General features: G+C 38.7%; 1 protein-coding gene across 4 annotated transcripts; it reads right to left on the reverse strand.

Annotated features, from left to right (window-relative positions):
- Nucleotides 1-38,052: 38,052 nt before the first annotated feature.
- MGST1 (microsomal glutathione S-transferase 1) lies at nucleotides 38,053-45,405 on the reverse strand. Of its 4 annotated transcripts, none has more exons than XM_050907170.1 (4): nucleotides 45,357-45,405; nucleotides 43,071-43,218; nucleotides 41,153-41,247; nucleotides 38,053-38,657 (listed from the first exon to the last, which is right to left on the reverse strand). In XM_050907170.1, the coding sequence occupies exons 2-4, from the start codon at nucleotides 43,194-43,196 to the stop codon at nucleotides 38,411-38,413; spliced, it is 468 nt and encodes a 155-aa protein (XP_050763127.1). In that variant the 5' UTR covers nucleotides 43,197-43,218; nucleotides 45,357-45,405; the 3' UTR covers nucleotides 38,053-38,410. The 4 variants fall into 4 exon arrangements, with proteins under 4 accessions (XP_050763127.1, XP_050763117.1, XP_050763145.1 ...); XM_050907160.1 differs by having other exon boundaries at nucleotides 45,344-45,388; XM_050907188.1 differs by lacking the exon at nucleotides 45,357-45,405 and adding an exon at nucleotides 45,238-45,245.
- Nucleotides 45,406-60,948: the final 15,543 nt, after the last annotated feature.

The following is a 60,948-nucleotide window of genomic DNA, read 5'->3' on the forward strand; positions in this document are numbered from 1 at the left end:
CAATTATTTTTGTATTTGAAAACATGAAACACTGTAGCCTCACTGCTAGCTGAACTGCAGCCACTTCTGCAGTAGGAATATTTTTTGTTTCAAAAGACGGAAAAATGCAAAAAGGAGTGCAGAACTATGATCACTTATTATTTTGTTGCGCCCAAAATGAAAATGCTGTGTGCAGGCAGAAGTAAGTGACAGACCCCATTCTCGAACCCAAAATTTCTGTCTTAATGGTACACAACAGGTTAAAAGAGTGTGGAGAAAATACTATATTATTCAATCTTGTAATAAATTTCTGCAGGCAATATTCAGTAGCTCAGTTCAACCACTGGCCCCACTGGAGAGTTTTAGTGCTCTGAAGATTAAGATTAAATTCAGAAAGAGCAAAGCCAAATTTTCTAGTTTTTCCAAGGGGCAGGAGAAGGATTATATATCCCTCTTATACGTACAAAATAAGTTTCCATTATTCAAGAGTTGTTCCATAGATCAGTCACAAAGACAAGTGTGCTTTTTCTGCAGTAAGCACGAACACCACCTTCATGACACAATGAGGTTTTGATAAACAGAAGCCTTTTAAGTAACATTATAGAAGTAACCATTTTTCCTTCATACCCTTTCAAGGGGGCACTGGCACTTTCAAAATGGCACACATGAATTACATACCAATCTAATGATCATACAGCACATTGGAAATTTACTCCTAAATGGCTTCTATTGTAAAAAGGTAGTCAATTTACATGTCAGAGTAAGGAGGTCTGAATAGAAGGAAAGCCTGAATATCCTCACTTACACCAGTTTAATTCCACAGACTTCATTGACATTATTCCTGATTTGTGCCACTGGAAATGAAAAGAGAATCAGATATGAAGCATTGTAATGAATGATGATGTATTGGTGATCAAAGTAGAGTAGCTTTCCATCAAAGAATAGTGTGCATTACTAAGCTCATTTTGTTGTACTAAATGACTTAATTGTCAGAAGAGGAATAGTCCCAACCCGAAGAGCTAAAATCAGTTCAAAAGTACACCAAATATGAACATATACAGAAGAAAAATGAAAAAACAGAGAATAAAGAGTTGGTATTTTTCTCTCTCCATCTAAGATCTCAACACAATTTACCATCTTGAATTATGTCAGCCTCATCACAGTCCTTTAAGGAAAGCATTATATCAATTTGGAGATAATGAGGAGGCAAGATGTAAAGATTAAGGACATCATTTTCAGAATCACATAAATTATTTGGGAGCCTCAGTTCCTAAAACATATTGAAAGAACCAGAACTTCAGAAGAGCATTACATTTAAAAAATTTCCAGCAAATTAATGGGAAGAATGAACATCCACAGTTTCTGAAAAATCTGGCTAACAATTCCCCTAACTGGGCACCATGAACTTCAGTGGATACTTCTGGAAACATTAATCAGATCCAAACAAGCTGCATCAGAACCAGGATGAGGGCCTGGATCTTTTGATTCAGTCTCGCATCTTAATCACAAGATCTTTTATCATTCTTGTTCTAGTTCAGGGACTTAAATAGGGCCATTTCATAATTTGATGGACAGTTATCACATGGGTACAAACCTTCTCAGCAAGGATAGTTTGATCAGTAAATGATAAACCAGCTACACATTTTTCCAGTTAGCTATTGTCTCTTTTACTTTTCGTATTACGGATAAGTTCATGATAAGCTCATGATATCAGCATGTACTAGTCACTCACCGTAACAAGCAAAACTTCCTATTGTGCAGAAATAGATGACTGGACAAAGCCTCTATTCAGGCAGTGCCAGTAACAACTGTAAAACTTGTTTGCCTCACACTTTGCTCATTTACCTGTAAACTCTGCTGCCTCTAACATCACACAGCTCTCAAGTAGACTCCAGAAGTACATGACGCTACGGGGTTAAGGGACTCAGTTGCCAAGATTCAACAGCCAAATAGAGATGGGTGTCAGATCTCTATATATAATCTCCTGTACATCCGGAGCTGGGAAATGGAATCTGTGCAAACGAGAGGGAGATAAAACTTAACCAAGTATGCCCTTAATGTTAAGAGCCTCAATCAAGACAATAATACCTCCATTTCGTAACTACAGGTTTCGCTTTACTTTAGCACCTGTTTATTAAACTCCTTGCTTCTCATATTCTGAAATGGAAATAAGCCATTTTTTGAAAGCTGTGGCAAAGGGTTTTTCATTACTGAGGGGCTCTAGGCGTGGATGAAGAGAAGTATGCTGATTACATCATAGCTCACATTTTCACTTTGTATTTTTATGTGCTAATTGTACTGCTCTTTCCTGGTTTTGAATGGTGTAGGTGCTTTGGAGATGTTTGATCCCAGTACCTCTGAATATTAGGCTCTGAAACACTGCCACCTCTCTCAGTTTAAATTATCAAGATGTAAAAAAATAAAATCTATATCTGATAGGGAAATAGAAAAATCCTAATCTTTGAGTCTTTCAAAATTACACTGGACAACACACTAGAAAAGATTACAATGAACAGGAATAATTCTTCGCTGGCAGGGAGACGGACTAGGCAAATGAATCAGTCTTTTCTGTATCTAATTTCTATGATGGCAAGGCATGAACATTCTGACCATGCAATTTACATTGATTTACAAGTATAATTTATAAATCTGTGGGTTCATACATCAGGATTTCAGATCAGCTTATATAATGTGTATAAATACATTTTCACTTTATTTGTTAATGTATTGCAAATGAGGATATAAATCTGACATGAACACAAGTTTACCTAATTTTATTCATTTAAAATGACAATCACTCCTGTACAAACGGGTAGCAGAGGACTACAGTGCAGGCTTTGCTCTGTTCTTTAGCCCAGGGTTAAACTTGCAAACTAAATTTGAATCATTTACTTGTCTTCTGAGATATTTCCTCTTGACTGCTTTCTTACCCTAAGAAATACATGCATTCTGAGGGCCAGATCCTCAGCTATAATGCAACTAGAGCATCCTTCAGCTTAGTTCATCATCTTCAATAAAGTTATGCTAGTTTTCAACATTTGAGGATTTGAGGTGAAATCTTTGTTCCAATTAAATCAATAAGAGTTCTATTGAATTCAAGGATTCAAGGATTTCATCCTTGGCCTTTCTATGTATACGCATTTTTTTAAGACTAAAGTGATATACAACAGCTCTGTATAACATGCATGTAGCAGATCCTTTTATGGAAAGAGCAGAAAGCTCCTCAGACAGTGCACATCCTGTTTCCTTGCGAATAGTTTCTGAATGTTTATAAAACAAAATATAGGATGAGTTATGTCAAAGATTCATATAAATTTTCACCATTTATAAATATTTTGGACACATTTTGGACATAACATTTAAAGTTTCTTTAAGCGTATCAAGCCAGCCATAGTCTAGTTTTATATCAGCTAACACATAGAAAACTTTTTTTATTTTAAGAGTCCTTCTTGTCTGTGATCATATTTTTGAACGAAGGGTTTCACATAAAACCAAAATGACAGTGGACATTTAACAGGAAAGGACTGAAGCAATAAATGTCCAAAGAGCAGCTGGATCCTGTTTCAGCCTGCATGAGCTGTACCAAATAACTGACAGTCTTACTGTCTTTCCATTTTACACAAAACTACAGTAAAAAAGTGGTATCTTCTGGAAGCTATTCCATGTTGAATATAACTCATATTCTGGGCAAAGCAATACTTTATTTGAGCAGCAGATAGTGGATCCACAGGTGTATATTTCGAGAGAAATGTAGTTGTGGAAATTAAAGACAGAAAAATTACATGTAGGACCCAGCTCCACTTAAATCCATAACAGTTTTTCTATCTGCTTCCATGGGAGTTGGAACAGGCCCCCTGGAGAGAAATCCTGGTTCCTTTTAGCTTCTTTTAGCAAACAATCTCCAGGACTGTACTCACAGAGTATAAGCATGACACAGTCATGGAGACTGTTAAAAAGAAAAGAGTGATGTATACTTAATTGTTTATCAGCTAGTATTAGCTTGAAGTTGTTTTTTAATGTACAAAATTTCTTGTTTAATACCTTGTATATTTTATCAATTTTATATCAATTTTCTAATTGCAATGTCTTTTTCTCCCCTCCTCTTCTCCTGCTCATATTTCTAACGGTGTAATGTAGTAAGAGTAAGGACGTGATCCTGTATGACCAAACATATGGAAGTCTTGCCTGAGATCAGTGGGTGTTTAAGACCTATAAACATTTACACATGCTGGCACCTCCATAGATTTAAACAACCTCCCTCTCTCCTGCTGGCACCTCCATAGATTTAAACAACCTCCCTCTCTCCCTAAATTCAACACCTGGCAGAATCAAAGCAAGCTGGAGAGAAACGGGCCCCACAAATTTTCACCTTTGTGCTTCTGCTTATATCTTATTACTTCTGCTAATTTTGCTGCAAAGCATAAAGTAAACTCTGCATTCCAATGTAATATAAATGACATAATTTAATGTGACTAAGAGATATACAGATGGCATTGCATTTCCTCTGCAGTGTGGAGAGGTCAGACAGCAATTGGCTATAACACAAACTAAGCTAATACAGAGCTACAAGCTGCCAGATCTTGGTCCCGCTTACTAACAGCCTATACTATGTGAAGTAATTGAGCATGCAGCAACTTTCTCAACTGTACTTAAGCAAGGGACAACGTTGGAAAATGTCAGTGCTCCAACGTAACAAATCTTCACATAAATAGGACATCTTTTTAAAGATTTTCATGATAAAAGGTTCAGAAGGAACAATCTTTTTGTTAAGTGTGCCTAGATCTACAGCTCATATATTACAGCAGTTTAGCCTTACCTCCTTTAGGAAAACTGCAAAAATAAATCTTGAAATTAAAAATAAGCCACTTCTATTGTTCACTTTGATACACCAAAAAAGTTGAAAATAATTTATGATCATGGTCTTTCTAGTTTTTGTCTACTTTTAAGTGTCCAAAATATAATGAGTAACACTTTTATCTAGTAACAAATATGAGTAACAAAATTATCTAGTTTCTAGTATGCAATTCCCTCTTTAAACCTGATTCTAAGAAAAGTGGATTTAATAATTTTTCAATGCAAAAAGTCTATACAAATTGGACTATGACTGCACCTGCAAAGGATCCTGACTAGTATGTTTCACTTCAGAAATGTAAAAAGAGGCTTTAAAGCTGCCCCATCCATGTAGCTAAGGGAAATTCTACCTCATGACAAGCTGTCGAGCAAGGCAGGTACAAGTAGAGGGAAGGAAGAGGGTCTGACACTACAGATGACCAAACTGTACTGCTCTTCCAAAATCCTTAGGACTATAATGCACTAGGATGTCCTTAGGAGACGCTACAAAATACAATAATAAACAAATACTTCCCTTAACAATATAATCAGCAGAGTGAGCCCCCTCATTCCCAGGGAAGGTACAAAGACATTTTTGTCCGTACACATATGGGCAGCTAGATTATTTGATATTTGTAAACCAGCTGTTCAAATCTAAAACAACTTGGTTACCTATCTTCTACTGATTAATCATTAGTAGTCACTTTCTAATCAGTAAAATCCACAAATATAAAAGCATGTAAAGAGTGAAACCATCCTCTACAGACACTGAGCTCCAAGTATCCCTCTGAAGATGTAGTAGAAAAGACATCTGGGTTTGTGGCTGTGAATGAGTCTCAATCCACATGAGATTAATTTCTGGATCCAATTTGGAAATAAATTGTCTCTCTAACGTGCCTATACTTCAGCAGAATACTTCCAAAGAGTACATGCCCAATTATAGCAGCTCAGCTGAGATATAGTAACTTACAATGCCACTGTGATGTCATCACATACAGTTGTGTTCTCCATTACTTTTCAGCCACCTGAACCTTTGTCATGGAGTGACAATCTGAACACTGTTGCCAATACTTGAATTTTTTGCACGAATCTTGGAACACTTAATGTGTTTCTTAAATCTCCAGATCCCCAAATCAAAATATTATTAGAGAACATAAACTTTTATTAAAAAAACAATGGTATTTCTAGACCTGGTTGCCTCAGAGAAAAGCTTAAAAGTTTGCATAAAACAGAAGACAGTAAAGAGCATCCAAATTAATAATTTTAAAGGTGCTCTAATGATTTCCTGAGGCCTGATTCACGCTTTTCGAATGTCTGAGCTCTCAAAATTAAAACTGACTGTAGGAAGATCTCACAATACTAAATGACTGTGCAATAAAAAGGTAGATGAAAGTAAAAGTTGATAAACACAAAACAATGCACGAAGTAAAAATAGTGGTAACTATGTATACTACAATGACAATTTCTAAACTAGCTATTACCATTACAGAAGGAGATCTTGAAGTTACTGTGTTTGTTCAGCAATGTCAGTTTAGTGATCAATGCTAGTCAAAAACGCAAATTGAACATCAGGAATGACTGAGGAATACAGATTAAAATGGAAAACATCATAATCTAGACCCAGTGCAACCACATCTTGATTACTGCTTGCAATTCTATTTCCTTCCATGTCACCCAGTAGGATCAGATAAGACACAAGGAAGGACACCCATCATTCCTGGAGTTATGAAACAGCTAATTCACAAGATTAAGTGAGGTTGAATAAATATCAGGTGAAATTAAAATGTTTTCTGAATAAGTTAGATGGATTCACAGTCACTTTTGCAACTTCTTACATGTAATTTTGTAAATGCTGACACACACATACGGTAACTACAAAGTTTTTTAGATAAACACTGTCAAATACTTCCCTAATAAGCAAAACACATTCTAGAGTTATGTACAGTTAACTCATGCCAGGAGTACTTTTCATGCTCCTTTTAAAAAAGAGAAGCCCTTCTGCATGATTTTCCTGACCCATCATAGCTCAGATAGTTCCAACTTTGAGTAACAGTTGGAAATAAAAATATATTTTCCAAGTCATTCAGGCAAGACGTGTGGGCAGTGTTACTCTCCTGAAGAGCGGGTGGCAGATGAAATCCACAAGCGGAACATATGCTGCTTTCTCTAAAAGCAATGCATACTGCCTGCTTTAGTGTGCCAGACCAAAGTCCTTTTGGCACCTGGGCTACTAAACTTCACGAAGGCATTCCTAAATGCCCTTCAAAAATACAGCTGTAACAAAGCAGCACCTCAGTCAGTCCGGTGGACACCAACAGTTATACATCTATTATGAATCTAAGAGGGTCAGATTTTATCCTTGCCTTTCCCTAATCCTATTCACTGCCCAAACTCTCAGTCAGTACATACCAAGTAGCAAATTCTGCTTTTAGTTTTCTTTTTTCCCCTCGATCTTGTTGGTCATTTAATACAAGACATCAAGCCTCTGCCCCTTCCAAGGTTTGATTTTGCTACTGTGATCCTCTCGTGCAGCAGTTTCATCTTAAACCAGAAGCTACCCAAGCTAAATGCCAGTCTTCAATGTTTCAAATTCAGAATCTTTTTGAGGTGCTTGCTCTCAGAGTGCATTAGCTGGCTGCACTGCTTGATTAGTAATGCTCTTTCTGAGTGGTATATTTACTCCCAGGAGCACTTTATCATTTATCATACTTATGTTCATTTCACTCTTATCCCAATCGTGGCAACTTTCATGTAAAATGTTAAAAAAAAAAGAAAAAGAAAACAAGATTAATACCTATTTAGTACACCTTTAATACCACCTTTAATGCACACACACGCACACACACTCTTCAGAGACAAACATGTGTTCTGTAGCTTCTTTATGTTTGGCTTTTTAATTTTCTTCATCAGAGTTATCTGAATGTAAATACTAGGCAGAGCTGTGAGAAAATATAAAGCAATATAGAAATCTGCATATCACTAGAGAGCCAAGAGGAACAATGGAAATTCAGGCCAACCATCTGGTCGAACACAATGCTCCATTTCAAAAGATATCTCTTCGAGAATCCTGCTACTGAAGTATAACATGATTTTGGGTCACAGTCATTCTGACATCCCTGTTGCAGAGATTGTATATGTACAGTTGGGTCAGATCTCCGGAATGTAATCTAACTCAGACAGACATTTTCTTTTAATCTTTTGTCTTACAGGAACAATTGACACCATCTGTTTTCCTAAGAAAGTGCTTTAGCAGGCCTTCCATAGGTGGTATGGTCCTCAAGGGTGCAGCTGGAAGTGAGAGGAACTAAATTTGTTCTATGTTCCAAGACACAGGAATCACAAAGCTACTTAAGTGTCACAGAATACAACTGAGGAGAGACACCTCTTCATACAAATGAGTATTTTAGAGGGTAGGTTGGAAAAAAGTAATAATATTAATTTCTCAGAAATTCCCCTAACAAAAAGAAAACAACACTTTTATTATCTAGAGGAAGATTCTGTTTCACTCTCCTGAGTCTCTCAGAGAAACTTTTAATTTTAATTTAGAAACTTCCCATCGAGTAAGTTCTCGAGCTTACTTATTATTTCAAATCTGAGCTTTCCAGGGTCTTCTTCTCTTGTGCTCCAGGCTGGCAGGTTGTTGGAGTACTATAATAATGAACTATGCTTCATTTACAGCTATCTAATTATGTAAGTCACCAAGTTATATTTCAGATTCCTGACTTACTACAACTAGTTTCAACACAAACTGTGTATCTTACTATCTAAAATAATGTTGTGAAAAAGTATTTTTTATATATAAGAAAAATAGAAGGAGCACTCAGCAAATGGCAGGGATATGGCTACAAAATAGCTATTTTAGGGCTGTGGTTTTTTAAGTTCTGTGAAACGTAAAGGGCTAAACTAATCAAAGTAGACTGAGAAAAAATTGTCATAGAAGAGCACCCCTGTGCTTAGGAGAGTTAACAGAGCCCATAAACCAATAATCACTACAACGTTCCAGCAACCACTGCCAAAGCGGTGCTTCGGAGTGAACTTGGCTGAAGCATTTACCCTTTTCTGGTTAATTCCAGCTGTTTCAAAAGTTGTTGAGGAACTTCACCAGAAAAGAGATTTTAAAAAGCAGTTAAGACAAGAGTCACAAAGTTTCCTCTTCAAAGGACTGCTGTTATATGAAAGGACAGCAAATAGGATATTAGGCCCATTTCACGGGCCCCCAAAATTATGTTCCATATCGTCAAAGGGCAGAAATCATCACAATTCCATGCAAAATCCATCACAGTGTGTACATCAGTTATACCCCTTCAAGTCAGTGGAAAATCATAACTAATATCTCTACTAAGACATGATCCACACTATGGAAGAAATTGTATTTTCATTCTACTTCATCATCCTCTTCCTCTTTCTTTTAGACGTTGTCATATCCTCTCCAATCAACTGCTCTCCGAAGTTTGCTTGGCTCGTTTGTTTTCCATCCTCCTAACCTTTCTTCCAGCCCTGAGGTCTACCTTATGGTACATTACAGTGACTAAAAGATAGGAGGATCTGACATAAAGATCCCCACTAATGCTAGCAATTTCACCTTCAGAAGATGTAGCCCCTGTGGTTTCTTAAACTCGGAGGTTAAGGTTGAGGCACATACATGGGGAAGCCTGAGTGGCTTCTGAGTGAACTAGATGGTGTAGCACTGGAGGATAAATACACAGGTGGGCAGTCATCCTCATGGCACCTTCCAAATGCTTTTGCTGGGTTCCCCAGCCTGCTACCGAACAGAAAGCACCAGAATGTGGATATTGAGCCATACAGAGAAGTTACTCAAAAGTAAAACCACCCATGACAATTTACACCAGCTGAAAGATTTTGTTTTTTTAAAAATAGACTCAGACTTTCAAGTTCTGAATTTGGTGTATCTATTAATGACCTAATATCTCAGAAACGATTAATAATATCTAATAAATGATTAGGTGCTTGTATGTAAGGTTATTCACAGTTATTTTTATACTTGCACAAGATTGTTATGCCACATAAAACACACTATTTTAGCAATTATGTATCTTAATATTTCCATGTATAAACCAGACACTACGTGGCAGTATAATAGAAGACAATGCAACAAGGCCACAAAAATATTTAGAAACTTTTAACTGATAGGAAAGAAACAAGAAAAAGCATGGATATTCCTGCTCCCAGAAACATTTATCCTAATAAAATCTAAGTCACCGCAGCAAAAAATGATCGTCTTAAATTTAAAAAAGAAATATTTTGATATTTTTCTAATAGCAAGAAAAAAACCACTCTGATGTCTGATTATTTAAATCTGTTAAATTCTGAGACAACAAATACAGTTCAAGAATTTACATGACAATGGTTTGCTCAAGGAAATGAGACAAGGACTGTGGGTCATACTAAAATGAATATTAAAACTGAATCTGCTATGCAAAGTTCAGCGTACCTGGGCTTGATCACTCTGTATTTACAATCACAGTGCTCTGGCTTATTTAGATCCATAATTTTGTTCTGTCTATTATGAAAAAAGCAAATAATCCCCATCTGGCTTCAGATTTACAACATCCTCACAACAAACGCAAGTAAGGGACCGAGGCATAAAGGTTAACTGAGATCAATAGGAACCAAACACTGAAATACGTCTGAAAATATGGGCCAGAGGGATGTGGCCCATAAGTGCTTATGGGAATTTTCAAAATCAGCCCAGTAGCTTAACTGCCATTGCAGTGGCTAAATTTGAACATTTAAAAATGTAGCCTTAACTCCTTAGTCTCCGTAGTAAAAGTAGTAGCAGAGCAGAGAACTAAACCTGAATTTCCAAAAACCTATACACAAAACCCTGGACCTTACTTTTCTCCAAAATCATAATGAAACTTGGCTTTTGCTTGGTCTGCCTGCAATATTTATTAATGACTCAAACAAATAATTGATTAACTTAGTTAAATTTGACAATGGTTCAATTTAAAATGATTGTTAGTTGTGGGAAATTTCAGTTCTGACTCTGAAGGGAAAATAAAGAGGAGATGAAGCTTGGCAAGCTGACAGTTGCTGGCCAAAATGAATCTATGTTCACACACTGATGGTCCATGAATGCAGTCCTTGGACAACAGATATTGTTGAAACCTCTCAGGAAGATGCTGGGGAATTGATTTGAATGCCATAATGAGTGTATCTGCCCAGTTCCCTCAGCAGTTAAAAATAAAGTTACAAGAAAGAGCAATCAAGAAACTTTAATAATAATATAAGACAATGGCTTACATTCAGTTTTGTTTTCGTCAGTTAAAGATTTGGAAAAAAAAGAATAATATAGGACATACTATGGTAGCTGAATATAAAATGAATCCTCCATTTAAACATAATTTCTCTGTTCCTCAGATACATTTCTTACTCAAAATCATTTTCTCAATAATTCTGACAAATCTTGATCTCTAGATTAGTCACAATAAGTACGTTACGCACACTGAAAATGATAAGTCAGAGGACACAGAGGCCAGATTTTTGCTGAAAATTTTCACGTCACCAACTTTACAATTTGCCATTCAAGAATATTGTCTATTATTTACCCATGTTTTGCTGTTTCCATGAAATTTCTGGTCAGCAAATGAATAGAGTCACGGGGATATTTATTGAATGCTAGCACAGACAAAATGAAGTTTAAAAAACCTAATTAAAAAGTTGGGGAAAGATGATTAAGGTATCCAAAATTCACAGGATTACAATGCATAAGTTAGCCTCTTCACTCTCCCTCCTCCCCTCAATACTCAGAAGAACTTTTAGGACCATTCAGAATGTAAGAGCAATCAAAATGAATCACATATAAAATACTGTTTTGCAGACATACTCAGCTGTTGAAAATTACTGGCACAAGAATGAAGTGTTATTGCTGCATTTAAAGCAATGTATGATGATTTTATAGTTGCTAATAGTGCACTCAGAGCTTTTTGTAAATTTTCTTGACTCTAACTATTTGTATTGTCTTAGTTCTGCATTAAGCTCATATGGACCTAATAGACTCAGCAAGAATTTCGCAGGTTGAACTGTTCGGATGAGGTCATTTGCTCAAGATGTTTCAAATTTTGGAAGAACAGATGATCTTACAAGATGATTCCATTACAGAGGTCAAAAGTCTCATGAGAAGGACAATAGGAAATACCTTTCTTTCTTTGTCCGCAAAAAGCCATGCAAAAAGTACACAATAATGTGAAGGAAGCCAACGCAGGGAAAAGACAAGCAGAAGAACTTGTCTTCCCTTTAATTTCTCCCCCCCCATCTCTTATGCTTGCGATCTAACACTGCTGCAATTTCTCAATGGAAAGGCTTCATATTTCTTTATAAATTGCTTTGGAATTCCGGTGGCATTAAAAAAAATACACAAGAAGTCTGTAGAGGAGGAAGCGTATGGAACAGGACAGGTTGCAACTCATGGGAAGGAGATTCCATGTGCACACTTGTGCTTTTCAGAGAACAAGAGGAAACTCGTTTTGATTTTATGGATGACTTCAAAACTGAACACAGTCAGCTCCCAGATCTGAGGTTTCCAGCACTATCTACAGAGGGAAAAAGAAAATTTTTTTTGTCCAGGTTAATAAATCAGTCAATTTATGCATTACGCATATGTGCAGAAAAGAGGCGGAAGGCATTTTATTTTCTTCTGAATGATCAAAGTGTTGGCCGACGTTATGGCCGGAGGCCAAACTAGACTGAAGATGGTTTGCTCCATTATGCCTACTGCTGTATTCTGATCTTGGAATGACAGCAATTACTCTATGTATTTTTAACTGCATTCTTCCATGACGGCAATAAATGTTTATTTAAATGTGTCGTGGTTTAACCCCAGCCAGCAACTAAGTACCATGCAGCCGCTTGCTCACTCCTCCCCCCCTCCCAGTGGGATGGGGAGAATCGGGAAAAAAAGTAAAACTCGTGGGTTGAGATAAGAAAGGTTTAATTACTAAAATAAAAAATATAATAATAACAATGGCAATAATATAATAATAATAATAATAGTAATGAAAAGGAATATAACAAAAAGAGAGAGAAATGAAACCCAAGAAAAGACAAGTCATGCACAATGCAATTGCTCACCACCCGCTGACCGATACCTGAGCCGTGATCCGCCCCTCCTGGCCAACTCCCCCCAGTTTACATACTGAGCGTGACGTTCTATGGTATGGAATATCCCTTTGGCTAGTTTGGGTCAGCTGTCCTGGCTGTGCTCCCTCCCAGCTTCTTGCACACCTGCTTGCTGGCAGAGCATGGGAAACTGAACAATCCTTACCTTAGGATAAGCGCTACTTAGCAACGACTAAAACATCAGTGTGTTATCAACATTATTCTCACACTAAATCCAAAACACAGCACTGTACCAGCTACTAGGAAGAAAAATTAACTCTATCCCAGCCAAAACCAGGACAAAATGCCATCAGTTTCAAATTACTCCACTGGAAAATACAGCAGGGAAAAGTATCAAAGACAAAGAACTTTTAAATAAATCTCATCTCCCCACCTGCCATATGAAGCAATTTCTATGCCAGGTGGCAGATGTTTATGATGGTGCTTAAAACAAGTAAAAATTAAATGGATCTCAAAACTTAATTGTTTTTTAGTGTAAAGGGCTATCAATTAAAGGGAATTTTATTTTTTTGGTTAGAGATCCTATCAGAAATGACCTGAAAACCCAAAGCTCTTTAACATAAAAGAGATGATAGAGAGATCAGAATCTCAAGCATTAAAGGAGAATTTTCTTTCCTCAATGTAATTTGATACATAATATCTCATAATCGGGCTATCATGACAGAGAACTCTTCATCCCTTCAATATAACACTTAGATAGTACATGTGGAATTTTCTTGATGCATGACATTTTATATAGGATATAGATCAATCAGACATGTTTTTCTCAGATTTTCTGCAAGAAATATATTAGCAGTAGAACACCATATTCAAAAATCCCTTTTGAAAACTGCATATGTATCTGATTATCAATTTTGCAAGTGATCTTACAGTTTATAAAATACTTAAGTCCTCTTCTAATTAGTATAATTTCTTATCTGAAGAACTGTAATTTCAACAAGACAGTTTTCACTGAACATTATTCTTGCTGATGTTTCACATATAAAGATCAGCTACGTCTTTTTTTAGAATGTGTTATCAATTGTAAACATGTTGCTATACTTGAAAGTGACCATTCACATTAAGCCCTTTATGAATCAATGCCATATCTTACATTGGTCTGTGTCTGCTCTACGTCAGAAGCTGGTATAGAAATTATCTGTAAGTAGCATGTATTTTTGTTCCACACGACTTCCCCAGGATAACAACACTGCCTCAGCTGAAGGAATGACAAAGGATTTATGTGTTCTTCTTTTATTCATCCTCTGCATGAGTTTCTATAAAGTAGATGCGGGCCTGAGTAGGAACCTCACATAAACCATACCAAATGAATTGTTGAATGAGAGAGGAATTCCAAGAGCTGGATCACGGTACATATGCATTAATTTGAATCCTGGAGAAACCAAGTTCTAGGGAAAAATAGTTTACCATCTCAGTGAGGATGTGGCATGTAGTGGCAGAAACCTGGAGAAAATAAATTCCTGAGAAGGTACCAAAAATATCATGAAGTACTTTTACACCTGTAGGACAAGACAAAATATTTGTTTGTGTTGTTACAGCTGCAAAGTACTGGTCGAACTGTCTTACACTAAAAACCAGCTCATATCAAAATTCAGGAGTATATTTCTAGAAAAGGGCTGTGTGTGCTCTTCACTGTAGGATGCCTGCACCCTTTAGGATGCCTGGTCTCACTGATCTGAAGTATATGTCCTAGACTACAGAAGCTGATCTACTGCTAAATTTTAAGGAATAAGCCTTTATTGCAAACATAGTTGTGATAGTTCTGCATAGATATATGTTAGGCATTTGGCTGTGGAGTGTTTATAAGACCACAGATTCTGTAGTACTGAGGTGCTGAAATTATAGTTTGTGTTCTGCAAGGGATATTCAAGTCAAGGAGTATGTAAGGGTGGTTGGTAATCCAGTGCTGCTGCTCTTAATGCTGCTGTGTAACATCATGGTCAGAGTTGAAGGCATTACCCCTCTTCAAAAACATCTGAATCCTTTTGCTAGGAGAGAGATCTTTTGCTCCTGGAAAGTAATTATATCTAACGGCAATGGTTTTCACCAGTGTCTAAACTAGGCCCAGTATACTGCTAGGGGGTTTCATTTCTTCATGAATGACTTGCCAGTAGGATTGTTTGGGACAGTATGAAATCAACAGCTCCTTAGGTAGTAAAAAGGTATAAATGTAAATAATTTATGAACATAAAATGCTATCATTATGGCTCTTCTACTATCATTTTGATGAATACAATGATGGCACTTTCCCAAATCCAAGTTTACTCAATTAAAACTACTCAATCAGCACAATACCGCTGCCAATCAAGTCAACCAATATTGGTTCATTGTTCATTTAAAACCTAGTATGGAGGAAAGGAAGACAGGCTGTACTGTAGCTAGGGCTTCGAGGTACTACAGTAAAGAAGATTGCAATGAGTTAAAGTCATGACAAACTAAGTAAGATAGCAGATACAGTGAAAGCAGAGATAAAGGACAAAGGGATACATGAGAGATTTAGTCAAAGATATTTCTGTGTTTCCAGCCATGCCATACTCCAGACGGTCCAGTTTGTGCATCTTCTTTCCAAAATGTGGAGTCACTTATGAGTCACAGGAAAAAACTGTTTCACACAATCCAGACAGGTCTATTATCCATCTTACTAACCCCTTCTGTGGTGCTTCTACTGTCTATTTTATGTAAGAACAACCAGCCTTTCTCTGGTCACTGTTCTAATCTCTTCAGCAATGCCACAGAGGTGCAGGAAACTTGGAGGGGGGAGGGCGTTTAGGAGGCTGACCACTAAACTCCACTTGGAAGTTCCAAATACACATAAATTACAAACTCACTATGTGTCTGTGTTCTTGTTTGAGACATGACCTTTTGTCTGAAACCCACTAATAGTGAACATATGTCACAGTAGAAAACTCTTTGGCGCCCAAGTTATTTCAGTGCATCACAGTTAACAAATTGTAATTCCAGTTACATAGTTCCTCTGCTCATAATAAAGTAAATCTGTCACAGAAAAAGAATAATCTTTCTTTCCCATAAAAAGACTCACAGTTAAAGCATATAAGATTATCATTATGCAAGCTCATTAGGCGTACACAAGCTATACTTTTCCCTGTACAACTGAAATTCATTGATAAAACAATGAAGTGAACTAACACCCCTCCTAAATAAAGTTTCACCAGTAGCACTGTATGTTAATGGAGCTATTTCATTGTTAATGTGACTGACTGCTTATTGATTCTTGCAGTAATCCAGCAAGGGCTTCAGAGTACAATTTAGTTTGGAGAGCTACGGGTCCAACATCTATGCTCAATTACAACTTTCAGAAGGGTAGATCAATAAAATTTAAATTGCTTATGGTAATCACAACTTCAAATCATTGCGATCAGCATAAGCAATCTGCTGACCCCAGCCAAGCTCCTAAATTGAAACTTGTAATGAGTGGTCATTTAGTTTGGGTCCATTCATATTATTTTGGAGGCAGGTGATGAACAATTAAAGATCAGTCAGCACCTTCCCTACCCAGCATTCCCATCTGAATTCCCAAAGTACTAATATGTAGTAACCCTAGGGTATAGGCCTTTGCACTTCTTTAATGGGTATTCTGTATGAATAAGCAATTATATTTTCTATTAAACAATTTCAGTGTAATTGAATTAGCAGTTATAATATTGCTCGGGCAAGCAGAAGCTTTCCTAGGGAAAAATTAAGTGATATTGGGTAATTCAAATTAATTTATAAGCCTGAAAAATGTAACCATTAAATGGAATTGTTCACCCTCCCAAAAAAATTACAATTAATGAGCATATTGTTTCAATGCATATGTTTCCTAACAATTTGTTTTTTGGTCATAATAGCTTTTTCCCAGTTCATTATAAAAACCTGTCTATTATAATGAAAATTTCATAGGCTGTTTTCTTTGACAAAGCGGGTTGCAAGTTTAAACAAAGATAGCCTGCAGATTACTTTCACGATAAGGAGTCACCTTAGAATTACATTTTAATAAATCATTGACAATAAATCTTCTGCATTACAGCACCAGGGTTTAGAGAAGGAGGAAAAAAGCCAAATACAGAGAAAACGATCAATGAAAATCCTCTTCTGCCAATATGAGAATAGATTGACCAACGGTAATGTAAAGTTTGCTACACAAAAATAAAAGCTCAAAAAGCTTTACTTAAAAAAGATGCAAAGCAAACAGCAATAAAGTCTGTACACAGATGCAGATTTAATTAACAAATTAATTTATTAATACTCACCTAACAGCTTTTTGCAAATGGTCTGTATTCAGGGTAGAAGTCGCTGAATATTTAAACAAGCTAACAGACACTGATTTAGGAATATTTTCATTAATAAAATGCCAAACACACATGATTCTAGTTCATGAGATTACATATTATTCACAAGTATTTGAAAAACTGATGAGCATTTCTATTTGAGATTCACAAAACGTTACATGGGTTTTATACAGTGCTTTGCCTGAAGACTGTTTAAACTGCTTTAGTCATCCAACCAGAGAGGAATAACAATTCCCGTATTTTCACTTAGAACAAGAAGTCTTAAGGCCAGGACCATCGAAGCTACATAAAGTATCTCTTGCCATATTAACCAACAGCGCAAAATACACCTTAGTTATGCCAGGTTTTGCACAGCTATGCAGACAAAAAATTCAGTGGCTTATATTTTGGCAGGGGCGGGGAGAAGAAATCTAAGATAAACTACCCAGACAAAAGACTTCTGTATGTGTTATGCAACACTTGGATGGTCTTCTGGGACAAATCTACCAAAAAATTGTTCTGATCACAAAGTCTAATAATGTCCCTCACTAGCTTTCATAATCACGGTACCAAGAAAGCAAAAGGCAAAAACTAGAAGTGGTAGATTTGGAGTTCTTGATTAAGCAAAATCTAGAATAAAAACCATGCCTCTGCCTATGAGTCTGTCGGTTACTTACACTGGAGAGGGCTTTTCCCCTCCGCCTGGCCTGTCATTTTATATGTAATGTAATGCTTCTTAAGAATATCAATCTTAAAAAGTATACTAATGTTTTATAGCTGCTCCTGTTTTGCAATACAAATGATATAATTACTTGTTTCTCGCTGGAGGGGGTCCAGTTCTTTTAGTTCATTTTTTAAATGCAAATCTTATTAAGCATTTTATCCTAAAATGGCTACTGCAAAGAGGGCAGCATGATCTCAGATGAAGATGGACAACACACCTCCAAAAATAAATACTAAGCAAGGAATGAAACCTGAATTAAAGCAGCATACCAAAAACTGAATTGATTACTTACTGAAATATGTTAACATGATGTAATGGGCAACTACTAAAATCAGATGTACAGTAATATTCCATGAATCACTGCTAGCTAGCCCACAACGAACAAAGACATAATAAAGAGCTCTGTTCACCAAAAATCTCAAATTTTATAATAGCTCTGAAATGTTCTGTTTATATAGTATAACAAATTTCTCACCACCTACAGCTTCACATTTGTTACTGTGGACAGACTGCAAACTTTCTTACAGTGGTGAGCAAAGCATTAACTCATTCCTGTGAGTAACTGCTCACTCGTTTGAGCTCGCTAATGACACCCTACTCTTGAGCTGGAGACCACAACCACTCAGAAATTCCTGGCAGCAACTAAGCTTGAAATTAGATTCTCCTGACCCAAAAGCACAAGTCCTTACTACTTAACTTAAAGCAGATTTGCCATGAGTTGTGCCCTATGAGACATGACAAATGATTGAACAGTTCTGATTCCATCCATTAGAGGTCAGTGGTACTTGTAAGCTAGCCAACTCATTACAGAACTGCAGAAAAGGGATTAATTAGTGTCCTAGCTTAGCTTCAATTATGGAACAATCCATATTCAAATTGTCTGTTGAATATGGTGGCCACTACATGAGAATTCTGGAAACTTAAAGGTAATGACAGCATTGCATTTAGGGAAAAAAAATGCAGTCCAGTGACATTGCCAATGTAGGGACTGACGTCCATCCTGTGTCCCTCACATAAATACTTTCAGGTCAGGAAGATGTCCATATCCTCTCCAGCTCCTCTGCTGGGAGAGGTAGGTTTATCCCTCTGTGGAAGAGAACTGGGCCAGCGTTGCCCTGTTTGTTCCAGCACGTGAAGTGTTCTCTCTGCAGTCCTGGAAATGTTGAAAGGAGAAAGTCCTTTCTCCCTACTTCTCCTAATGTGGGGAAGAGCACAGTGACAAACAAGAGAGATATGAGTAGGTAACAGAAGATTCATATATAGACAGGTCTGTCCAAAATGGATCTAAAAGGCAGAATTTTCAGCCTATATAATTAGCTCATAAATTAGTCTATAATTATCTGGGGCTCATTGTCATCACACTAACAAATTCCTAACCTGTAAATTTTCTTTGATTTTTTAAGTCCTTCAGAAAGCACAGCTGTCTTTTTCTTCCAGTAATTAGTAGATTTAAATATTTGAAGTCAAGACATATAGGCAAGTCATAAATAATATGCATCCTTTCCCTAGGTAGATCTTTAAGACATTTTAAAGTATAAAAGCAATATGACATTTTAAAGGTTTGCGAAGTTCTTGAAAGAAAGCTGAAAAATTGGCCTGACAAATCCTTAATCCATTTATCCATAGAGTGAAAATGTAATATTTCTATTTGAAAAAGAATAGCAGAAATTATCAATTCCCTATGTGAGTAGAGTGGAGAAACAAGTGGAATATTCAAGGCAAGGTTCTGATCCAAGTTGCATAGCTATATATCTGGGGTAGACTGATTTTAATAGTTATTTCAGATTTTCTGTAAAGAAAATTTTGATGAGAGCTTTAGGCTTCCTATCAGCATTGTGTCTAAAAGGATCAATTTTCATGATATTTTTCATTTGCATACTTCATTGTACTTTTTCACTTGTCAGGAATCCTGCAGTAACATCAGCTTAACAGAATTCTTGAAGCAATTACCTGTGAGTTGAAAGCCTTACATCATAACTAAAGACAGTGCATCTAAACCAGGTCTTAATCAACCAAGTTAAAAGGACAGTGTCATTACAATAGTGTAAGAACATAATTTATTGCTTTTAGGGAATATCTAACAGTCAAAGATACAACTTGTGGGTTTGGCACTATTGCAAAAATAAATACGCAATAGGATTGGCAACTTATTAGAAACTCTTGTGGTTTGAATTAGGATGTCAAAAGAATGTGGGCCTATTGACACCGTATTCTGTTGTCCTATACAGGTGGAAGAACACAAAGGAAAGCAATAGATGAACCAAGGGACAGAATTTGGTCCCCACTGTAAGGCTTAACCCTGAATTATGTTATTACTGTTAGCATGAATGAGCTGACCCACAATAGCCGTGAATTTGCATGCTCTTGACCTGTGCAAAACTCAGAGAAGTACTATTTATCTTAAAATTCCCTCATTGAAATTTAAACATTGTCATACTACTTTACATTTGCTTATAGGACAAATTTGCTCCAAAATATAACCAGTAGGCTCAGCTGAAAAGAGGTTAAGAATGAAAGACCTGGATTGAATGGTTTAGCCTTAAAATTCTCCTTTTTACAAAGCTCTTCATTTCAGCAGAAACTTATGGATAATACAGGAGATGGTGAACAAAGAACTACCAACTGATTGCCATAGAACAGGAACACTTCTAAATGTACTTCAGTATCACAGGACTGAGTGGTACCTGCTAAATCCCCTGCATCATGCAGCCTACTCCCGTGACATTGTCTTGCAGTTTGTGGTACTTAGTGTTCTACATTAAGACATCTTGGAGTCATCTGCATAATTAACAAAAAATTAAAAGGGAGGATCTTCTGCTCATAGTTATAGAAAATAACTTGAAAGGGCTGAAAAACTGGAGAAAAAATATCCCGTGTTGTGGCCTTTTTTTTTTTCCCTTTAAAGAAGTACGATATTGAAAATATCATGAATCTTTGGGTCATGCAAGTTTTTTGTGGACAGAGGCTGGATTTCAGCCTCAAGACACTGCATCTGATAGCCCATCCCCTTGTATCTGCTCTATTAAAAACTACCCTATGGACAAATCATGATCCTAAGAGTTAGTTAAAAGTAACCTCAAACCTTTCACCCTTTTTGTACTCACAAAGTAATCTAAACCCAGCACATTAAGAGAGACATCAAAGAGTCCCCACTGGTTTTTGTAGGTGCAACTTCTGAGTCTCTCACTTCCTACTTTAGAGATAAGCCATGCAAAGACTTCATTCTGGCCTTCTGCCCCCAAAAGAGTTTTTACTGAAATGTGTGTTGCAGTAGAAAGATAAATAGTCAGAGTTACAGAAATCAATACAGCAAAATTCAATAAATAACAACAAACATCTACTGGACAAGACCTAAACTTTTACTATGAAAGAAGTTGTTTTACTTTCCTACGCTTGTACAATACGGACACTTCTTTTGTACATTCGCGTCATAAAGAATATAACATCTTTCTGATTTTAAAGACTTGGGCAAAATGTGAGGCATACGTTCCATTGCCTTCTTCAGAAGCTCCTCAGATCACTGTCTAAGAGCTCCTTGGAACCAGAAACTCAAATGATATTAAACTGCATCACACATACAAATTTAGATCTCAAATTCACTTTAAACTATGGATGCAAGCTACAAAATACAGATCCAGATCTCATTAGCCTCAAGGTCTGCAGCTATCTGAATCTGACATTTTGACATTTTGAATCCGCCGTTTCTACTAGGAGTCAGAAATCTTTTTTCTCATTTTTCATTTAGTCATTCCCAGCATGTTTTGCTTATGATTTTTTTTCACTCTGTCCCTGCATTAAGAAGCCATTGAACCATCTGTAGTATTCAGATAATAATTTTCTTAGCTATAATTATATAATTCCACTAATGAGGGCTACTGGAGAGTCTGCTATCTTCCATTTCCAAAGACATTATTATAGTTTGATCTTTTGCATATGCAGGCATCACTCCACCTTATAGCTGTGGTTAAATGTATAAGAGACCATTTCTTAAAGAAACAGCGTACTGGAGCAATGTATATAAATATCAAATGGCATAACTACAGAGAAATACCATTTTAGAGAGTCTGAAACTGTTTATCAGATGGACAGAATTCAGACAGCAGTTTTGGCTATAAGAAAATAATTAAAAAATAGTGTGGAAAAGTTAAAAAATATTTTGTTTTAAAATCTTTCAACCTATTGTTTAAAAATTATGTTTTCACTTTAAAATCCACCAACATTTATTATTTCTTACAAGAACTGAAGGAGTTAAATTCCATTTAAAAAAATTACAGGTTACATGACTCTCTAATTTTTCCTTTATGGTAGGAAATCCCAAATAAAATTCCCTTTGGTAATTAACCAACACTTGTTTCCATTTTTCAACTGAGATTGTGAACCAAAAGACCACCTTTAGATACACCCATCCCAAAAGGCAGCATTACTAATCACAGCAATAGGTCAGATTCTCCAAAGGGCCAGACCTCAGACTTAGTTTATAGTAGTCCCTTAGAACTTAATAAGATCTCGGGCCACAAGATCAAGATAATTATTCAGCTAGTAGCTGGACAATCTTCAGACGTAGTCTTCACATTGGCCTTTTCAGGATTTGCACAGTGCTCCCTTTGCAGAAAGAAGGTGATGCAGGAATCCGCTTTGTAGCCTTCGCATAAGGGTCCTTGTGCCAGCACTCTACACTGAGTTCATGCTCACCATCTTCTCAAATAAAAATTATATGTTACATGTAAGAGATTCCTGATAACTCTTCATAATACGACCTGTCTGTGCCCTTTATAAGCACGCAGCCTCTGCCGTCAGCCTCTGCTGACACAATAGCCTCTCCATTCATGTCTGAAGTCCTCCAGCACAGAAGTGCCTTCTTAAATGGAGAGAGCATGTTGAAAATGCATTCCTCAGTTTGATGATGAAAAATGAATATGAGAATAAAAGAATTCCTGTCGTTTCCTTGTATACAAGACTCTCCTTGCAAAAATCAATCCGTGCCATTTTGGAACAGTATCACTAATGAAATTACCATAATCAAGAACTGCAAAGGCATCGATTACAAAACACAAAGCTAATAACAGCCTTGAACAAGATTCTGATGCCACTGAAGACTTACAGAATCTGGCCAGGATTTCTCTATCATCAAATAATCCCACTGAAAAGCTAAACATCTCTAACAATAAGCAGGTGATAAATCCAAGGTCATGGTTCTACAAGACACTGGCCCCTAATAAGGCAACAAAAATGCTGTGCTCTCCTGACCCAAAACGAACTTGTCTTGCCAGTTCAGATTCATTAAAAAAATCGTCCCAGTACACTTCCTGCCAGATCATCTATCCTCTACCCTACAACCAGCATGAAGCACAAAGCTGTCAGCTGTCATTATTTTAACAGAAATAGCACTAATCATAGCTTTGTGATGGATCTAGACCAAATCTTTAAAGATAGACAATTCAAAGATGCGCACAGCCAGTATGGATGAATCTGGAACTATGACCTCATTGACTTCACTGAGATGATGTGCGATCTTAAAGTAAAACACATAAAATCTTACTTGGATTATGCCCAAACCACTCTGTAACTTCATCCATGAAGGAACATGAATCAATGATCCTTCTAAGCAGTTCAGTCATGCAACTGTGTGTGTGGATAAATTTGCACTTAATTTTCATATGCATCTCCTAGATTTACCTGTCAGGTGCCTGATAGCTTAAATTGTACCGTGTCAGTAAATGTGTGTGTAATTATAGATGCAATGTTTTTGCCCAGCACACTTAAAAACTTCACAGATTCAACCTGTTTCACTGTTCTTGGAAATTTCAGAGGTCCAAACCGTCTAATTAAGCGTTCCTTAGTTTTCACATATTTTCATTCTGTGAATCCATAATGATTTGCACAGCTGAGGCCCCTCAGTCCCACATCTCATGGTCATACAGTAAGAGCTGTACCCCAGTTATCCTGATTTAAAGCCAATCCACATCCAATGTATGTGGATTCACTTGAAGGACCAGGACTGGATTGGGCAAAGCAAATAAAACGGAGTAAGTAATTCAGAGAAGGATGTATCAAATGAGATCTTACAGGTATTTTCCATCTCCAACAGCTAAGAGTCACTCTCGTTTTTCCCCCAATAAGATCTGAGGCAATAAAAAGCCTCCAAAGACCTTGCTCTTTCGCTAATGTCCAAAACGGTCTTTGTTTGCGTAGAAACAACGTAGAAAGATATAAAAATAGGCTTAAATTAGCATGTTGCCAAATTGGTCTACTGTAACAAGTGCTTTGAAGTCTGGCATGCTGACTGATTCCCCACAGGAAGTTGAGTACTCTGAAAACAATTAAGAACAAAAAAGGGGCGGGGGGGAGGAGAGCGGGAGCAGGCGAGTACAGTAGTTAAATTAAGCAAAGTGAGCCTTGGAATAGTCAAGGGACTAAACAAGCCATCGAATCACTTAATAACAGCACTTCTTTAGCAGCGGAGATAGAAAACACCAACTGGATTTTTAGAAACTGAGACATTAAGGCTTGAAAAAGCAGAATGACAGAAGTTTAAATTAAATAAATGAAAATTACTTCAGAATATAATAGAAGGCAATAAGGCACCAAAACTGCCAGTAGTTATAGTAGTTAATCCTGTGTTCTAAAATTGATCCTAATGTAAAAGCATTGTGCAATTTAGAAGTAATAAACATAATAATCCCTGCCATTTTACATAATAAATAAATCTTAACTACGTTTTCCATTTGTATAAAGCCTTGTGAAATGACAGTTTTGGTTGTTAAAAAAATCCAAATGTTTGTTTCACAAGGATATTATAGTGATGCAGTGGAATATATTTTGAGGGGGAAGGTTAAAACATATTTTATAGGCAGTACTGAGTAAACATAACTATATCTGAAAAACCACACACGCCACACAAAGAAAGACCTTTCAGATTATACAATAAACATTTTACACTGTGGAATACCTTCTCTATAACTTTTTGTCTACACTGAAATGCATAATTGCATACTGAAAGATGGTTACTATTATTATTATTATTAATGTTATGGTAGCATGCAGGGGAACTACTGTATAATTAGCAATGGTATCTGTCCCAAAGATCCTGTGATGTAGATAAGCAAAACAGGTGAAGGTTTCACCATCTGTGTTTTACGAAATAGGAATGAGGTACAGGGAAGATTAAAGGCTTACTCCAATTAAATAGTGAATCTCCAAGTAACTGATGGTTTCCAGATCAGGTCCCAAATTACTGGTCTAAGGGAACAGAAGGTTGTGGTTCAGCTGGGACCTGAACCTGCATCCTTGTCTTCCTTATGCATGGCTTAGCACAAACTCATCAGAAATGAATTCTGTTCCTTTGGACCCTCTCTTTACAAGCCTCCCCTACAGGCACTCCCATACCTCCATGGTATGGCACCCAAGAGGCATTACAAGGAACGTAGCTCTCCATCTCACAGCAATACATCTCAAATGTGCAATACAGGGCCTTAAGCCTCAAGAACTTCACTAGCTTTTCCCCTACCACCTTCTGCCCCCTCCTTCATACACGCACAGTAGTGCCTCTATATTTTGGTCATCCCCACTACAAGTGCTGGGACAAGGTTATACTATTTTTTAAAAACTTTGGTAACTAACTTTTGATAACAAGACTTCAGTAACTAACCTTTCCGGATGCCAAGAAAAGTTGTGGAATCTCCACCCTTGGAGGTGTTCAAGACTCGGCTGGACAAGGCCCTGAGCTAGCTTACCTAATTGGACCTGCTTTGAGCAGAAGGGTTGGACGAGACGATCTCCAGAGGCCCCTTCCAGCCTAAATTACTTTATGATTCTATGTTATGTATTTTTACTTCAGGTGTCTTCCTTGACACGCTAAAAAATTCATTTCTTTCAACCCCCCACCCAACATTTCTTATCTATCTTACAGAAAAGAGTCCACGTGTCCTTCAAGGTACAGATGAGTACTATAAAACTGAACTACGTATTTATACAAAGTGTGTCTGCTGATAACATGTAAGTCCTGTACTCCTTCTAAGTCTTTCTAAAGTCCTAAAGAGAAAGACAAGCATTTATCCTTTGTTCTCTTGCAACTCAAAGCCCATACAGTATGTGAGAACTCTAAACACCGAGGTTGTAGGACAAGCCAGGAGACCCATGCTGACCTCAACAGCCTAAAGAATCACCTTTATTGTACAGTAACTGTTCTTTGAGAATGTATTATTATGGATGCCACTATAGAAGATCAGTAAGCATTATCCTGTCAGAATAGCAGCTTTGAGAAAATCCAGCTGCCTTGAACACTGATTTATGTTATTGCATTCCCTCTCTCAGAAGGGACTTCTGCACAAGTCTTACTATGTTTCGGTTCCTCTCTGGACTACATAACTACTACACAGACTTTAAAGCAGCAATACTATAAAATGAAAGAAAACTAAGTAGTACTTCTCTGTAAGTAAAAAACTATAGTCTAGAAAAGCTAAGTGAGAGGGAAACCTGTTCAAGATGAGGCCGGAGAAGACTGTGGAGATTAAGTCTTGTCTTATGGATGAGACTCCATTCAAACTTTTCTTGGCTGGCTATATCAAGAACCTTCTTCATTTTGAAAAGTATCTTCTAACTTTCACATCTTATCTCAAGACTTCCTGGTCATCTTGGAACAACCTTTTTGTAAAGTGGTCAGGTTTTTATCACAGACAATTATCAGGTGAGGAGAAAGGAGCAGGGTGTGATCTAGCCATGGCTCTGTGGCGTTTGGTGGAAGAGATCTGAAAACAGAGTAAGTATCTAACAGACTTGCACGACTCAGTTCAAAAGCCACCACATGAATGTCACTATACTCCCTTCAAGCTTAAAAATCACTTCAGCTGTAACTCTCCTTAGACATTGGATGCCTGAAACATCGGCATTTGTTTGCTACCATTCTTTTTATTGATTGTTCTTGCCTTTTTATTATTTCCTCTTCTTTCTTTAATACTATGTATTAATATTACAGTACCACCTATAGCAACAAATTAAAATTGCAGCTTCCATCACAAACATGATTGTGTTATGCTAGGTTCTGTACAAATCTCACTGGTAATAAGATACAGTCCCTTGCTCAAAGTGGCAAAAATAAAGGTGACAGAAACAAAATCAAAGCAAAAAGAGGTGGCCCAGCTCATGTCACATGTCAACAGTAGAACAGGTTTCCTAATTCCAAGTCCAAGGTACCACATTGCTTTACCTTTTTCTTTCGCACTTTGCCTTTTGTCTCTCTGTCTCTTCTTCTCTCACCGTACAGCTGAACATTTATGCCTAAGAGTGTGTGACTGCGTGTGTGAGTGAGTGTGTGATCTACAAGTCAGCCAACACGCAATTTCAGTAGTTAGTATTTGTTTAGGCTTCAATTCTTTTATTAATAGAAGTTTGGAGACTGGAAACAGAAGTACAGAGATATTACCTGACTTGGTCAAAACTAAGATTGGGATAGAATACAGGCCTTTTGGTGCTCCAGTTATAAAACTCTTAGATTTTATGAGCAGAAGCAAGCAACTGCTACTCTTGGTCAGAGCTATCTGTAACTAGACTCTCACAATATCAAAGCTTTGCTAATAAAACCTATCTGCCAGCATTTGGTGCCTCCCTAATATGACTACATAAAACAGGTCCATGAGTGGGCCAAATGAGCCCACATGCCTGCAAAGAAATGTCAAGTCCCCACTGGATAAGGCTTCTTCATTCACTAAAGTCAGTTACTGTCCTGCAGGGGGGGGGTGGAAATCAAGAGAGTTTCACTTTGTATGCATTCCTGGTCAGGACTAAACATCTTTCTGGGTAGCAAGTGAGAATATAGGAGATTTTAAATGCTTTCTTTGAAAGTAGAAAAATATATCTTTTAAGCAATCAAGTGTTAACTGTGAGAATTAAAAATATCTGTTCCATATGTTCAAGTCCCAAGTAAAGTAATATTAAGTATGTACAAGAAAGTTCAGGTAGGAAGAGCAAATGATTAAAATAAAAGTCCCTTGGGTCAAAACGCAAGGGTAGTGGACATAGATAAAGTACCAGGGAAAGGAGATGAAATACAAACAGGATGTGCTGTGGTGTCCAAATGAGACACATTACTAAAAAAAGTGTTGCATCATTAACCACTCCATCAACTGGCTCTGCCAGGGTTGCAATGGACTTTCTATTGCCAACACCAAGTCCACTGACAGCACAGAGACCTTGGAGAATATGAGGATCTCAGATCACTCTCTGGTATGTTTGCTAGTCTCACTTTAATACTTCAAAATAGAGGAGGGAGAAAATTCATAATCAAACTTAAAGAGAAACAGCAGTTATATTAGCAGCTGACAAACAATTTCAGTTGTGTGATGGGCCTCTCAATATATGACTGAGATCGGTATCTTCTGTATTGGTATCTCAATGGTCAGTTAGTCCCTGGTCTTCAGTGGATGCGATATGTGTTGTCCACAAGTTGCATTGCTTTTGTCCCTGGTGCTGGGGTAGCTCTCTAGAAGTCATCTAGTGCTCTGAACAGAAAACATCCCAAGAGTCTTTCAATACCCCAAATCAATAGTTCTGACCTGAACCCATACACTCAAACTAAAGTGCTGAATGCCACCAATTTACCCTGCAGTCCACGGGAACCAATGATCTTCAATGCCTCTAGAATCAGTCCCCCAGTGATGAGCCCTGTCTGGCCTCCATGGCATTCCCCAGTACATAGCCCACTGTGTGATCAAACACAGACTTTCTTGAGCAGCTCCAGATTCCAATTTTAAGCACTGCTGGAACTATTAATTCAGAGGGGGTGGTTCTAGATAAAAGAGACACTTGTATAAGCATAGTTAAATGTTATCTGTAGATAACAGAAAAATAGAAAATAGAAAATCCATTGTGTCTGTTGTAAAAACAATTAATTGTAGTGTTTTACAAAACAAAGTATTTTGTTTTCTCCAATCAGAGCAAATTTTCAGTTTGTTTCAAAAAGTATTTTAAAAATGTTTATTCAGATCTAACAAACCTTATTCAATTTCTAAAATTACTGTTTTTAGAGGTTGCCATAAAAACCACTCAGTTTGTCTATTTTACTGCTAAGTTCATTCCATGTAAATTTTCAGACAAAATTCTTAGTAACTGAAAGGGTTAAAGGAAAAATACCTTTTATTCTTGCTTTGTGTATTTCACAAAGCAAATGTGGATTATTTACTTTGTGTGCTTTGGGTTTAGTCATATTCACTCCTTCATTTCCATGTCAGTGAAGTAGCCAGTACCTCCTTTAGCATGGTTTATACTTTCACACACACACACAAAAAAAGCCACCAACTAGAATGAGAAAAACATGGTTAAAAATAGGATACTCTTGACTGCAATCCCACAGAAACTGGCAAAAGGACTTGGGGACATGAAGGTCCTATTAGCCTGTTTGTTTTTAATTGACTAGATTTCAAGTTGACAGTGGCCCTTTTAGCAGTGTACAGAACAAAACAGCACCACATGGCTAGCACGATCCATTTTAAAGTGGTGCTCTTTTATGTCCCCTGCTGAGGATTGCACCATATGAGCCATCAGTAACGCCAAGTCAAAGGCCAACCATCAATAAAGCTCTTGCTGTGACCAAGAATAAGTAAACAACGGACCAGCCACTTCTAGTGGTAGTTATAGCAGAGTTAAAGCTGAAGTAGGGTGGCACCTACCTGACAGTTTTTTTCTCTGAAACTTTACAATATACAGTATTTAACTGGACACTGTTGCTTGCATTTTAGTGCAGACTGTATTCTGCACATACTTAATTAAGTGAATGGAATATGATAGAGACTACTTGTCTGAATACAAAGCCTGTGAAAGTCAGTGGGAACTTTTCCATTCAAATCACTGGTCTCTGAGTTAGGTCTGTAATCAATACATTGTAACCCAGATATCATAGCGATGAGAATTAAATAAACAACACACAGATGCATCCTCTCTCATTACACAGACTCTTAAAAGTACACTTTTATTTAGTACAGTTCAACATATCTGGACTAAGCTTCTCTTCATAGATGTACATGTGCCTGGAGTTAAAAACTCCTACAATGGAAGTTCACTGAGAACAGGTTATTATTTCAAAAGGAAAAGACCCATAGAATTTAATAGGGATTGTTGCTTTTCTTCATCCTTCTTACATTCCTGCTATAGGATGGATTAAGCTTTCTGTGGAAAGGATTTACTTCTATATATCCTGGAATAGTTTCCCTAAATCCTGTTAGCTTCATTTTGCAGGGTGGGTTTCTCTGTAAATCATGCACCTATAAGACTTAACTGGACAAATTAAGAAAATCATATAAACCCCCTTCAAGGACATACTTTCTCTGACCTTAACCAACTCTTTGTTGCCATCCGTTCCTGTACATGACTCATCCCATTCTGTCACATTACCATTGACAAGGACATATAAAGCCACAAAAGAAGTTGATGGACATCCGCTCCAGAGCATTAGCTACCTTGCTCCATGCTCCTGAGATCTGACTGTGCCTTTTGACAGCTCTGCAAGCACATTTCCCCATTTCTAGAATGAAACTGAACCTTTGCACTTTATTATTATTATTATTATTGTTCTCTTTCAGCAAAAAGGTAATTGGGCATGAAAAGTTCAAATCCATTAAATGAAAACTCAATTTAAAATATTTTCCATCCACCAAGCAAGGTCCTATTCATTATTCTGACACTGTACTCCACCTCTGTGCCAAGTGGATCACTCAAAGATGCCCCCCACCACTTCCCTGGCATTTCGTGTGACAAGTAAATCTGCTGTGCACACATTGCTTTATAGGGCATCCCAGTTTTGTATAAATATAAGCAACATTTTTTTAAAGTACCTTTAAATTCCCAAGTTGAATTCTGTAAGCATCGAGATACTTTCAGGTAAACTATTCGTGCTGAGTCTCTCCTCTGGATATTGTGGCAGACAGACACAGCTTCTGAGTGTTATTTCTGCTTCTTTACTCACTTCAAGTTTTTGAGCAGCCTCTGTCCCATTCAGATTACCCTGCTGCTAAATACAAATCATAAAATGTATTTACCTATCAAAAACAATAGCAGACAACTGAAATATAAATTACGTAGTTCTCTAGAAACCTCAGTAGAAGAATTCAGATGTTGCAGTTACCTGGTACCTTATTAATTTAAAAAAGCAAAACAAAACAAAACATTCTAATGCTTTAGCCACAGGTTAAATATTCTGTTTTCACAAAGGTCATTTTTTCCATAAAGTTTTTTTTAGTGCAAGTTTACTGTACAGAGACACTATTTTGCCTTAATATCCATTATAAATTTCTTTAAAGCTAGCAAAATATTTTCCCCCTACAACTCAATCTGCCAGAGATGCAGTGCACAGCTACTTTATTCTTCACAGGCCCAGTCCTGAAACCTAATAAAAAAGCCAAAGAGGGACATCTAGTGGCACCATGAACGAAATTACGAACGAGCAGAGGGAGGAAAAACCTACTGCCATGCCTAAGGATCTGAGAGAATCGCTCATTTCTCATCAGGAATGAAGAAAGGTTGAATGGAAGACCAAAATTAAAGAAGGGAAAAAGTCCGCCCATTTTATTATTTTCTAACACACAGACATTTACACTGGTAATATACTTAACACTAAACTCCATTTGGGCAAAGCAGAAAGATGAAGAAAAAAAAAAAAGGAGAGCTAACAGTCATTCTTTTAAGTAAGTCCGATTTGTTTGAAGAAAAGTCAGATTCCTCAAAATGAACTGAATCTAAATGAAAGAGCCATAAACAAACAACGCTGCCACAGAACTCCAGACACAAAGAAGGAAACTGCACCCTGGCTTTCACCTGCAGAACAATCCCAAGGAAAACCAAGAGGACCCGCAGAACTAATTTCATTTACCTTGAAAGTACACAGGTATATCAAACTCCAACCGAGGGCTGAGCATAAACAGAAACTAAATTCCAGTTTGACAAAACTTCCCAAAACTCACCCAATGAGCAAACGATAAGATTTAGTGCTTATCACTTATATTAGCAGTGAACATTTCATCATAATCATCATGAAGTGCTCATGAAATATTAGTGGAATAAGCCATCTGTCAGCTAACAAGGCAGAGCAGTAGCACTGGACCCTTCTCCCAGCTGAAGACAAGGAGAGAGCGATAGCAAACTCCAAATTGCTGGAGAGACAACAGAAGAGATGAGTGGCATGAGCTACGCGGTCCCAGCTAGCTTTAGTACCAAAGAGTATCTGTAACAAACTGGGTCTTTCTTATGAAAACACCCCTTTAAGAGTACAGAAGGGACACCCACATGAAGAGTACGTAAGTTGCCAGCCCTGCTCTCTGAGAAAGGCAGCCTGTAAGATGGACAACATCTGCTCACAGGTTTGATGTGAAAATCCCAGAGTAAACAACTTTGTGTTGTATAGCTACCCAGTATTAAATAAATGAGGCAGTCATGCATGCTAGAATGTAACTGCAGGCTCGTTAAGGAAAACTGAGGGTTTAGTGTTACTTTCTATCAAAAGAGGAAGCAAATGAAGTTCTACCTTTATAGCAATTATATAGAGGTCTCTTAGACACCTAGAGATTAAGAATTTTAACCTACCTTGAGCGCTTCCATGGCAATTCCACGTACACCAATCCCTACAGCTCCTCTCTAAAGTGAGGGTTAAAGAGACGAAGCTCAGAAATTCTTCCAAGAAATGTGGGACAACCTACAGAGCTGAACCCTTTCTGCCCAGCTCCCAGACAAACTCACCCTTGCTCTGAAGGTCCTTTCTGATTTCCATGAATGTATTGCAGTGAAAAGGGATACTTCTCCATAAATTTGAAAACAAGTGTCATATATGACTTCCCATGCAAAAAAAAATAATCACCCTCTCCAGTGCCGTAGGTGTGATGTCATTTTTGGGGCAGTTTCATAGGCTATTCTTCATAGTCACACAATGCCAACTCCCACCTCCCACAGCAGTGGTCTGTGTGCCACAGGTGCCTTAAGAGGCAACTGATTAAACAGAACTGCCTACTGAGTTGACCCAGCCCATGGGTCATCTCCATTCTGATTTGAGGTATTCATAATCCTCTTTGCAGACATTTAATGACTGGATGCACAAGGAAAAACATTCTTAAAAATGAACTTATTTTAAATAGAGACAGTAAAGTGGGTTTATAAAATAAAACCACAGAAGCAGAAAGCTACCCACCTCTCTCATAATGCTTCATCTACTAGTCTTCATCCAGATTGCTGCTTGATGCTGTGCTAAGCTATCATTAAAGTATTTCGTTCCTTTCAGTCCTCCCCATTCTTTTTTTTTCTCCGTATTGTTTCTGCAGGTCTGACACTACCTTCTGAATTTATTCCCCCTCACTGGACAAGCAGTACCCATGAGACAAACACTCTTCTTTTTTTTTTAAAAAAAGACAGGTTTCTTGGAACTTCCTCTTCATAAGCTCTCTCAAAAGTCCACCAGCACACGAGATGCAGAATAAAAGAAAGACGCTGTCAGTGGTGATACACACTGGGATCCACTGGCAAAGAAGAACTAGATATAAAAGCATTCAATTGTGGAGTTTATGTGGCCACTGCTAAAATAACGTCCTTTAATGCATAAAAATAAATTACTTTTAAATGTGTTTCCATGACAAAAGCAGCCACCTGGCATGCAGGTCAGTACTGGGAAACACTGTGTCAAGGAATGGAGGCTGACTATTAATAGAAGTCAGCCACCATTCCCCTGTCCATATTACAACTCAGTAGGCTTTGAAGAAAGCGTGCTGGAGATGTCATTTTCCACTCTTTTATAAGCATCCACTTCAAGATGCTTCACTCCAGGCTAGCAAGGGATGCCCTACATCACTGTAGTACTACTTATAAAATTTATGACATAGGATCATGGTTACAACTTCATACATTGCAACCATTTGTGCAGAATATAGTCCCGTGTGTGCATATTCACCATAACATATATTCCTAAGAATGCTTAATCAGCACTATTGTACAGAAAAAAACTTCAGGCATTATACCTCATATTTCTCACACCTACTTTTAAAATAGTAGTATTTTTTCACATGTGGAAAGGGGCTCTAAATTTTTGTTTTTCCCAGTGTACAGGAGTAAAGAGCAGAGTGCTTTGTAGGAGGAAAGCACCTGTTTAAAATATTTTATAGTCCTCCTTGCACTGCAATAATTTAATAATAACTGCCTCGATTAAAAAAACAAACAACAAACAAAGCCAACAAAAAGAACCTATGCTGGTTTTAAAGACTAAGTTTAGTGTGCATATATTCCAGAGAGAAACAATGTCACAGAAAAGAGTGAAACAATGCCTGTCTCCCAAAGTCTCTGAACGAAGATCACACACCTTTCTGGAAGTCATGCTGTGATTAAACTAACCTCAGCAGAAGGGCGGCCATTCCATGGCATATTTTCCACTAGAGGTCAGGCTGAAGGAGCTAATGATCTATTTTAGCCTTCAAAATCTATGAGTGGGAGTTACTAATCAAGATTTGGAAGTTTCAAAATCAGTATTTAATTAATACTGCTCTGCTTCACTTAAAGTGAATCACAAAGATGTATTTTTCTAGGTGTCCAACAGCTGGAGGTATTTAATCATGAGAGTATTTTAACATATGTCAATACAACCTTTCACAGAGCACTTGATGTGCCATCTCAGTCGGCAGGACAAGGTTTGGAAAAGAGAAAAGTTCTTCCTAAACTTCAGCCTTGAAATGAAAAACATGTTAGTTTGAATAATAACAGACAACATTCTAGTTACCTTTAAAAGGGTATTTTTAAAGTTTTGCTTTTTATTTTTTGCTTTTAGAAAGGACATACATTACAAGCATTTTCCACCAAAGATCTAGATCGAATTTGTTTCTGTAAATAACTAGGAAAAGACACAGCTAAGCATGGAGTATATGACCATGACAGGCCTCAGGTGACTAGAAAATTTTTCAAAACCCCAAAGTGATCTGAATTAGGAGCCTAAGCTTTTCTTTTCCTGTATTTTGTTGACTTACGTAATTCCATCGCTTCCAGAAACATTGACCCAGCTTCTTGAAATAAATAACTTGAAGGCAGTGAAGTTCAGATATACACTTGCTTCTGAAAATTCAAGGAAACGTTTAATGTATCATTTATAGTTTTAAACACCTGCTTTGTTGTGACAGGACGCAAAGTCATGCTCAAATGGCAAGTCCTAGCTCAGAGCTCTTTGTCCATCACCAGCCCTCTCAACAACTCACTGCCTTCAGCACATCTGTCTGCAGCCATGAAAACCAGGACAAAGTAACTTTGGCCAAAGCCACATAAGCATTTAGCTATAGTGTCAAAAACTAAACTGAGGAATTGCTCATGTTTACACTTCTGAAACCGAAGCATTCCATGAAATTCACTCAGAGATGAAATCAGCTAACCAGGTCAAGCTATGTCAGCTACCATTTTAAAGTACCTCATGGTCAACTATCAGAGCCACTTCAAAGATACACAAAGCACTTTGGAGAAGTAGGAATATAAAACGCCAGGAATAATTGGCAGAGAGAAGAAAACTTGTAGTTTCTCCAGTCACCTAAGATTAGTGGTGGGAATAACAGGCATAAAGAACAGAAGCGAAGCCTAGAAGACATTGGTTTGATCCCTTTTTATATGTCTCCCATGGACTAGCCTTTTCTGTACTTTCACCAGGTCAAAAGCAGCACACCTGCCGGTAACAGCCAGTCATTTCATCAGAGTCACAGATTATTTCGTTTAATGATTTTGTAACAGAACCTGATAATAGCAGTCCGAAATCTACACGTGCATGTTTTAAAAGGTGAAAATTCAGTTTAGCTCAGTAATACATTCAACTAACACACTCTTTTTTCTTTACTAGTTCTCCTGAAAATAAGCTAACCTTTTAAAATTTACAGCTGTACAACAGGTACAGTATACCTCTCTAAGGCATGGCCTGGAGAAATGCAAGAGCCGTTTGACAAGCACCACTCCAACACACTTCCACGGAGCTGGCAATCGGAGTTTGACTGAAGCTGGTAAGGCAGATTTCCCAGATTAAGCACGTACCCCACCCAGATGCACAGATGGTATTTGTGGGAGCAAAGAAAAATAAAATATAGGTTTAAAACAAATGCAAGAGAAACACAGAATAATAATGAATCACGCTAGGTATTTCTAAGGGTTTCTGTTTATCTTTTCTACTTCTCAGCACATAGCGAGTATATGTTCAGGGCTTTGAAACCACTGAGCAAATGGAAGGGATTTAAAACTAGTTTTGCTTCAAATGTAAGATCACAGAAATAAAGACAGGCTCCAGGTATTTCTCTTCAGAATGAGATTTCTGTACAGAAGTTTGATGCAAAAGGAGTTAAAAATGCTGTTCCTGCATATGTCTCGCAATGACAAGTAGGTTTGTCAAAGAGCCTTTTCGATGCTAAAGCAAAGGACTCACTCTGCTGCTGAATTTCAAATGGGTCTCTCTGCATGGTGGCTACTTTCCCATTGTTTTAAATGGATAGAAAGACACACAGCTGGAAAGAAGAGGCAAGCTACAAAGAAGTGAGGGAAATACAGCTTCAGATGCTGGTATCACAATATAAGGAGGCAAGAGTAGCCACAGACTGATCAATCCGAGCTGGCAGGTTGACTCTGGCAACGACTGGTTTGGGCCCCAGCTCAAGGCCGCAGTCTTGCCCCTTCTCATTCCATCACTAGCCCTTCTCAAGCTAGGAAGAGCTGATGGCCAATCTTACCTTGTTACAATGATACTGTCCAAGGTAGCTCGTCTCAAGATCCCATGAAAAGCTAGCAGAGAAAGAAGGAATAGGAGGAAAACAGCACAGGTAGGAAGTGGTAGAGAAAGATGCAAGGAGAAGAAACACAACAGCTCATGTTTCCCGTTCGAGTCCCTGGTAACCCAGAGGTGGTGAGGTGTGCTTACTCTGCCACGTCAGGAACTGAAGCTCCACAACGTTCCACTTTCAATCCTCCTCTCTTAAGCATCCTCCTTCTAGAGGATCCAGTTCTTCATTATTTCACGCATTAGATTTAATTTCTGGTAAATCAACGTTAACCTCCTGATTTCAAGTCCCGCCCTTCTCATGTTTAGCAGACATGACTTAAACACTATCCTTGAATTGCAATAAAAATTTCCCTTCTTCGGATTAAACCAGTCTGTCTGCCCCCTTCCTGACTCCTCCTGCTACCCTTCTCGGTTACAGCCTAACATAACACTGCATGAACTTCCATCTCACAACTGTGGGTAGACAGGCAGGCCCTCCTGGGAAATGCCTGGTGGTACTACAACTACTACTCCCACGCAAAAAGAAAAGCAAACCCTTTGGCATACAGAGGCAGCAGAGAGAACTCTCCAGCTCCTCTCTGGGCTATCCCTTAGCAGCACAGCTTCTGTGGTAGGAAAGTGAACCAAACATGTTGCGCTCTGACTTCTGCCATTTAAAACTTATCAATGACCAGCACACTGGATATAAAGACTCTTCTGTGTCAATTTTTTTTTCTTGAAATCTTGTGCTATTATTTAAACCACAGCTACAAACAAATAAAACAAAAAAGACCAGGAAGTCTCTTTAAAAAAAATATTTCAAACTAACACATCATAGAAAGATATAAGCAAAGAGCAAAATTTTCTATCAGCAACATATTTATGACACTATGATACGCAAACTAATTCTATATTCACACCTGAATTACTTGATATATACATTTGCACGTGTCACTCATTCTATGCTGAATTTATTAAAAAATGAAAAAAAAAAAATCTTCTACAAAGGGTCTACACTTTATCCAGTCATGAAACCTATGTCTGGAGTAACTTCAACAAAAAGAATTATTTCAAATTTTCACCAGTGTCACTAAACTGAGTTTAGCCCAAATACTTTTTTTCTTTTTAATCTACTGAGAGAAATGGAGCTGCAACGGTTTGGGTTTTTTAATCCCAAAGTGGATTATACAAACAACAATTTCATCAAACATTTTTTACAACAAGCCTAGCATTACTGGTTATATCTTATTATTAAGGTAAGCATTCTTCAAAGAACTGTATGATTGGAATCTCTTCCTGATACATAGTGACATGCTATTTGCTGGCTGCAGTGAGAAGAGTCAAAATGAAAACAAAAATACAAACACGCTTTTTTTCCTCTTGTCTTTATTGATTTAGACTTCAGAGCTACAGCCAAAAATAGTGCATCTGTAGAAAATTACCACACATGCTATCAATACAGCATCATCGCATGTTTAGAATCGTAAGCACTTGACAAATCGCAGAGGGAACATTCAATCTAATATTTTGGCAATGCAGCCCATGAATAGGGAATACAGGGAGAAGGACTTTTCTTCCTCCAAAAAGAAATATTTCTGAACAGGAATGAAAAGCCTCTGTTAAAAAATTAATTCCAGTCACCACAGAAAACTCACGCTGGTTCATTCAAGACATCAACATACACTGCTGGAAACTGCATGGAATGTCAAATGGTACACAGAAGCTACGATTCTGCTACAGGTACAATGCCGTCTTCAGCACTTTGTATGCCATCGAGATGGTCACTGCATACCCAACTGCCCAAGACAAACCTCTGCTGGGCTGGGGAAGAGGGATCAAGTATGCAAAAGTGTGAACGATCCTAGCCCCAGCGAAGATCCTGAAATGCAGCAAGGCTGTGGGCAGCTCAGGGCCACTAAGAGCGTACAGCAGTCCAATGCCAAGAAATGGGACAATATTTTCAAGGTCATTCAGGTGGCCTCTGGGGAAGGAAGCAAAGTTGGTTTACAGTGTTACATTTTATTGAATAAACCACTTCAAGCCTCATTATTTTTCAGCATCTTCAGAGCATGCTGCTGTTAAGGCCCTAACACAACATTGGCTTCCTCTGCAGTGGGGGCTTGATTCAGCTACTGAAATGATCTTGGCATGTTCATCTGACATTGCTCTGGTCTCTCTTGCCACACCCCACATTTTTAAGCTTCTGATCTTCTCTATGAAAGGTCTTAGTTTTTCCCCAGGATCTTGGTAATATTAGGGACTTACATGAGGTATATGAGTGCACCTGGATGTGCAAGAATGCAAGGAAAGGCGGGGAAGAAGACAGACAGCTGGAATTTTCTTGTAGCCTCTCTCAATTGAACATCAATTAACTGGATGACTGTGACTGCAACTACTAGACTTCATGGCCCAGATGGTCTATTCCAATCCCATAAACTCAGTTTGTAGTCTCCATAAAGAAAATATGAAATATCCTATATATGAAACATTCTATCAAATCTTCATGAAGTTCAATCATCTTGAAGAATGTTATTTTTGAGCATCTAACAGGTGTGACAGTTACGCTTTTGGTTCATTTTCTTCACTACTAAGCACTAAAATAGCTGAAAAATGTTTGAAATTTTGCAACCATAATATAATTTACTAAAAATGCGTTGAGACTGAACTCCAGATCTTGAAGTATTCTTTCACGCCTCTTCCTAAACCTTCCCTGCTCCCTTTACCTCTTTAGATAAATTATACTTCCAGCCAAATTTACTGATTGAAATAACCTCTAAGCCTTACTAATTATGTCAAATTTCACAGCCAGCTAGAATCAGAACATGGTGCTGTTTTGCAGCTGCTTTCTGAACTCATTTATCATTACAAGGAAACATATCCTCCAGCTTTTTTTTTCCCCCCAAAAAAGTACACTGAAGAAAGTAATGTCTTTTCTATACCCATGAACAGAACAAAGTTCAGTCACTTATATAGAAGAGAAGCCTTGCTAAATCTATGTGGCGTTATCTGTTGCCATGAAGCTTGCAAAAGAAAATATAGTAAACTTCCATTAAGAACCACTGTTAGGAGGAAAAAATGGATGCTGCAACACCAATGGAGTAACTAGAACCAAGCTGACTTACTAGGTCTGGGGAAGCCTGAACAACTCTGCAAAACAGCAACACAGGACTTGATAACACAGTGTTTTAAAAATCTAATCTGTGTAAATGACTCTGTGAGGTGGTTGTCATTTCTCTAATGTAACAATTTTAGTTAAAAGGGTATCTGGTCATAAAGTTAGTATCGACTTAGTTGTCCTCTTAGAATTTACAAATAGAAAAGAATTACTCCTCGCCAAAAAGTGCACATTTTTATATAACAACCAGCAAATTAAACAACTAACAACTCCCTGAACCACTTGGGGAGAAAAGGAAAGTTCAGAGCATCTTTACAGCCCACTGAGATTAGACTCTTCTTTCTGAGATTTTATTCCAGAAAAGACATACAGAAATATATTAGCCTTCATGGAACCACAGTCTTCTACATTTGCAAGGATGCATTGTTCTGAAATCAGAGCTGATACTTATTTTCAAGATCTTCCCTAATGGTGGTTTAAATGAGAACAGTTCATTCACATTCAAGTTTTTGGTATAAAAATACATATAGCAAATAAACTGTTAGCTTCATTAAGGAATAATGATATGGAAAGCATTCCATTGAAGCTTTCCTTGTTAGCACAGCTGTATCAAACAGCATCTTGAAAGTTATGACTTTGGTAACAAAAAACTTTGCCATCAGCTAAATAAAATTAAATAAGCTGCAACATTTAGCCCACTGAAATACAGCTTACATTCTGCCACAAATCTTGCAAAACAAAATACATACACCACAGGTCGCACACTGCCATACTATTAATAGCATTCTCCCAGAAGGCTGGTCAACTTTCCTGCACAATTGACACATCAGTGAGTAACCTCGATTCAATCCAGGAAAAAGAGCACAGGCTTTGACTCCCACTCTGTACAATTTGCCAGAGTAACGCCCTCATTACAACTCCAGAGTTCCATGACTTTAATACAGTTTCACTCCTCTTCCCCCTGTTATTTCCTTTACACTTTAGGAAAAGATGCAATATTGCAACTGGTGTTCAAATTATATAGAAAGTTGATTTATACTTAATGGACACTGCTTCATACTAAATAAACTTACAGTCATATTTTACAATCTTCTCACCACCTCCCCACCTCCCCTATGCATACAGGATACTATCCAAGAGTTAGCTATTATAACCAGACAATGACTTATTATTTTTAGTATGCACGCTGACTGTTTGAATGTGGAATGGTTTGTTCATTTAAACAAATTAATGTATTAGATTACTACATAAAGCAACACAGAACACACACAGGCTTGCCAAAGATAATGGGGTGAAATTAATTCCTTGGTTTAGTATTATTCTGCTATTTAAAATAATTTTTAAAGACTCCTATGCATTACCTGCGTACACGTTCGACATCTGGATCAGTCCGCAGATATTTTTTAGCACTCTCGCCTTTTCCAAATATTGCTGTATCTTCTGGGTTGACAAATGTCTATTTCAAACATAAACACACAAGAGACATTAGAAGCCAAAATGTTTTTTCTAGTCAAGGCAGCTTGCTATAAAGGTCACTCTTTTTACTAATGCCTCTATAACCTCACATAACTTACCTGAAGTTAAATGCACAGGGAATGATATATTGTTCACTGCACTACTGTTTTCTTGAGCCTAGCATGTAGCTTGCGTGCTGACAAATTAATGATGTAATGTAATTTATGCACGTAGATAAAGCCTTCTTGTAAGATGGACAAGCATGGCAGATGACTGATACTCAGCCTAAAGTAATGCCAGTGGGCTGAAGGAACATAGGGACCTGGGAGGCAGAACTACTGTCTGTACTGCCTAAGTCTCTTTTTCACTATTCTTGACAAATCATCTGAAAGCCCTTTTGGATCCCTTCCTCTTTCAGAAGTCTACACAGCAATAGCCATCCAAGAGACTTAATCCCATCCTCATTTATGACCAACTAAGTTTCTCCCTTTCCTCTTAGGTACAAATTTTCCACTTATGTGACCTGTTATTACCTCCAAATACTGTAAGACACTACTTGAAAAAAACATTTAATTCAGTTCGTGCAGACTGCAGTAGATCTCTCCTTGCTGACACATGTAGTAATACATGCATTCTGTGGACCATTTAGGCTACGCAGGTGTAAGTCAAGAAAACCTTTTGATTTTAGGAGAGCTACATGATTGCTTTCTAAGCAACACAGGACTCCGCTGGATCTACACATAGGACCAGTACAGCTGACGTGCTTCCGCAAGAGCAAAAGGAAGTAAGGTTACAACACAGACATCTGGGTCCTATTTTGAACATACAGGACAGGCTGTGTGCTCTACTACATCTTCAGCTGCGCCAAAGACCTAGAGAGCTATTACAAACCAGCAGTAGCTCAAATGCCGTGCTATTAGGACCTCATGAACAACAGAACAGTTCAGCTGGGTTCTCTTGCACCCAGCAGGAACAAAAAGCAGCATTTCAACAAAAGGACTGCAACAAAATCCTTGAAGCGTACACTGTCTTGCAGAAGCAGATCTCACAAGAATAGCCATATGGGGCAAACTCAGGGCTCTTTCAGCCCAGGACCGAGTGTCTCCAACAGTGGCCATGAGCAGATGCCTAGAGAAGACCAAGAACAGGGCACACACAACACAATGCTTCCCATGAGTACTCTTCTCCTAAGCTAGATGCAGCTTCTGCATTATTTAGTAAACCTCAGTGGATCTTTCATATACTTATCTAGCCTACACATCAATCCACATAAATTTTCAGCCTGCCTCTCATTCTAGAAAAAAATTCAATTTTTTTTTAGATAATGACCTACCTGCAAGGGGAAGGCTAAAACAGTTAGGGAATGTAAAGAGCTTCAGAATTACTGGATGAAAGGGTTATAGATGCATAAAAATCCACTTCATACGCCCTCTTCTGACCCTACTAGTTGGTTATTCATGTAACATGGCTCCATATCACACTTTATTTGCTTTATAAATTGAGTACCCTGGACACTAGCTTTCTGCAGAAGACAGTGGAAATTACAGTTATGAAAAACCCTTATTTAAAAATAACAGAAATGTTTTAGAAGGGTAGAGTAAGTCAAATGCGACTGTAAGATACAGTCTCATAATTATCTCATAATTAGGTTAAAGACATCGTCCATTTGAGACCAACAAAGCACAAACTCAGAATATCATTAGAGGAGGGAGAAGAAAAAGAACAGCATGAGTATTTGAAAGCTGAAAAGAAACACCTGTGATATCTCTGTATTTCAACACAAATTTCAATCTATTCTACCAGACAGTATTCCCAATTTCTTACCTTTCTTGTGATTCTGAAGTATGCTGTTATAAGACTCATTAGCATCATTTTTAGAAGAACAATAGTTGTATAGGTAGCATAAGCCCGGAAGACTTCATTGTCAATTAACTGGGTCAATTTAGCCATTTCTCCACTTCTCACTGACAACCTTTAAAAAAACATTAAAGTTAGGCTAACATCATAGCAATCCAAAGTTCTGACAACAAGATTGTCTGAATAGCCTTTTTTTTTTAGCATCACTGCAATGACAGCACAATTTTGCCACTGTGAAGTTTATTTTCAAGCAAATTATTTTTCCTCAGCTTATTTTCACAATGGCATAATATAATGCTTTAAGATGAGAAATTATATTATCATTTAATATTTTGCTTCCATTATATCTGCTTATTAACCTGTCAAAATATAAACCACCAAAATATTTAATGTAATTGCAGAAACAAAATTTAGTCACAGAAATTAGTACACTCTTGAAATATCAAAAGGAGTTAGAGCAATTTTAGACCAATTCATTTGAACTAGTGAATTTCCCTAAGCAGTTACCAGGATAGAAAGAGTGTGATGACATATTATACATACTGTAATGTTTAAAGAGGAAAATTAGTATTGCCTACCTTTTTTTTAGGTAAAATGACACAATTATAATTGCACTTCAGCTTTCAAACTAACCAATATCTTCCCACCCAGCAATAACTTGTGATCAAACTGAGTTAAACATGCATTTTTCTCCTTTGAGACCCTGTTGTTAAAAATTGCTTTTAGCATGATTCACGGGCAAAGATTAAGCTGTAATGACAAAAAGCAGAGAACTATTTATGCTTTTATCATGGGAGGTTTAAGCTAATGAAGTCTCTTTCCAATGAGACCATACCAAACCCACAATCCTATGGAGGTGGTACCTTTTATCAACACCATAAAGTTTAGAATGTGATGAGGACTGAATGCACGTAAAACGAAAAGCATGTCCCCTTGCACATTCAATTCATGCTCTGCACAGAGCAAGGCTTTTGCCTCATCAAGTGCTTCAATCATGCACTTAGTGAGTAGGAATCCATAAAACTAGTATGCCTTAGCTTCACTCGCGACCAAAATAAATGTACTTTTTGTTACAGTTAACTTCATTATTTACTATAATTTTAGCAATAGCAATAAAAAAGTTAATAATAATATTAACTTGATTACAGCTCCAACAATCTCTCATCTTGCTTTCAGCACAGAGTCACTGCCAGCTACAGCCAAACCAGGGAAACCAGACAAGCCGAGAGCAGCAGAAGACTCTTGCTCCAAAGGCACATCCTTGGTGGGGAGGTGGGCAGGATGGAGGTAAGCAGCTGTTTGCTCAGTGAAACAAATCTAGCCTTGCCTGGACCTGTCTGGCTGTGGTGATGGGATTTTGCTCTCTCTTTTATCCTTTCTAAAACAGTGCTTGGTTCACTGGGCCAAGCACTGGGTCTAAGGACTATGGGAAATTCAGTATAACTCTCCCTCCTTTCATATTACAGTACAGCAGTTCTCAAGATAATCAGCAATTTGGCAAAGATTTTTCTCAGCAACAAACAGAAACTGCAATTTTTAACTTTGTATCACAGCAGAAAGCATGCATAGTTTCATACAACAAAAATACAAGCAAATCCATGGCGTCAGAGCATTTTTCCCTACTGGACTTTAAAGCTATGCTGAAAACACATCCAAGAACTATGCAAAGTCATGAGAAACTGTTCATCAACATCTTGTGTTCCTCCCACTGGAACCACACCACATTTATCCATTTTCCCTACTCGCAGGGTTGGCCTCTCCGAACTCTCATAAAGCCCAGGCCTTGCCTTCGCTACAAAAAGGAACTATACTGAAGAATTCAGCACAGTTCCTCGCTCCCTCGCCCAGGCCCCTGCGCTTATGCAACGCAGCTCGCCAGCCCGGCCTGCGCGCCCGCCGGTTTCGCTTCGCTTCAGCCGCACGAGAGGCGGGACCCGGCCCCAGGCCCCGGCCCCGCGGGGAGCCCCGGGGAGCTGCCCCCACCGACCGCCGCGGGCACCGGGCCGACCGCCGCGCCGCCCCCCACCGCACCCGGCCGCCGACTGCGCGGGGCGACAGGCTCCCAGCGCCCCCTGAGGAAAAGCCTCGCCGCGTTCCGCGGGGCGGCCCCGGCCCGGCGCCCCCCTCCCCGCACCCGCGGAGGATTTCGCGGCCGAGAAGGCGGCGGGGGGTGGAGGGGCCCGGGGGACCTTCCGCTCCCGCCCGCCCGCGGCAGCCGCCATCGCGCAGCGCCCACTCACCCCGCCCGCGTACCCTCGGAGAGCGCGCACACCGCGGCGAGTCCCGCTGCTCCCGGCCGGCTACTGCGCCTCCGCCCGCCCCGGGGCCTGCCCCGGCCCGGCCTCGCCTCGCCCCCTCGGGCGCGGAGGCGGGTCCTGGCCCGGCTGGCTGCGAGGGCTCCCGGCCGCTGCCGCCCCCGCGGAGCCGCTGTACCCCGCGGGCCGCCGCGGCCTCCGGGGCCGGTGTCGGGGCGGGCACACCGCTGGTTCGTCCGCGGTGGCTCGCCCAGGAAGGGCAGGGTTCAGGCCCGGACCCCAGCAAACGTTACCTGGGAGGAAAAGAAGGAAAACCAGGAAAAACAAGCAAGAAAAAGCCTTCCTGTCTGAACACCCTGGGACTTTGAGACAGAGGGAAACCAAAGATTGTGACCCAGCCAGGCTTCGTTAGAGACACGCCATGTCCAGCAATTGCACAAACTCTCAAGCGGGCTCAAAGCTTACCTGAAAAACTATGTAAAGCACCTAAAGTCTCAGTACTTTGGCCCCCTACATTGTTTTGGTGGATCTGAACTTTTACCAAAGGAAAAAAAACTGAAAATGCTTGCATTGCCAAGCCATCAGTGCTGTTCCAATCAAAATGCATCATGTTGCTTTGCAAAGCGTAACAGAAAGTAAAGGAAATTAAGGGCTGGCCACGGACCTCTCCTACTGGCACGCTAGGATGTGATGAAAGGAGGAAACCTGGTGTCCGAGCTTCCCACTGCTTCTTCAGAGAAAATTACGCTATTCCCACAGCACTCCTCCTCATAACTGGAGCAATGCTTGTGACTAAGCAGCTCATGATAAACAAGACTGAAGAAGACAGAGATAAATGTACTCAGGTGCCAAGTGAAGATTTAAGAAATAATCATAAAGGTGTGTACAAAGTCAGAAAGGGATACAATTTTTAAAGCTGCATCATCATGGAAAAACTAGTCTTAGGTACATATATTCAGCGTTCATTGATGTTACTTCTATGCTTCATGTCATGTTAAATACCTGTGTGTACAGCCCTTTGGGACTCTTATTAATCATCAAACACAGCGAAACTCGTTTGAGCAAGGACTGTAGTATCAGAACTGTTTTTAAACGATGGTAGAAGTTGGGTTCAACAACCTTTGTTCTCGCTAAGGATACAGCAAATAGTATATCCACTGAAGTCAACAAAACAACTCACATGAGCATGGATCCATCCCAGGGAATGGATTTATTTTAAAAAAATGGAAGCATTTCTGCAGTTGATAACTTACTTCAAGGCAGGAAATGTATCTTCACAAATTTTTGTACAACACGTAAGATAATATATCCCAATCACATAGTGTAATTAGTGCTATTGAAATAAAACTATAATTATTTTCTATTACCACCTTTTTTTTTTGTTTGTTTGGCATTCTAATCCTTATCTGAAGTCAATTTAGAAAGAAGGTAAACCTATTAAGTCAACAGAGTTAAACTAAACCCACATTATTATACTTGAGAGGAAAAACTGGTAATTGGTTTATATGCAGTTCTCAGAACTAGACCTGGAAATACCAGAAAGCCAGAAGAAAGGCCATTTTCATTAGTTGTAGGTAGGCTATAAAGAGAAGCAGAAATGCAGCTAGAAATTCTACAAAAATCACCCTTTCCTTTGGATTTCACATTCCTGTTTTACAGATTCTGGAAATTTAGATTGATTTATGTGACCTTAAAAAACGCTTCTGAAATTGGGAGAGCTTGTATGTTCCCAGTCTTTGAATTTTGAGGCCAACACTTTATTAATTTTTTCCTGCCATCATTGAATTCCTCTAATTCTAAGGAAAGTACAGAAAGAAGATATGAGGAAGGGAAGAGGACAAGAAGGGAGAGAAAAGAGGAGGGAAGGAGGAAAGAAAAAGAAAAAAAGAAAAAGAAAAAAGAAAAATAGAAAAAAAATAGAAAAAAGAATGAAAAAGGAAAAAAGAGAAAAAGAAAAAGTAGAAAAAAAGAAGAAAAGAAGAGGAAGGGAAGGGAAAGGAGAAAAAGAAGAAAAAGGAAAAAGGGAAAAAAGATAAAAGAAAAATAAAAGATGATAAAAGATGAAAAGGAGAAAAGAGATAAGAAAAATAAAAAAGAAAGAGAGAAAGAAAGAAATGAAGGAAAGGAAGGGAAAGAAAACAGAAACAAGAAGAGAAGCCAATATTCCTTGCAGACCCTGAACCACTTAAGAGTGGGGAGAAGAGTCTAAGTGGAGTGCAAAACTGGGGCCATAGTCAGTAAAGCAGAAGTGAACTTGTGCTCAAGGTCTATTTTCATCTCAAAGTTCAGTAGCAGCATAAAGTGCCTGTAGAACATTTGAAAACTGCTGTGATCTAAGTGAGGTTAGATACATAACTGTGGTGATAGTTGCTCCTGAGGGGCCCATTCTCACAGTCCTTACTCATGTGAATTGTCCCTTTGATGCTAATAGGATTACTCTTGTAAATCAGGGATGCTGTATCAGCCCGATGCCCAGGGTTATACTGATCATGAAGGGCTTGATCTTGCAAACCTCATTCATGTGAGCAACCCTTTTTCATGACAATTTTCCCATTGACTTGAAGAACTATCCCTATAGCCAGAGACAGTAGGATCAGGACACAAATTTAGGGTCAGCATAAAAGTAGGAATACAAGAGTTTTTCATTTAACCTCCAGCAAGGAATAGATACTCCTCAAGAAGGCCAAATAAGTGCAATCATTCTCTTCTGACTGCAGGGAAGGCGAGGGAGAGGCATGTATTGATCAGCCTTGTTTCATCCTGTCTCCTTCTCTGGCTCCATTTATTCACCATAATTAGAGTGGTAAAGAAGGTACCAACAATACATTTTCACCACACCTGAAGCTTTTGTTCACCACCCCCTTGCTAATATAAATTAGTTGTTTCCTCAAATAGCTCTTCTGTAAAATTGACAAATTATGCTTCCTGCATTAAATAAACCAGTGATTTACAGAGTAAAACAAATCATGAACACTAAGATTCAGTCCATATTTTAACTTAAAATCTGAAATACTGTTTAAATGCCAAAAGGAAAGTGTTACAAAAATGTTTAGTATAACAGACCAGAGTCAGTTTTTGTGCTGCTCCATTAAAACCTACACCCTCTGGTAAGAAAGCACTTTCTCTATATCAAATGTTGACACCTATGTAATTTCGCTGTGATTCACATGCTTCTGCTTCAGAAGATCTCAAACTGCTGTCTGGTTTCTCTGGGGAACTGCTTCAAAAACAGCAAGAAAGGATCTTTTTTCACTTAGGAACGCTTCCTGCTGGGGATAGCTCAGTGAAGGCTTCTCTGGCATAAGCTGCCTTTTGGTTGAGCTTCTAACTCCAAAACAGCTGTGTCCATCCATCCGTCTCTTTTATTCACGCCACTGTTTGGAGGACAACAGTTCTCAGTGTTGGAATTTGGCGGTTTTTTAGAATTCCAGGTGCTCACTTATGAGACAGATACAATAGTATATGATTTAAGTGACCAGTCACAGTGGGTGGTGACCAACAAGCAGTGAGAGAAGGTGAAAGGACACAGTCTCCACAAAGCACAAGAGTGGTCATATCTGCTGATTGTCTGCTCAGTTATACATCATTAATACATTATTCAAAAACCCCACAAAGCTCATTTACTGGTCATTTAAAGAGACAGTGAGTAAGGTTATCCTCTAAAGTTGTTCACTGTCTTCCATCAAGTAGCACCATTGCTACAAGGAACGTGCATGACAGGGATCAAAAGTCAGGGTGTGGACATACCGTAAGAAATACTCCCAACACATGAAAAGTATCTGTAGACTGTTGCCCTACACAGCTTGGTGTCCCAGTTGAGGAACAACTCAGAAAGGGATTGGCAGGCATGCAGGCAAACCTTTTCAGTAGGTCTGTATATAAGCACATCATGGACCGTTTTTTGCCTTGATTCCTCTTTCACTGCATATGAATACTGCAGCAATGGTCTCACTTCTGAAAATAAGTCTACAGCACAGAACCGCCTTTGCAGCTGACGGTAATGCATATGTGGTGAGGTGTCTAAGGTCCTATGCTCTACTGAAGGGAAAAGGGCATTAACCTCAGCTTTTGTGATGCTATTTGATCTGTACAATTGTTTTTATTAGGAAAGCAGGATACTGTATATCATCAAAGGCCGTGAGAGAGTCGATATTATAATGCTCAGATGTGCCAATAAAACAGATTTTGCAGACACCATAAGTTACTTTTAAACTAATCCAGTGAGAAGAGTTATTTGTTAAGCATTATTAAATACAGCTTGCAGAACAAAATCTGATCCTTTAAAATAACACTGAAGTAGCAGAAAGAGAAAAATGTTCATTTTAAAAGCAGAAAGGTTATCAAGTTTCACTTCACAGATTGAACAGACAAAGTATAGAAAGCAAAATGATTTTTAAGACATTGAGGTTTTAATCATTAATAGAAGAGTCCAGTAGGTTTTCCTTGTTGTTGTACTACTGCTCTGCTCTAGAGGTACAAGAAAATTATAAAGCTGGATACTAAACTGGAAGATTTTTTGCTACAGTGCTACTCCAAATGCACACAGAAGGCTTACAATCAGTTTGAGTGAGCTACTGAGAAGACAGAGATGATAAAAAGTATCTAGCAAGAAGTTGCCAAGGTATCTCTGCAGACAAGAGATTCTTGGGAGTAAACAAGCAAAAGCTTTACAGATATTGGAGATACCTGTAGACATACAGACCTGGTATGTCTATGGACAAATAGGCAAAGTTATAAAGTTAACTTTTAAAGTGCTCCCAAATCATACTGTGAGCTTTTTATACTTGTGTAGATGTAGGTATTTATGTAAGGCAGTGAAGGAGCTAGGCCCTGTGGATTGAAGCAAGCTCATTTTTCCATGAGGGTACTAAACTGCTCTATGATGGTCTGAATCTTAGGCCACTGTTAATCTTAACTGGATTCATATCACAGTTGAATGTCAATAGGCTAAATGGTCCTGTCACTCATTATTAGTCATCTAAAATTGGAGTTTCTTAACACTTTATTTGTATATATATCACTGATGGGATGTGAACCATGTTTAGCTAATAGAGCAGCTTCTGCCTGGCAGTCTGGAGATGCTTATGAGAGCTGAAGGCGGGGAAGGAGAGGTGCACTCCTGCACAGGTGGTTATTTTTGAGGAGTAACCGTCTGAAAGAAAGAACGTAAGTGTTCCATGTAAGCAAGATATTGATCAGTAGTAGGCACCTGCCAACAGGCATGTATCACTGATCTGATGGTAGCACTGTGCGTAAGAATGTTAGATCAGAGGACGTGGGGAGAAGAAACAGGCCCCCAGCTTTTGGGTGTCTGTTGTCATCCTGCAGGAAATGAAGGCTGGCGATTCCTGCCTTCAGCAATTCAGCTGTCTCCAACTCATAGATTGAAAGAAGTTGTGTAATGAATGCAAAGTGAGTACATTCTGCTCAGTGAGGAAAGAGTGCCCACAATGTCTGGGAGTTAAATTTGTGAGTCGTTCTTATGTAAGGGTTAAGAGGCAAACTGTGTAGTCAGTATGAGCCAAACATCATTGTTTTAAAAAATCAATTATCTGCAATTATAGGGCCTACTCCAACAGTACCTTTGCAGTATGCAGAGCCTTCCCAGGTAGCTGTTTTTATTAGCAACCTCCCCTCCCCCAGCTCTCTGTACGGAGCCAAGTTTAGAGTCAGCAAAATTACTTGGAACCAGCACATTTTATCCCCAACAGGCCAACCAACCACAATTAAACTGTATTACCATACATTAGGCTTTAAAGGGGTTCCTTTACTGCAGTATATAAAAGGCTGTAAGGAGAGACAGAGAGGGAGAGGAGAAGACATGGGTTAAAGTCCTCCCCGATGTAAGTCCATTGACTTCAGTTGGCTAGGGATGAATACAGACAACTCAATATTTAACAATCAGCAACTTTTGCTTAGTTGGCAAGAAAAGGAACAATTTAAGGTCCAGTGCCTTCCCTGTGCTCTTTCTGTCCTCCTGAATCTTCACTCGATTGCAGTAGCTCTCCGCTAACAGGAACGACACTCTGCAGGGTTGGCTGTTGGGTATTTTCTGCTGTGGTGCAAGATTACTCCTCATGGTTTTATGGTGCAGCAGTAGACTTTAATAGTCACCTGAGACAATTATTCAGATACTGTATTGTGCAGTAAGATTGCTTTTGAACAGCTGCAGAAATACTTAGCAGAGACACACTCCCTAAAGCCCTGGGATGGGAAATAAAAACAAACAAACCCCAGCAGCAAGACAAGAGTCTGCAACTTACTCCGTCTTTTAGCTTGTAAAAAAAAGGAGTTGTGTAAGTGATTTAAAAGTTAATTGGGACAGGGACCATTTTTCATTTAGTGGTCCATATAATGCCCAGTAATAATAGGCTACAAATTCATATTCAGTCACTACCCAAACACAAATCCTCTTTGGGCAGAGTTGTGACCCAGTGTATGGTGTTTTGCCAGTCAATTCTCATTAAAAAGATAAAGAGGTGATAAGATAGGGATGCAATTATTCTCTCCAGTAGTGATGATGTTCTTTGGTGCAATTCCATTTACAGAGAACATCACGAAATCATGTGTTCCTCTGGTAGAAATGGGCAATTTTCTTTCTCATAGCTTCAACCTTGCCATTCTGATGAGTACTATGCCTTAACAAAATACCATTTCTTTTTTTTCCCCCCAAGCCATGATAACCAGTGTTTCTCTGTTACACTCTGTTGCAACTAATTAATTTCCCTGCCATTGCAATTCTAACTAGTCCTGGTGAAAATCTTTTGGGTAATATAACACATTGTGGCTTAGCTTGATGCTCTATGTTGTTTTAAGTCTCACCGTACAAAGGGATATTCAGCTTCACTGTCTATTTAGCTTGAATAAAGAGAGCTCATAAACACATAAAATTTTATGGAATCTCTTAATAGCTATCTGGTCATCAAATCCTGCTTCCAGCTCTGGACTCAGGAGAATCTGGCAGTATAGCAGAGGGAGAGAAGTACTTTTCCTTAGTTTGGTCTCTGAGAAGGATCCCTGCTTCTTTTTTTCTGCAGCTGGGCAGTTGGGAGGGGCTCAGTAGGCTCTGCTAACCCATTCCTCCACTGTATCATAGCCACTTTTCTCTTAAGACACAGTTTGAGCATTTCCTCAGCATTTTCTCCCAGGATGACCCTGCAGGCAAAGTCAAGCTGGGACAATGTTTTGTACTAAATACAGTGCATGATATGTTGGGAATTTAGTGGCTGAAAGCCTGCTTGTTCACTTTTTACTGATGTGTGCTTCAGTGAAGTTGCTCTTGATTTATAGCTGGATAAGCAAAATCAGAATCAGACCCTTGCTGCTCATTTCTGGGGGAGCAGGACAGGGCCTTACGTGCTCTTGTGCTCATTATATACCTCAGTATCAAGTCTCACAGCTTTGATTCATAGAGTTCTCTTTAATTTGGTACATGCAGGCTTCCAGACTAGATCACACAGCAGCAGGATAACAATCCTCAGGAGAGCATTTCAGTTTGAGAAATTCATGAAGAGGGTGACTTTGCTGCTTACTTTCAATGACACTTGTGGAATAGGAAAGAGAAGAAGTGAATGAAATGGAATTGCCAGCCTGTTTCAAAATATATGCTCTATTATACAGCAGATGACAAATAGCATCCTCAATAACATAGTTCTGGTAGCTGTGTGAGTTGTTGTTGGGTTGTTGTTTTTTCCCCACTGTAATCTGTCTTTTCACATTTAGGGCAAGTTTTTCTTACCTGTGTGCACTGCACACGGGAGCTCTGAAATACTCCCTTGTGCCCTTCTGCAGAGAAGGTATCCACAGGCCTTGCCTGGGGTGGAGGTAAGCAGGAGGAACAGAGCCTCTTTCTGCCATGCAGCAGGGAAAGACCTTGAATTCACCCCTTTCCTCCTCCCATCTCCAGCACTCTGACCAAGAGTGTTGAATTCAGAGCAGGAGAGAAGCCGTCACATTGTGAGATGGTACGGATCTACGGCAGGTCAACTTCCTCATGGAGCAAAACCAGGTTTCTTCCTGCTGCTTTTCTGAGCCATGAAAAATCCTATGTGCCTCCTTACATGGGAAGGATTGCAAAGCAATAACCTTGCCTTCTTTCAGCAGGAATGAGCCACTCTCCTATTGGCTAAGGCATTTTACTATATATTTGGGTATATTGAAGCTGAGGGAAAAATACATCCTTGACAGTAGCTATAGTGAATCGTCAATATATGTATATGTATAAAATGACTGTAGGAGCTCTGCAGCAAGAGAGGATGAGAAAGTGTTCCTAAAAGAAAAATAATCAGCTTCCTACTTTCAGGACAGCAGGATTTTGCCCCTTTGCATGGAAGATTGGTTTCCCAGCCTGGTAGCTACACCAAGAGCATTGAGAATTGAGCTCTTGATGCTCTTCACCCCATCCTAATTTCCACACAGCTGCATATTTGCAAAGGGCAATATTGGCCTCTAATGGCAGCATGAACTGTCTTTGTACAAGAACAATTACTTTCTCGTGAAGCTGAGTAAGGGATTTTGGTGGGGTTACGTGTTGAAGAGAGTTGGAGAAATGTGATTGACTGTATCCTAAGAACAGAACAAAGCGAAGGTACCTGACATACATCCTCCTCCTAGTCCATGTCATATTGCCCTGGCAAAAGTGTCCCAGAGTATGCAGATCATGACCTAGACTTCTAGCTCTAGGGAAGTAAAGAAGCTACAAGAAACTACAAACTGAGGATCTGTATATTGTGAGGGAGCGTGGAACACAAAAAGTGAAATGAATCATAGAGACCCATGTTCTTAATGCTATTGGGAGGTATCATTTAAATGTAATTTGCCTTCCAAAAATCCTGGGTTAGAATGCAGTCAGATAAGGGATGGGATGTATGTTAAGAGAAGGGAAAATTGTAGTCATGTTGCTTCACTACTTCTGGTGAGATTGCATGACAGCTATCACATAAACCATGTTTGGATGGATGTATATTTGGGCACTGCAATCCAATAGAGACCCAGGTACCGATGCATCCTCATTTCAGAATTAGTTCATTTGCTTTGGTGGGTTTTCATTCCATCCTCACTGCTTCTTTTAAGACGGTTGTTTTGTGATGTATTTAATTTCAGTGCCTCAAGATTCTGTATGTTTGTGCGCTCACACTGTTAGTGTTTGTGGGAGTATGCTTGAAAATGTTGCTTTTAGTAACAAAAAATAGTCATATGTGTGCAGATCCAATAATTCATTGCCTTGTCCAAGAAATTAATTTGTTCTGTTTCATCAGATGATCTGACTGACAACAATTGTCAAAAAGTTATTCAATAGCAGTCATATTCATGCCTTTTACATATTTTCTTCCTGAAACTTTATAGCCCATTTGAGCTCAGAGAAATCATCTAGGAAATAGATCTCCAACAGAAATTTTTCAAAGCCTTCTTTAACCCTTTTAAGGGACTTTATGTGTGTATATATTTTTATGTTTTGTGCTGTACTGTTCAGACTCAGCAAGGGATCATGAAGAATAATGATCTTGCTCAGCTGTGCACAGTATGGAGCACTCTACATACAGTCGCACTGAGGCCAGTTATGCAGTAGTTCATGAGATGATACAAACAAATAAAAGTTGATTCAATAATAATGGCCAAGTTCAATTTGTAATGCTTTGTACTGAGTAGAGAGTTACCTGATTAATCAGATGATAACTAAGTCTGAGGTGGGGCAGGCAAATGCCAATCTTCCTAAAAGGGCAGATAATACTTAATATGTTGCTCACCCCCTCCTTATTCCAAGGGCAGGAATAAAGCTTGTTATACCCACCTCAACAATGACCTGAATGAACTACAAGAAGAGGTGAGAGAATAACCAGTCAATGACGACAACTCAGTTCTTGGATCCTCCTGTGAAGCCTGACAAAAATGTTGCTGCGACAGTCACATACTGTCATTTGCTGGGAAGTGAACTAAGATCCTGAACTTGTTTCAAGAGCCAACTGAACAAGTAATTGTCAGATGATGACTTTTGGTCACTAGCCATCCTGACATTATGATAGCAGGGATGAAGATTTGATGCTCCACTGCTACCTTGTGGACTTCATAAATGTCTCTGTGTGCAGTAGCTTTTGATCTTTCAGATTGTGATCCGAAGTCTACCAAAGTCAATGAAAAGACCAACTACTTCAGACCTTGTGTTCAGTAAATGTTAAATATCCTTTTCCAGAAAACTCTATATCTAAAGTCAATGAAGTTCAAGTCCATGAATCATACATGGTCCTTCTAGCTCCATGTCATCTGGACTTTGGTGACCTAGAAACCAACAACTGTCTCACCTCAGTAGCTCTGTTGAAGCCTGTTGCTGAGTACCACGCCCAGGTGTTCACAGAGTGGTTTTTATCACAAGCATCTGTTATAACACTCAATCCATCCTTATCGATGGGCAGCCTTTTGAAGAGGAAGCTTCAGATGTTGTGCTTACTCTAGGATGGAAGCCAAGTTCTGTCCTCCCTTGCGCTGACTGTTCTTCCTAGGCAAGACTGCAGGATTTGCCCCTTAACTTCATAAGAGTTACGTAATTAACTTGTAACAGAGTTAAGTGACTATCCCTGGTTTGGGGGTGTAGTTTTTTCCCATCCTTCCTTCATTTTTCTCAGCTGTTAGCACTGCACTGCGTGATGTGCTCAGTCACTTCATTGCCTTCACAGTGTACAGCAGTCAAAGCTAACAGCTGTTCGGCACTGTAAATGAACCCCTTTATCTGCCCTGCGTAACCTTATAACCCAAGGGCAGATTCTAGCCCCATATATTTAAATTATGTATATGCTCACCATTACTCTTAGTTCATGTTTTCTTTAAATCTTTTATGAAGTTACTTCAGTCATTTAATTCTGAATTTTCAGGTGTGCTGTTTCATTTGTAGCCTCCAAAAAGCCTCTCTGAAATTGTGCCCACTCTACTTTTGAAGCCAGTTCAGGGAGTCTTATCACTCCTTCTTACCACTCAGTATTCTCTCTACTCTTCCCATGACAAGGCAGATGATAGATAAATTGATATTAATGCTACATAAGGGAGGTCAGGGGCACATTACAGTGGCCTGATCTGCCTGAATGCGGTCTTTCTGCTATTGGCCTTCCACAGAAGTTCCACAGTCCTGTTAAGCTCTGTGGACATTCCATTAATTTCATGAGCATCAGTGCAAGTTTCCTTCCTATACTAAATTGTATTGAATACACAAGCCACACAGAAAGTTTCATGACCTTTTATGATGTGTTCAGAAACACATAAAATATAACTATTGCTTAATGGGCTGATACTCACTTGAAGTCGAGTGCTTTGACTCTTTGACATGCTTTGACTACCATTCTTGCAGAAATAAGAGTAGCTGACTTGTTTCTTCCACTGCAATAGACCTGATCCAAATCCTATCAAATCCAACAGATTTTTTTTTCTAACTTGTGGGATATGGCTCACACTCACCTTAAATGGCTCACAAGGATTTCAATTATTTTTATGCTTTTGAAAAATAAGCCCAGTCACAAGTAGTGGCACCTCCTTCAAACCTGCATTTTCCCGGTGATAAAGAAGATTTATAGAGTGAATGTTGAATGAGTAGGCCCTATCTGCAGTTTAACTCTCACAAGTGCAGAGAGTGATAGCGATGGCATATATTTCCTAAGAACTTTACCCTACAACAGCTAGAGATAACTTATCAGAATAAACACTGATGGGACAAAGTTTCCATCTAGTAAGTCCATGCCAGCCAGGAATCTCGACATCTCTTATAAAGCAGCAAACATAATTTTTCACTTCTGCACTTTTGTGCAATAGTTTTAACAAAGAATACTGGTCGGCTTCCTGTGTAAATTCCTTAGAGAATCAAAGTTCATTGTATAACAGTGGAAGGAAGGAAAATAGTATTGTATTGTAATGTCTTTCTGCAGAATGAGTGGTGGTTAAAATGTACTAGCCAGGGGTTTTCTTAGAGTCTTATATCAGTTTGATTTACGTATTGGCAATGGTGGAGGATTAGGACACGTTGTAATGAAACATGGTTTAATTTCTCCACTTTCGTTGTGGCATCAATGCTCTAAATGTAGCACGCTTTATTAAAAATAACATGAGTACTGTTATTTGGTATTTTAACTGGAGCATTAGCTACATGTTCCAGTTTAGCTACACACTTTAAAAGCATAAAATAGAAGTCAGACCTGTCACAATGCCTAGAAGTGGCTATATATGCTTAACTCTGCAATTGCATTAATGTCAATAACGTGTATTGTGCACAAATTTAGACATGTGCAGGCTTATGTTGGAGCAGTAGTAAATTTTTTTCACTTTTACTAGTAGTTTAACAAGCAATAAGAGATGGTGGTGGGAAGATTCAAAGGTTATACTCTATACATGCTGAGGCCTGATTATGTACTGCACAACCTAGTGATGATTCCTGTTACATTTGTGGAAAAACCTGAAAGAAACTGCAGAGCGATTTGGGTAGAAGGAGTTCAGGTATTTATGGAAGCTCCCTGTGTTGGCCTTGTGGGGGCTGGGTGAGCTGAACTTCTCCCACAGTGCTTAACTTCTTCCTTACAACCTGCAGGTATTGACTTATGCAATTCAGCATTGTTGATTCTTGTGATCAGGTTGCAAGTCCTTTGATACTTGATGTTTTCTCTGAAATCCAAATCCTTCAGGCAGGTGAATCTGTGAGAATTTCTCTTGGTAATCCTTTGTGCTAATAGGGGAGGAGGGAGTTAAAAAATGTGGCCAAGTACAGCCCTAAAGGTCAAGCCAACAGAACATATAACACTGAGAAACAACGCTCTCTTTTAAAAAAGGAAAATCCATTATAAATATTTTCACTCACAGACTTTGCTTTTTCTAGACTTGATTTTTTTTTTTTTTTAAATTGGTTTACTTCCTGAATCAGTTACTTTGGTTTTAGCTTGGGTCAAAGGTTTGGCAACTGTTTCCCCTCATTTTTATTTTAATTAGACTATCCCTGATTTTTATATTCTCTATTAAAAGAATATTAAAAACCTGCAAATTCTGCAAGGCCTGCTTTTCTGGTCAGTACAGAGTGCCCTCACATCACATTGCTCTTAATGGAAATTAATTGTATCGCACCTATAGACCTTGGAGCAATTTTGTAGATATTAGGTTCTTAGACATCTGTGATGTTTTATTATTGATTAAAGAATGAGAGGAAATCTCATGGCGTAAGACCTTGTGCTGGGATTTATGAATTACTTTTTTTCCTATGTGACCCTTGGCAGGTCATTGAATCTGTCTTTCAGTTTCCCATCCGTGAAGCAGGGAGTAACGATGATTTTCTGCTGCTGCTCTTTGTCCATCATGCCTACTTAAATAGTTCGCTCTTTGGAACAGGTCTTGTTACTTGCTAGTGCAAAGAAATCTCATTCTGAGTTAGTATCTGGAGCTGTAATACAAATAATTAATATCAGCATTAAACAGTCAAAGGTATTACATCCAAGATGCATTTGGCCTGAGGCCCACATAGTTCTTAAAATGATGGATTTTTAATTGATTATTTGGAATGAGACCTTTTCTCAGACTAGCTAAATCGCTTAAGACCCACGCACGCTAGCTATATTTAGAGGCGAGGAGGTGGCAGAGTAATTCTTAAAGTTCTCTGTTTCTAATAACCCAGGTGAGTGACAGTCTGTGAGTGCTGCCTCTTTTAAACCAAACATGACTCACAGCCCCCAGGCAGCAAGCATGTGCAGGTTAGAAATTGTATTGAACTGACCACATTCAAGAAACAATGAAATACAGCCATAATCATAAACATTTAATTTAATAATTTCAGGTTAGTACAAGAGGGTAGGCATACTAATGGCTTGGCATCTATAACAGCAAAATGCAAAAAGGCTGTGTAAAATCTGTGTGGGGGGTTTAAGGTGAGTCTGGAGTAAACAAGGCAGTATTTTCATCCCACAGCACACCCTGATGCTTTCAGAAAGCAGAGATGTAACTGGAGTATCAGGCATTGTTATGAATTCTGCATAAACTACACCTTTACAAGAATAAGATTCTCTCCAGTGTCCAAATCAAAGGCAAAATGTAAATGGCCACCTAGATGCATTGGTATTTAATTCTCATTGAAACAGACCCTCACACATATGGCTGTTTCCCAGGCATTTCTTGACCCAAACAATTACTAGCACCCATGAATGATCTTTCTCTCTCTCAGCGTACATGGTGAAATGAAGCTATGTCCTTAGAAACTGCCAGGGAGGTGCAAGGGAGGAGTGAGTACCACCCTAACCTTTTTACATCTCTGACCAAAGCTAAAAATAAGCAGCAAAACAGGGAGAAGCTGGTTTCCCAGTGGGAGAAGAGTACTGCTGTCTTCTTGAAAGATGCTTTATGTCACTTGTGCTTCTGGGGACGGTGGGCCCAAGTGATACTTATTTTGTGTCCTAAGCTTGTCACTGACCTTGGCACCCAGCCACGTTGCACTGTTTTCTGTGAGATTACCCAAGGCAAGCTTATCTCTGGGAATCTAAGGCAGTATTGCCAGGAACTCCCACTGATGCAACAACTTTCTTTCATCACGAGCTGCAAAGTTAAAAGCACACTTCGGTCTTAACTGCAATAACAACGCTCGGCCAGGCTCTGGAATAGCTGCATCTTTGTTCCAGCAGATTCTCATTAAAGAAGTTAATGGCTACATGAAAAATGAAGCCAGTTCTAACTACTTACCTTCTTAAGGTAGTTTCACTAGAAATTAGATATGGTCCTTCTTCCCCCAAATCATTGCCTCTTTTTTAATAGTTCCCATGTTTCATTTCCAAGAATTTGCATTCAGTGAGCATTAAGTGACATTTTTGTGTAGGTTGCCAGTTAGCGCAATACATGTAACAACACTAAAAACAAGTTAGGCCAAAGACACAATGCAGAGGCTTTGGTTCAGAATTTCCTCACCTCCTTGCTTCCTTTAGAGTAAACGCAATATTGATTTTGTATTTGCCTCCCAGTTCTGTTTCTCGGCATTGAACCCAGTAGTGGGTGAGAGCTAGGCATAATACCTGCTTAACAGCAAGTGCACACCCAGCTCTGCTACTGCTCATGAAAGCTCCTCGTGGTAAAAAATCAGGTAAACATTACTCAGTGGTTTTACACCAGACTAGGAATCTGTTCATTTTAAAACATATCTTCATGTGGCCTTAAGGGAGCCTGACAGCCCTGGAAAATAAAGACCCAGCACCATGTAGCAAGGAGTTGGTAGTGGAAGCTGTTCAGTGTCCTCCCACCTATCTGCAAATGTGCCTTCAACTCTGACCCACTTTACTGGGTGGTGTCTCATGTAATCCTTTGTCTTTTTAAGATTTACGTGTGTAAATAACTGGATAATATTTATATATAATCTCTTCCATCGATGTAAATAGGTGCCCAAGCTCTGAAACTACCAGGGTGTACTAGATATAAGGTTCATCTGGTTCCTGGGGGTGTGGTACAAGCTAAGATGAGCTTAATAAAAATATGGGAAGACTGAGAATTAGTAATATCTGCAATGTGTAGTGCTTTATGTAATATCTCTTTAACTGGCAGTATTTCGTTTGAGTTATTGCCTAAGATTCAGATTCTGTTCTACTTTCAGAAGT

This window comes from Gymnogyps californianus, chromosome 1 (assembly GCF_018139145.2).
Source record: "Gymnogyps californianus isolate 813 chromosome 1, ASM1813914v2, whole genome shotgun sequence".
Lineage (NCBI taxonomy): Eukaryota > Metazoa > Chordata > Aves > Accipitriformes > Cathartidae > Gymnogyps > Gymnogyps californianus.

What these genes read in the sequence shown, in the direction of transcription:
- MGST1 (XM_050907170.1), bottom strand. Translation starts at nt 43,196, where the DNA reads ATGGCTAAATTGACCCAGTTAATTGACAATGAAGTCTTCCGGGCTTAT. An exon ending in ACTTCAGAATCACAAGAAAG is followed by an intron (nt 41,248 to 43,070) that starts GTAAGAAATTGG and finishes TGTTTGAAATAG; the next exon opens with ACATTTGTCAACCCAGAAGA. An exon ending in GATGTCGAACGTGTACGCAG is followed by an intron (nt 38,658 to 41,152) that starts GTAATGCATAGG and finishes TTCCTTCCCCAG; the next exon opens with AGGCCACCTGAATGACCTTG.